Raw genomic sequence first — 72,089 nt, forward strand, 5'->3', positions numbered from 1 at the left:
CAACACTATTAAGCGAGGCTGCTGTTTCGGCTTGAAAGGTGTGGGAAGGGAAACATAATTATGAAATCAAACTCATCTTGTAGGTCTTGAAGTCATGTAATAATATAGTCACATAAACGGTACAGAGTAACGATATAACAATTATACGTAAGTAAGTTCACACTAGTGATTAGAAGTATTATAACTACACAAGTATCTCCGTTATTCGACTGCTCTTGCTGAAGTCTCCGACCAGAATGTCGCTCTCTGTTAATTCGAGCGCCGCCAAGGTGTCGTCCCCACTTCACCTACCCGCATCTGTTTTTAAACTGTAGTATCAAATGAGTCACTTATTACTTTAATGTAACGTTATAAAAATGTGATATCGTTAATATCCAAGCTTCTTATTAACGACGATAACATTCGGCCGTCCTGCTCACACGTTCGTCCTCGATCGTGTATGGTCTGATGCAAGAGCTGCAAAAGAAAACCAGTTGTTTAATGCCTAAGTCCAGAAGAGTTACACATTTTCTTGTAATACCGACTCGCACGTAAGAGGCCCGAACTGTTTATCAAAAACATGGCTTAAACTCTACGCATTTTCTTGCAATACCGACTCGCATGTAAAAAGCCCGAACTGTTGATCCGAACCAAGGCTTAAACTAGGTGATGTTCATATAGAATCACACTAGTTGTGTATTACCTAGGTTATAAATCTGCCCCAACAGTGTTCACCACGGATTTCTGTTGCAGGCATAGTTCATAAGGACTCTTTACATAAATGTCATATGCGCGACAGGTATTGAAGCGAATGCATTAGACCATTGTTAAATAATAAAACACACGGTTTAAACTAGGTGATGTTCATATAGGATCACTCTAGTCATGTATCACCGCAGTTTTTATACCTTGTTTACGATAACATTCGGCCAGTGCTCAACTCAAATTTACTCTAAAAATGCAATATTCACTCAATGTAATACATCCACCCAACATACATACATACACCCAACCATATGCATCACCAAGAGACACCCGCGAACATTACACTGCTCGAGGCATCTGCACTAATCCATCTTAACTACAGATAAATAAAAATCAAACTAAAAAAAGTTTCCTACACCTACAGTAATGACAACATCTAGCTGCCCACTTTACTTATGTCTGGATTCTAAGTCCAATAGTTAAATCTCCAACAACTATTGATTCGATAAAGTTACGCATCAGAATAACGACGTTTATCTTATTAGTCCATTTCGGAATGCTCAACAACCTGTTCAATAACTGTTATACTGATAGATAGATAGATCTATAGTTGGCCACTAAATGAATCTGTGCGACTCAAAATACTATTATAAAATTATTTTATTACTACTTAGTACTTCTTTTAATTATTACAATGTTATTTTATACAAATAGTTGCCTTTCCAATGTACGTCTTTTATCAACTGATGAAGCAGTATCAAAATAATAATATATCGTGAATATTTGAAATGAATGATATCAAAGTTAAAGACTAAATAATGGTAAACTAACCATGAATTTCACACAATATAACACGTATAAGTTGTATGAACCCAATTTTTTTACGTTATTTATCACAAATTCAAATTATTTCTTTCAAAGTAGGGCCACATAACCCACTTTTGAAAGTCAGAAAGAAATTTCATTACATTAAATTGAATTTATATTCAGTTATAATAATACATACTATTACATGAATTTCAAAATTTAATTAACAAAGCAAAGGACCCATGCGTTCACGTCAGCGACATACTTGTCAATTGTGTATGGCTTAACTACTTAACTTTTTTTTTTTTTTTTTTTTTTATTTCACCAAAAGTTTTAAATTAAGATTCCCATAAGGAAGTTATAGTTTGGGCTATTTTACTGTAAAAGTTATGCATTATACTAAGGAAGATTTGCTAGACTTTACGCAAACGTCGTTTTTAAAAAAAAAATCAAATAATGTTATGGAAAGAATAAACACATTAAAATGGTCCGTTAATCTAAACGGAGTTTAAACAGACCTTGTCTTACATTGAGTTCCTCGGAAGCGGATTTTTTTTTTTTCCGTAGGTAGTTATCAAACGGATAGTGTTATTGAATACACACTCGTAAACTACCTACCAAGAAAAATGACTTCAGAAACCGGCCATTATTTAACTATACTTATTTGTGTCTACAACTGATAAAAGATTTTTTTTTTTAAACACGCTTTTATTTTTGCCACGCTTTTATTAACTTGACCTGTATGTATGTAACGGAATATTTGAATTCGATTTTTACCTACTTTGAACGGTCAGATTTATTTAAAAATTTTGAAATACCTATGACATGACATGATTTTAATAATCTTGTCCGATTCTAATTTTGTCTCATCACGATCGTCAGATTTAAAACTATAACTGTTTTACATAACATGTGGCTCCTTATCAATCACAACCTAAAATTTCTATGACCTGAAAAAGGTCTATTAAAGTTGATCATGATTTTATACCAGCCAGCCAAACAAACAGTTAGTCAAACTATCTTATGATACCCCTTATTACCGAACAATTCATATTTATTATATATATTTCAAACGCCTCGGCTTCACCTGACTTTTATATAGTTTGTAATAAAAATTATATTAGTGCGTAATATCTATATAGATTATATTAATATAATATGTATCATTTACAACCAACACTCTCAAGGAGATGCTCGATGTTTCTATAGAGAAACCTAGACATGACGCAATTGTGAACCGTATGAAATTTATATGAAAAGTAAATTATTGTATAAGAAAATCCCATCGAAATGTACCTATGCTTTTATTTGATTACATTATTATTCATTTGGCTATGATATACATATAATAAGAATGAAATCTTCACGTGTTTACATCGAATATATTTGAAAAAGAAAAATTGTCTGTCGGTTTGTATATTTGAAAATGCATTAAAACCAAAACTACGAAGTCGATGTCAAAAGTATACATTTTTTTTAAAAAAACATTACATGACCAGGTAATGGACAATTCCAAATTACTAACGTACTCCGTGATCTTGACAGAGGGCATTGTATAATTCAAATTCTATTTTGAATCCACATGAACAAAGTCGCAGGCAAGACTCGTTTTAAAAATGCAATTCAAATTATATTTTGAATCCACATGAACAAAGTCGCAGGCAAGACTCGTTTTAAAAATGCAATTCAAATTATATTCTGACTCCACATGAACAAAGTCGCAGGCAAGACTCATTTTAAATATGGTATACAAGAGACTATCTAAATTTATGTAGGCTTCAGTGACCGTTTCTCACTTAATACGTATAATAACTTAATTGCTGTAACTTGTAAATAGAACTAAGCTCAAGTTATAAAAGCATCAATTTATTATTATTATTATTATTATTTTACTTAAAATAATTTATTCTCAATCCCATACAAAGTGGATCCCGTTTATTATTTCGTAAATGGCTCACATAATTAATAATATCGATAGTCTAAGCGTCTCAACGTTTAAGGTACAAACTTCATTTACCAGTATTTGATAGTGCCCAATTTTCAAACCAAAAGGACGTGTAATGTGTCAAATTCAAATTGAAATTTAAAGATTTAAAATTACGAGATGTAAAGAAATATTAATACAAAACGAAACGTTGCATACTAAATTTAAAACAGACATTTAATATTATGTATAAGTGAGTCAGTCTGAAGTAGAATGGGAGATAAGAGAGATATTTTTATATATAATATTCCAAAGACCGCTGCGCATAAGTTTCTCAGTTTTCTTATAGATCATTAACTAATGTGCATTTATACTTTATGGGAGTCAAAACACAGTAGTACACAGTACTGCGTGAATTCGCCTAGAATTGATGGAAATCTAAATTTGGCAACGTACGTATGCTTCTTTCATAACAATTACGTATCAAGTATATGAAATCAAAAGGAAACTTTCATTGATTTATAAAATGAAAATGTGAACAATGTAGATGTGAATGCAAGTTTATTTTTAAATATAGTCAATTAATATCCAAAAAAAAAAACAATAAACCTTAAACTCATTTACCATTTCCCTCCTGGGTACACTCAGCCACTCAATACCGTGGTCGTGATACTTTTTTGCAGGCAGTTAAATATGTACCACGTAGATATTATACATTTCTGTACAATTATGAATAATCAAAATTTTGCAACTTAATAAACGTGTCACTTATATCAAGTAGGTATACTGTACTCTGTAACTGCGTTTGTTGCTACCGCATAGTCCCTTCCATACAATAAAAACAAACGCATATACGTAAACCCCGTTTGAAACATTAAAAGTTATCAAAAATAAATTCAAATCTAACCTGTATGCAATTTCTGGCGTACATTAGCCTATATTAACAACCATTAGGTTCCCATATCTATTAAGCCTGACATTTAAGATTAAAGATCCTTAAAATATTTTCATAAGTACGTGTATTTCTATATATTTCAAAGTAGGTGTAACTTTAGAACAATTAGGATTTACTTTTTACACCACAGAATTTAACCAAATGGACAGATTTACCACAAGAACTGCCTTGCAAAATTACTTTTAGACACTTCTTCACAGAAAATGCACTTATTTTGAAGTAAACACCTCAGTTTACAATGTTAACAAGTAATTTGATAAGAGTAAAGTTTGTTCACAAAATTTAAGTATATCATTTTCAGAGGGTATTAACATTTCATTGAATTACTAGTCTCAATCTATCCATTTTCTTAATTCAAATGAGTTTTCCCTTACATCAACGACATTTATCTACCCCCATTTTTACTTATTCTACCAAGATGAATTCACATATGACATAATAATGTTTTAACTCACGGTTTTTATTCCTGTGTCAAGTATGTTCGTACTTACGAATCGCCGTCCATGATTGTGAGCTGGTTCTTGTACACTTCTGATGAAATCAAACTCATCTTGTAGGTCTTGAAGTCATGTAATAATATAGTCACATAAACGGTACAGAGTAACGATATAACAATTATACGTAAGTAAGTTCACACTAGTGATTAGAAGTATTATAACTACACAAGTATCTCCGTTATTCGACTGCTCTTGCTGAAGTCTCCGACCAGAATGTCGCTCTCTGTTAATTCGAGCGCCGCCAAGGTGTCGTCCCCACTTCACCTACCCGCATCTGTTTTTAAACTGTAGTATCAAATGAGTCACTTATTACTTTAATGTAACGTTATAAAAATGTGATATCGTTAATATCCAAGCTTCTTATTAACGACGATAACAATTATGAACTTATTCGAGGCGTTTCAACTTTGTTCTAATGGGTCTTCTAACGCATGTGTTTCTGGCCTCAGATACGACTCCAATCTTATCTAGCTTTTGATTGCTGATGTGCATAGGCGACAGTAGCCACTTACCATTCTGTGACCTGCACGCTCGTTCGCTATTTTATTATTTAAATTTTATTAAAACTATTAAAACTAAATGTGTTTGAGTGTACGCAAGATATTAATAAAGCGTCTGAGATATTTTCTGCTCTGCTCTCTGCTCGTAACTACATTTATGGAATGCTTTGCTATCTGCCTTGTAGAAGCGCGTCTTCAGAAAGTTGTGCGCATTCTCATAATTAATTATACTAAGCATACAAGACTTCATACTCATACTCTAGAACTCATAACGTCTATTAAGGTAATTTTATGCTCCACTAGTTTTCCTTGCTAATTAATTTGACGCTGTATTTATTTCTAACTTATGAAAGAAGCGCTGCCGTGTTCTGATATAAAATGTATTAAGGCAGACATAAGATCACAATGCTTCAGTAACTAACTTCAGGCAGAAATCTAAAGCCATTAAAGAGTTGATAACACATATCTAATATTGAATAGCAGCAGCAGTGATAGCCTAGGGGTTAAGAAACTCGGCCTCTCGATCGAGGGGTCCGAGGTTCAAATCCCAGGCACGCACCTCTGATTTTCAAAAATTATGTGCGTATTAGAAATTAATTATCACTTGCTTAAAAGGTGAAGGAAAACATCGTGAGGAAACCTGCATACCTTAGAGGTTTATAAAATAAAAATCAAAGGTATGTGAAGTCTACCAATACGCACTTGGCCAGCGCGGTGGACTATGGCCTAATCCTTCTCATTCTGCTCATCTGCTGGGAACGGGTCTCATGAGAGGAGACCCGTTCCCAGCAGTGGGACAGTAATGGGTTGATGATGATGATGATGATCTAATATTAAAAGGGGGCGGTAGAATATGACTCACTGAAGTACGGTTCATCATATTTAGATATAAGTTTAGTTTATGAGCGAATTCCACGAATCTGACCCTAACATCAGAAAAGTCCATTTAAATTGGATATTGTTTGTACATATACATATTATATGTATTTATGTTACAGAAAATACAGTCAATAAACATCCCGAGCATGAACTCTGAGAAAATGCAAAGACTTTTAGTTCATTAGCGGAGGAATTCAGCCGTGTTCCCAGCGCGACAAGTTTCCCGCAGTTAGTCAACACGGCGGACACTCATTACCGACGACCAAGTTTTGATGTCCCCGACCGAATTAGTCATAATTACGGGCCGGCGATGTGGTCAGCTTCAGACTGTCCGAGCTAAACAAATTATCGTACCTACAACATTTATGTGATAACTTACTGGCCGAGAATTCAGTGGCAGATGTTCTGATCTTATCACCTGGGCGAATTTGGTATATGCGAGAATATTTCCATTTCTTATAATATAGAAGTAGAAATCTGGCATGCAATACACCTGAAAGTAAGTTTTTTTATAACTTAGGCGTAGCAGACGAGCACGCAGTCCACCTGATGCTAAGTAGCTAATGCCGCCCATGGACATATGTAATTAACCCCACATAGGATTAGATATTCCTACCAAAGGTCAGCCACAGATACACCGCTACCCCTGAGGACTAAGCTAGAACGCCTAGGAAAAGTATGTCTCCTTTACCACACCCTTCAAAACGGAACACCTAACACTGCTGTTATGAGGCAGAAATGGGTGTTGCGTTGGTGCCGCCGGAGTCGAACCACAAAGGGTCCTACCACCTTGAAAACCGCTATAATAAGCCCCGGGTAAAACTAAAGTGCTATCTGAAATCGCACATAAATGTGTTACCCCTGAGGTTTAAGTAGGAACGTCGCTGTCAGATAAATCTACTGTCTTTCCTTCCGTCCATCTTAGAAGTATAAGTAATCATATTTTTAGCCGAATTTAGGAAAGTTACCGAACGTAAGAGCCTATTTAAGAAATATTTTAACCAATATTTTATTTAAATAACTTTCCATAAGTGGCAAAAAGTACTGAAAATTATATGGAACGTGCGCCCGCACTTAATTATTTATTTACTTCGATCGTACTCGTTTACAAGAACGCTGAGACATTAACTTATATAAACGTTTGTAATTAGGTACTAAGTTATAACCCAAAAATTGCAGGCGACCATCAAAGAGTTTATAGTTATTATTTAACTGTTCTGCAGTGCAGTTAACGATTGTGGATCGCATGCTTTTTACGAGGCACTAGGCACTTGCTTACTATTACGAGTATTTTACAATAGTTTTACTGTTTGACATTTATTTAACTTGCGACTTTATAATTTGAAATTCGGTCGCCGAAATACGTTTTTAACACGCTTTTATTAGCTTCAGACGTATGTATGTTGGTATGTTGGTATGTTAGTATGTAACGGAATCTTTGAACATGATTTTAACCCCCTTCAAAACGTCGGATTAACTCGAAATTTGGCATACTTATTAACCCTATACTTGACATTGTGCACTTAAATGCACATTCAAATCAGATATTTTTTTTTCGAAAATGCAAAATAGAATCTTATTAATAATAACTGAAAGCTACTTAGCAAACGTTTCTTTATGTCAGAAAATGAAATCTATATCTGTCTCGTTCACACATTGTCAGTGGTAAACAAAATAGCGAGCCGTCGGTCAGCGCCTGCACAACGCTCTCTAAGTATCTTATGTTATCTGAATGAAATTAAGTTATATGTACGAAATTTATATAATCTTACTTTCTGCAAGCTTTATTCAATGTTTTAGTGATATTTTTTTGGGATATAATGTTTTGAATATATAGTAATTCATGACTTTTGTTATGTGTGCATTAAAATGCACACGGCCAACGACATACAAAATTACTGTTTGTCAATATTGTGTCTTTAAATGCACACTGCCAACTTTGCTACTATATACTAAGGTTCTGCACACAAGGTAGGGGTAGCGTGAACAAAGTTTAAACAGAGTTTTTTTTTTATAATTCATGACTGAAATTAATATTTCCCCGTTTCCACTAAATTCCCAGTCCTTAGCTTGCAATATTGTTTTCGGATGACTGGAGGCCGAAAAATTCTAGTTTTGGTATCTAAATTGCGTAATTAAATCTGATGTAGAATCCAGCAAATCTTAGAAAGATGAATTCCAGATGTCTAGGGCTCATCAAGACGTCCCTGAACTCAAGTCCTGTCCAATCAATAGCGTCTTCTGTCAAAAATGTAAACATCTCCAATAATGACGATTCCAGAAAATCTGCAATATCAATCCCAGATAAGACCAAATTCCCACTTGAGGTCGGGCATAGATGCGCCACTAGCCCTGAAGACTAAGCTGAAATGCCTCGGAAAAGTATATCTTCTTACCATATCCTTCAAACAAGTGTAATAAAGTCCAATCACATGCTTAAATTTAATACAACATTCTAACGGAAACATAGATGAAGGTCTAAACAGACAAGTCGCTTTATAGCGTACAAATATGATAGGCCATCCTTAGTATTGTCTTCACAGATCTTGGACATCTTCGTTTGCAATTCCTGGTTGCTGTTTCATCATGGGAACAGCGGTAAACAAAAATTATTGCCACTCAAAAAGTTTTGAGTCGCTTTATGTGAGAACAGCCTTTCTTTGGGAGGAGGTCTTCTAATCTCTCAACTCAACTAAAATATCTCAAAACTTGTTGACATGTCATAACTTCCGAGACTTTTATCTTTAGTATTTTCAAAATGTATGATATTTTTTATATTTTTTAATTATTTCTTATTTTAGTGAGTACTTGGCGGTGTGCATTTAAAGACACATATTTTTTTCTTGTGAACCTGGCAGTGTGCACTTAAAGACACATACTATATTCTGAAAACTGAAATTCAGAGATTTTTTATTTTATTTTTCCTAATATCCTTGTAACCCAATTAACGCAGGGAAGTAGCAAAAGTATAATTTTTTTAGGATAAAATTCTCTGCCAAGTATAGGGTTAAGGACCGATGACAATTCAATATTTTAAACATTAATAGTTTTGTACCATTGTCCTTATCAACATCCTCTGGATTAACGATTTTCGAGGCGAGATTTTTCAAACACCTTCAGCAAAGTTCATCGCAACTTTAGATTGCAAATAATTATTGCTATTTAGTTTCAATAGGCGTAACTTTTATATCGTGATTTTTAGTTTAGAATATAATAATGTTATTTCCCTATAACTCAAATGTTCTGAAACATATCTATAATGCGCTCTTGTAGAATGATTTTTAGGATTCCGTACTCAAAGGTTAAAACGAAACCCTCTGCGGTCTGTTCGTCTGTCGTTGGGCTTTATCTCTTAAATCGTAATAGATAGACACTTGATTTTTTTACAAACGATGAATAATGGTGGTCGCTATAACGAGAAATACTAAAAATTAATAAATAATTATAGTTCAAAAAACTAAAAAACACGCTTTTATGATAAAATCAACTAGTACTTTTCAAACCTGATAAATGGAGCACCCCACACTTTTTCCACAATTATACTATTTACTGTTCCTTAATTGATTTTTAGATTGAAAATTATTTTCTACTTTTTAGTTGATTTTATCATAAAAGCGTGTTTTTTAGTTTTTTGAACTATAATTATTAATGTAAGGGAAAACCAATTCCTTTAACCAATTTTGGAGCAATAACCTAAAAGTATCAAAACCGTTTTGAATTTATCATTAATGTTTTCCGAATAAATAAATAGTTATCCGCTAGCAGACGAGTACACGACGGGTACACGACGATATCTGTAATCAACCCCAGATAAGATTAAGTTTTCACCTGAGGTCGGTGACAGATGCGCCGCTACCCTAGAGCACTAAGCTGGAATACCTCGTATGAAAGTATGTCTATTTTACCACACCCCTCAAATCTGAGCCAGGGCTTAACACTGCTGTTATAAGTATAAGGCAAAAAGAGGAACATTACATCATCGAAAACAACGTTTTAATTTTTCAATATTCTTATTTTGGTACAATCCTCCTGGATTTTATCACAAATATGGAGCAAAAGCCACTAACATAAGCTTTGCTGTCGGAAAAATAACTAACTGCATTATTGAAAAAATTAAACCATCAGCTAAAAGCCATGCAGCGAGCGCGCGGCTTAAAGGCTTATTCAGAGAAAGCTTATCACTACTTGAAATATTAGTATATGGATTTATTATGGATATTATGTATGGATTTTTACTGAAAATCATTGGACCTACTTATGATTTTTTTAATATCACAGAAGTAGCAAACACGCATGTAGTCTACCTTTTTTAAATAGGAGTAGCAGACGAGCATGCAGTCCACCTGATGGTAAGTGGCTACTGCCGCCCAGGGACATCTGTAATCAACCCCAGATAGGATTAGATATTCCAACCTGAGCTCGGCCACAGGTGCGCCGGTACCCCTGAGGACTAAGCAGGGACGCCTCGGAAAAGTATGTCTCCCGTACCACACCCTTCAAACCAGAACACAGCAGCGTTTAACACTGCTTTTATGAGGCAGAAGTAGGTGTCGCGAAGATGCCACCGGAGTCAAACTTCAAAGGATTCTACCACCTTCTTCTACCTGACCAGTGGTTCCACAAAGTCGACCACAGATGCGTTACTCCTGAAGACTAAGTAAGGACATCCTTCCTCCGAAACGCAAGACCTACTTTACTCTAGAAACAGGTAGGTATATTGGTAGTGCCTACTTCTCATTGTACCAACTACTAAACCATTATGAAATTAAAGTATAATCACTTTTGAACTTGCATTAGCACGAGCAAACCTGCAAGAGTTAACTAGGTTTAGGAAAACTGATATTACTACGAGTATAGCGCCAAGATACGTGAAAGTTCAAAGTTAGTCATGAAACAAGAGCCGCTCATGAATGGGTACTCAGTTCATTTTCTTAATGAGTTTTCTTCTTAATTAAGCAAGTATTAAGTGTAAAGTGTTACGAGTAATTTGTATGAGCTATCGTGTTCCATAATGACGTAGGAAACGGAAATGTTTTTTTTTTATGTAATATAGGAGTAATGATAAGTGCTTACAGCAGCTAATAGGCATTTGTAGTTAACCCTAGATAGGTTAAGATATTTCTACCTGAGGTCGGACACAACCTATTTTTATGGGATTAAAACAGGGAGCGGCGCCGCTTGTGTTATCTGCTATGCAACCGCAAATTTGCAAACCTTTAAAGTATTAAAATATAAAGCTCCTGAATAATTTCCGAATATAAATATATAAACCACAAAAGGAATGCTTCACAATTGTGGTCTGGATACGTGTATAACCGCTCTTCGCTCCCACGGGAACAATGCTCAATCAATGCCGGACGCGAAACTGTGAGTTTCGTTGCTGATTCTGTACTCAAATGCTGCATGTTACAACATTGTTAACGAAACATGACCATAATATCTACTATTCAGAAAATTGGTTGTGGTATGATATGTGGTTATATTATTGAATATTGTCGTATAGTATACTAATAGCGTCGCAGAAGGTACTGCTAGTGGTAGAACCCTCTGTTGTTCGACTTCGGAGGCACCAGCGTTACACCTATTAGCGCCTATTATTTATGTCTAATAATGGTAAGGGAGACATATTTATTTTGTCGCGTAAGTGTCGCAAGGCATCTGTGGCCATGCGTAGAATCTCTTATTATTTTGGAGTTGATGACAGTTACTCATGGGCGCATTACAGTAGCCACTTCTTATCAGATAGCTTATATGCTCTTGTGTTACTTCTACATTATATGTCTTTCATACAAAATGAAAATAGCTGTCAATGCTTATAAATTTTGGAAAATTGGCTTTGGAAAACTCGAAAATGGCTGTTAATTTTGGAAACGTTAGGAATTTATAACACGACTTCCAGAAGTTTCATAAATTTGTTAATACGGATCTAATTAATACACCTAACTGTACCATCGTGTTCCAACTCAGGACGTAGGCAGATGTTTCGAAGCCTTAGAGAATTTAATTTGTAAAGTTCTAAAATTAATTTGGCATACGTCCGGTTTATACACGTCTGATCAGCGTTAACTAATGTTATGGGCGGGTTACGAGTATTTGACAAGAAAAAACTAATAACTGTTATCTAAATATATATAACTCAGAGGTGACTGACTGACATGGTGATCTATCAACGCTCAGCCCAAACCACTGGACGGATCGGGCTGAAATTTGGATGCAGGTAGATGTTATGACGTAGGCATCCGCTTAGAAAGGATTTTGATAATTTCTACCCCCAAGGGGATAAAATAGGGGATGAAAATATTACTTCGCAACGCGAGCGAAGCCGCGGACAAAAGCTCATTACCATAATTATATACGTTCTGGTATTGTGCTAATTCGGAAGAGTATTTCCTTTGTCTTATCTGCATAATGGTGAGATGATACTTTAAAATTTACAACATTTATAGCGCTAGAAGTCGAAATCCGAGTATAAAAATACCTAGATCCAAAACGGAATTCTATATTTATCGTTTAGATGTCTGCCTACCCGGGAATAAAGACGACTCCACAGCGCGGGTTTTCCTTCGGCTTATTTTAATTAAAATTACTTTATTAATATGTGTTGGTGAGTTGCAGTAACCAATATTATTTTAACACATTATTTCACACGAATGCTTAAAGATCAATTTTGTTTCTTACCTTACTTAACTATTAATTAACTTTTCATTAATCAACGATTAAACAACCGCCCCCAAATGTTTTTAATTCAACCTTTACATAAGGCCTCTAACTTCTGAGCTGGTTACCAAGCGCGATTTGACTTGTATTGTATAATTATATTATTAACTGTGTACTGATTGAACTTTGAAACTGTGAAGATTTAGTTTTATTTCAATTATTTAATTATGTTTTCGACATAATTTGCAATGCTATTTCTTTGAGAAATTATATGTTGTCATTATTTATAGTTATTGATGAAAGCATCATTGATAAGAATTGGCCAAGCGCAAGTCGAATTCCCATCGGGAGACATCCGTATCATCAACATTTTCATATTTTTTGTTTTAGTATTTGTTACTATGGCAACAATTGAAGTACATTGATTGTGAAAATTTGAACTATGTACTTATTATGGTTCAATAGATAGAGCGAAAAAACGGTTTCTTGTATGGTTCGCCATACAAGAAACCGTTTTTTATTTAATTAACCTCATTTATTTTGAAGATTTATTTACTTCTAGTATTTGTCATCATGGCGGCAACCATTATATTATTGTGTGAAAAATTCAAATGTCTCACTCTTACGGTTCCAAAGATAGAGCCCTGTGACAGACGGACAGAAAAAAAAGTGTGTGTGTGTCAGCTACGACGCACGATTGGAGTTTACTCCTTACGAATGATAATTATGATATATATCGAATAGAAAAAAGGGTAGGTAAATGAACGCATCTGCTAAAATGATAAGAGAAACAAACATATATCTGTAATTATTCGGATTATTTATATTACTTCAATAATGCGTATTACATAAAGTATGTTACAAAATAATATAAAATAGCGCCATCTAGTGGCAAGTTTTATAAATTGTAAGTTTGCAAGTTTATCAATCTATGTATTTTGGTTCCAAATATTATAATGGTAACTTAATATAATTGTTTATATTAAAGTAAATTTTAATATAATATAATTATTTCTATTTAAAACAATGTTAAACGTTTTATAACTTAAAACTTAATAATTATAATTTCTTTGCCATCTATAAAATATCATTGTTGCAATTTACGGATGAAATTTATATGAGGCTCAATAAACATGTTATAATATGTAATTTGGATTGTTTCTGAATGTTTTATAATTCTAGAATTCATTTAAAACGTATTGCTAATTTTATATAACTTATTTTGAACATAATTCATTAGCAATAATTCTGTAATAAATATTAAATAATACTGTTTTGATTTTGCCCGTTTATCGTTGATAGATGGTGCTGATCAATAATGCATCCATTTTTATAAGTTAAATTAATATATCAGTAACTTACAAAAGCCTCTTTATGTTAAAAACTTATGTTGCTAATATTATATCTTATTCAATTGCTTACTGATTTTATATGTTACTCTTCTTTAAAAACGTTCATAAAAGATTGTTAATCATATTATGGCGCCAATGTTCATATTTTTCACAGTGTTTATAAATGATCAAACCTATAACTTAATTTATGCAAAAATGTAAATAAATTAGTTAATGACGTTTTAATGTTTTATATATTGCTAATTATTTTTATTGTAATAATTACTTTCATATGGGATTTGAACTTACTGTATTTTAAATTAATAAAAGCACTCTTGATTCATATTTTGGTTTCCGTTACGCCTCAACTTTTCGTGTTACACTTGATTTTACTCCTCATAAAATTTCCGTACCGGGCCTTATAACTCAAATCGTTTCTTAAGGAGTAAACTCCAAAAAAAGTATCATATTCTTTTATTTAACACAAATCCATATATTAACTACCTCGCACATCTCTGGTGTGAAGGCACCCTTACAGTCAACTATGACGTTGACATGCCGGATCCGGTCCTGCGTCCGGTTGTTCTATGTTAATTGGAATCGGACCGTTTACACGCGCCTCAAAGGCTTGTAGCGTTAAGCCGTTGATTGGCTTTTGTGCAAATATTGACTGATCTCTTCAGTCGTTCGTAAGGAAGCCTAAAATAGAATAGTGTTTCCTTGTTTTGATTGGGACATCGCCTCGAATGTTACTGGTTCAGTAGAAGAATTTTTGTTGAATGATTACGTATACAGTAAAGCATTTTACTGCAGTGTGAAAAACAAAAAGATTTCCTTAAGTAAGAATAACTTTGTAATCAATCAATTTGTAATCAATAAGGTACTTATATAAAGTTGTAGACGGGTATGTAATAGATTTCATGTATAAATATTCGCTGTAGTTTATTTTATACCCGTCACTAAATCTCTTGTCTTTCTTCAAGTTATGCAACATTTAAATACTCGACGAGTACTGACGAATAAGTGCGAATACGCTTATATAATCAACTGGATGGATGTAAAATCAAAGATCGATGCGTACGAATTCGTGCGCGGCGTTAAATGCTCGTCATTTATGGCAAGTTATTGGGCGAATATTTCGCAAGTATAAATGTTACTTCAAACCAGAACAATGTCATTATATTAGGGTAGAAATAACAAAAATTACTTACTTTATTTTGACTGAAATTAGTTAAACATTTAAGCATTATTACCTCGAAATAAACCTTCACTGCTATATTTATAGCTCAAAGCAAAATTCCTTCACACATCCTTAATGCATTAATGCTTCTCATTAGGAATTGTAATGTGAAACAAATAGGCTACTTACACACAATGCTACAAAAATAAGGAACTGTTAAGTGAATAGCTTTTTATTTCAGTATTACATAAACTATTTTTTTAAATGTACGTGAAGTCCGTATACGAATATAAGACATTTATTAGCAGTTTTAAAGACAATAGTAAAATATTACCATTATCTTTAATTTTGTTATTGGCAGCTGTCAATGCGGTATATTAGATTTGCAACTGGCTTTTAACGTATTATTGGTCTTAGAACAGAAAATACTGAGATACGTACTCGAAATCAAATTTTATAAAAGAAAATTGAATTGGTTCTTTCGAATACTCCCTATATTTTAGGGCCTTTATTTTATCTTCAAAGCGCTTTCATCCTAATAAATTTATACATTTTATAACAAAAATTATAAACCGTTTTATCTGTCAAAATATTCCATAAATATTCCCTACAGATTTTATTGTAGATAACGTTTTATTGAACAACGAATTGTGTACAATTAGTAGCTCCGTGTGTAAATGGCCTTAGCGGTACAACTTTTAATTCTAAATACACTCACGCAACCTTTGTAAATCTTGCTCCGGAACACACGAAAGAATTTGACATAGCCTTAGTCTCACCACGGCATTTCGTTCACTCAACTCCCAACCGTAATACTTCGAAAATAAAAGCCATATGAGGCGTTTGCGTATTATAAAGGCCTCAATTTATTACTAAGGCTTTCGTGCTCGTTTTTGTTTTACTTCCAAGGAATGCTATTATAATTTTGCTGCATTTCGCGAGGTATCCTGTTTTCAGGAAGTTATGACGAGGCTCTATCTATTAAGGATCTTGGTTGAATAATGTTGCATCCGACATTGCCGGATACTGGTTAGGAATATGCCACAATTAATGTAGTGCATTTAAAATGTTGTTTCATAATACAACAATTATGGTTGATTGTGTTAATGAAATGTGCAGCAACTTCATGCCAGTCCACAGCGCTGGCAGGGTGATGATTTTTATATGACACATACCTTGGAGAACTTTAAAAAAACTTTCAAGCATAATATAAGTACCTCAAGATATTTTCCTTTCTTAAAATATATGATAATACATTCCTAAAACTAGCATAACATTGAAAGAAGAACAGATTATTTAAGTCGCCGAATCCCTAATAGACTTAAATCTATATTTAGGTATACCTATGTTAGGTACTACATATGTAATTTTAGGATAGTTTCCGAAGCATATCTCAAACACAGACCCAATCCCCAAACAGATATTCCAATTCATCACATAGATTTGTCTAGCCAATTAATGGATGGGTAAACTTGTGTTACCAATCCATCAATTGACCAGGGAAACTATCCCTTTGTGTTACGGGTTGTTCACAGAATCTATACAGCCATTAGCGATCAATGACATAGGCAGTGTTAAGTTAGCAAAACCTCAAACCAAATCTAATTGAAATAATAACAATATGAGAAATGGTTGATATTTTGTGATCTATTTCATTTCTATTTCTATAATCTCAATGTATAGCAGTAACTTAAGATTTTTTGTCATAATATAGCAAACAAGTATTTTGCTCGTCTACTTATAAATCGTTATCTGTTACCAATCGTTATCTGTTACCATGTAAGACACGAGCCTTAATTGAGGTCAAACACATTTGCGTTGCTCTCCCTGAGGACTTGGAGTTCCGTTCTACTGCTAATGTTCACGTCGTTGCGTTTCATACAACATATATAGTTGGTACGTCTGTTGACAGCCGTACCGAAAGGCTGTCAACAGACGTACCAATAATAATGTTAATAATATAGAAAATGCATTAGTCACGTAGCATGTGACTACTGCTACACATGGACATCGGTATTCAACCCCAGATAAAATTAGAGTTTAGCCTGCAGTCAACCACAGATGTGTCTAAGTTAAAAATCCCGGGATAAGTATGTCTCCCTTACCACACTCTCCAAACTAGAACACAGCAGCGCTTAACACTTCTATCAAATACAATCATTAGACATCTATCCAAGTTTAGATTATCTCAATATATGTAGACCAGTACTATAGTCAATAATATACCCATTACCCACTTACTTATCCGTGGACTAATAGAGATTGACGTAATCAGTAACAGCTTCATTGCGTCGTCACATTGCCGAGATGCTGAATATTAATGGTTTTCTTATGTTATCATTAGTCACTTGCGACGTTGGTAAGTGAATTTTAAACGTATTTTGGCGGATTACTTGTATGATAAACACCGATTTAATACTTAAATTAAAACTGTATACATTGCTAAAGATTTGGCAACGTTTTATGGTAAAAAGAAACTTTCGGCTTATTAATATTAGTAGGATAAGTTTGATCGAAAAAAGATCGGTGGACATATAAATGGTATGGTTTTTTAATGTCATGACTGGCCACGAGGAATTATTACTACCAATATATTTCGTGATGAAAATAACGTAGATATTTTTTATAACACCATGAAAATAATATTATTTGATTTAAATTAATACGTTAATTAAAAAGTTCGATCGTTACAAAACGCTTATACCCATTAGTATAATGTACCTACGTTTCCTTTGACTTCATTAGAAACTTTACTTATAACTGTACTTTGATTACCTACTCTAGCTTAGGATAATATAAATCCCAGTACAATAAACAAAGCGGGCCCAGTATGATAGGATAAGTCAATAAACAGCCTGACAAACGCGTGTCATACTGCGACGGGCTATGAATATTAACATTTTATCATCCATGTTTAGGAGGTCATGACATAACTGTCATGTTTAAAACAGTGACAGAGGAAATGAAATATGTACAAAACAATGTAAAGAAATGTATTTAATTAGTTACACGTATATTGCTGAAAGACTATTATATAATAAAGATTCAATAGCTCCATTCTTATTTTCTTGTATGTAATGCTAGCAAAATATACCTTATAAATTAATCTTATGAAATAAAACCTACCTTTATTATACACTGAACATTTACATACTGAATATTTTAAGACATACCTAAAATGGTGTAAAACTAAATTGACATTTAAGATTTCATAACTTAGATCGTGTTTTAGGCAAATAAATAATAAAAACAAAAAAAAAGACATAAACATATGAGAACAGAAAGAGTAAGTGTTAATAAAATGGATGCATAGTCCATAGCCCTTTTAGTATGTGAAGGGCATAGGGCTAGTCAAGTGTTAGTTGGTAGGCTTTACACCCCTTCGAGAGTATTACTGAGAGCTCTCGACCAAGTTTTCCTTCCTTTGAAAAATTCACCGACAATTTTATTTAATGCAAACTATACTACACGAAACTATACATAAATGTCTTTCCTTGTATCGATTTATTAACATCAGTGTCTCTGCAACGCATATCGATTACCTTTTTGAAAAAGCTTAAACCGTTATAGAACGTGAACAGAACAGAAACAGAAGTAATAATAAACCTAACCCTAGTAGTAACCAGAATAATAAGGCCAATCGTTAAGAACCAATGAATACAAAATGTTTATATGCTCTACTCAAATAACGTATTATTTACAATCATACATATAAGCACTGGTTTCTCTGAGGGTATAAACTAAAAGGCATTGTGACATCTCACAACCCCCGCTGAAATAAGGGTTTGTTGGAATACTCGATTAGTAGAATCGGGAGTTTGAAAGCTGGATCACCCATACGAATCCACATGAAGCTCATCTAGTGTTGGTTACTGAACGGAGATCGGGGTATCGATTCAAATGATCGAATCCTCAAAACTCATACTAAGAGTTAATGGTTTACAGTACTGCCACCTTGCGTGAAACAATCTAAGTAATCGAATTCGACAACCCAGTGTAATCGAGGCCTTAGAATCGTATACAACTGTTATTTATAGAAACCTAACAACACAGCAACACAGCAATAATTTAGCAAGCAAAGTGAATGCGGGAGTTAATAACCGGCGTGACGTGACGGGGACGGGACGGGATATGAATATTAACGCGGTACACTTGTGATGTATTCGTTAATCTGTCACTGTTGTTAGCATGCGAAATATTGGCGGAATGTATACGTCATAGTTGAGTAAATAGGTCAATCAATACGTCAATTGACACGCAAATGGTTATTGCTAATTTTAACACGATTTTCTTGTGTAATCAATGGAGGTAAACAATGATGTCTGATTTAGATAAGGATTCTCTTCGGTCAAAAAATACCCAAGCCCATACTATACACAATTTTTGCCATTTTTGTTAAAAAGAGAAGAATAATAATTGAGAGTATTTTTATGTAATATTATGCTTCTCTTACGAGTATTTTGCAATAAAACACAGGTAAGAGGCAATCAGGAAAGATTAGATAAGATCCCACCTGAGGTCGGCTACAAAAGCGCCGCTACCTCTAAGGAATAAGCTGGAATGCCTCGAAAAAGTATATTGCCTAACCACACCCTTCAAACCAGAACACAGCAGCGCTCAATAATGCTATTATTAGGCAGCAATAGGCGTGGCGGTGGTACCGTCGGGGTCGAAACACAGAGAGATATACCACCTTAATTACTAATAGAAGTAACTTCGATCTCAAATTGTAAAAACTTTATATATGTTAACATGAACAGCGCTCTTAAATACATGATCTAATTAGTTGTTCGGCAGATGTACGAGCAATATCGGAAGTTCTTAATGAATATTAATGATTACGTTTCCCAGCTTTGCTCAGAAACCGCGGGCTTGTTTAAGGAACCCGTTATCTTCTCGCGAGGAAAGAGGAGCTCTTGTAACTGTTATGAAAGTAAATGATAATAAGTATATGTTGCCAATATATGTTGTAGATAGATTTTTCTTAATAATGTTTTCAAATTAAAGGTGTCTCACCTTTAATTGAGTAAAAGCTTTTGCAAGAATGATATTACTATGTTAAATACACTCGTTTCTCGCTAACCAGTTTGGTGTGTGACAAGTTAGTAACTAAACTTGTTAAAGCTATGCGAATATCCAAAGTTTAATGCCTTTTTGCTGACTGCGGAAAGAAATTCTGTCGGAGTTTTTGTTAAACTTTCTGATAAAAGAACATTTCATACAAAAATATTTGTGGATCCGAAAGTGTTTTAAGTCGGAATAGATATTTGCTTTTGTTTCATATTGTAATAAAATTGGTAGAATTGTCTATAATTAAATTACTCCAATATTAACGTTAGTAACGTCTAATTCAAATTGGTATTTGGACGTTTGTGTTCATTTTTAATATACAAGCGCTACTTAAACGTTCGTACTCAATTTGTTTTCTCCTTTTTGGGAAATAGAAACTGCAATACCCTACTCTCTTCTATTCTGATACAAAACATTTGTCATTTCATAGAACAATATTTCGTATCTAAAGTAGAAATAGGTGCGAGAATTTCAAGGGACAATTTAATAAAGAATGCCTTTAATAAAGAATACAATTTTCTTCAGGTGTTATAATTACTATAACATAATCTGCTAAACTGGCATAATCCTCTATAATCAACCTCAATTGCACAGCTAACTACATTACACATATCTAATTGATAGACGCCGAAGCTCCACTAATAACGTCATTTCCACAGCAATTGACTTCAGGATATGAGTCAGTCTCAGTCGAGATGCTTCCATAATTGCTTCTTGCTATGTACACGTTATTTTGAAGGATTATGATATGTGACAAGCTATACAGGCTCTTGATTGGAGTTGCTGATATGACAAGTTGATTGAGATTTGAATTCAATTAAGTCCAATTAAGTAACTATATGTTATTATTCCCGTGTTATGTCATTATTGTATTTCCTGTAGCGAATATATCCTCGATTTTTAATCAATAGAAAATTTTATTCAAAGAAAGTTGTAACGGCAGAAATTTTCTTCTTTTCTTCAGCAGTTTCTATAATCATTAACTTAAATCTTCGTTGTGATGAATACATAAATATTGAGACTATTTTGTATTCTACTTTAAGTGTCTTCATGGCTAATACAAAGAGTACTAGTAAAGAATGCGTCTGAAAGAAGAGCGTAAGAAATCTGAGGGATTATATCTTTCCGTTGTGATGAAAACTATTTTTGATAGGAACGATGTTTGGATTACCAAAAAGTGGAAATAAATAAACAAAAATTTAGATCTATTGTAGATATGCAGTGTTGGCAACTATTAACACTTCCTGAAAAATATCAAAAAATCACCACCCAGATCTCGGTTTAAAAAATATCCCATGTTAATCACGACCAGAGCAGCCTGGTATGGACTGCGATCAATAACTTATGACCCACCATCGCATTAATGACCAGCTGTTAAATAACACGTGACCGAAGCATTCACGTACGAATGAATTTTTGAGTTTCGCACTGAGGTTGAATTCACTGGAAATAAAATGGATTTGGTGAAAGATAATCTACTTTTTTACTGTTGTTGACATTTGATATTTAAGTTTAATGATCTTCCATTCGCAGCTCTGTTCGCTTGTAGTTTGATGCCGTTGGCACTTCCACTATATTTATTTATGCCTTACAGTAAGCAGTCAAGAACTAAGCATGTCCTGGTTTAAAGGATGATAGGGGTAAAATACTTATAAGTGACATTCAAACAAAATCTCTGGCTGATCTCAGACAAGAATTCAATTGTATATGCTGAGATAGACTGCTTCGAAAAAGTTAAACTTCACACCACAAGCAGAATCACGAGTATCAGAATTACACTGCTTCTATAATGCAGATACTGCTGTTACGACAGCACCAAGTTGTATATTAATTTCAGAGGATTATATTATTTCTTCAAGTATCATTGATCAAAATTGCTTTCTTCTTATCATACAAGCCTATTTCTACACATTTAAAACAAGTTCTTAACGTCCAAAGTCACTCGTGCAATTAAGTCAGTGGATGCTTCTATGTAATAACAAGCGTGGTTTCCTCCACAGTCTACGAACGTAATATCATCAATATTCATTGCGTGATATTACTCGCGTTTCCCTTCCATCTGCCGCGGGAACACGACTAATTAGATCGTGCACTGCCGTTTGCATATCTGACAAATTTGATATAGTTTGAGATATTTGGGGTGATTTACTTCTAAGAATGTATTTGAATTGGTTTACATACTGCTTTTAGTGGAAATAATCGACTGACAGATGATACTGATGATGATGATAAAGATAGAATTATCTTAAACACTAATGATTATCGTGACAAAGATAATTTCCAAATTAAGTTACTCACGATACACTATAGACATTGTTAAAGCTGAAAGCTTAGGCAATTGGATAAATTTAGTAGACTATGAAATATTAGAGAAAAGTTGGTAGTTAAATTATAAGAAATACTAATAGCAGACATGTTAGTACTTTAGTTATTTACTAAAATCTAACATGATAATTGCTGTTATACGACTGCTAATTTCTTGAAAGGATGTCAAGAGTAATAAAGGTTATAGACAAATTATACGTGCTCTTTTATTGTGATGATTGCTTAAAAGTATTATATACGAGTAACCTCGTAATCTGTTATGTCACTCTGAAAATACCCAGTACATGTAACAAGATTTTTTAAATCTCTATGAAACGACTATTATGATATGGAAGTCACTGAACCAGACACTTTGATTTTATTCATTTGTACGTTCGTTGTTAGTTTTGTTTGTAGCCTGGTATCTCGTTCTATAACTAAGTCTAGCGTAGTTTGCAGCAAACTTCAATGTAGCTACATCGGTCAACAAAACAACGTCTGCCGGAAGCCACGTGAGCACAGCGACACGTGCTTTGCCCGGATATTAAATTCAGGCGCCACGGCACCTCGCAGTTACTTCCTTTGAAAACCAGTTGGTTTTCAAATAGTGTCCAGTTTTCAACTGCTATAAATAATCTACTGGTGTGGCTGAGGTTTAGTAACGTACTATGCATATGCATTAGGGTGGGTGTCCCGTCCTTGTATGATTTTTTTTTTATATTTATTATTATTTTATTGAGCTAGACTATGAGCAGAGGTATCAAAAGTTGCGTAATTTTACACATATTACGGATAAAGTAAAAAAAATACAATTCGACATGGAATTGTATTTTTCTTGCGGGCTCTACCAAGCCTTGAAGTTTTATAAATTTTCAATTTTAACAGAGACCTAGAATAATAAAAAAATCACGTTTAAGGAGTATTTTTGTAATAAAATTAATAAGGATAAAGACTAGAATAGACTAGATGATTAGACTAGAATAGTGTCTACGTGTCAGGCTAGTAGAGTATCTATGTGCTACAACTTACAAGTTGTGTGTAATACATACTATTGAGTATACTCGTATAAAGAGGTACATAGAGGTTGACCTACCAAGAAAACTCCCTCATCGAAATTATTTGTGTTTTATTCTGTAAGCTACAATAATTGGTCAATAACCGTCAAACTGTTTTCTTAACAAATCTATGTTCGCATTATTTATACAATGCAAACGGTCTTTGCAAGTCCATTTACCATGATAAACAAAATAAATCAAATAATATCCACATCATCAATATTCATCAGCTCGTAATGTGACAGCTGTGACGTCACCTCACACCATTTAGCAGCACCACTCTTCATCCCCTTATTAATGACGTCATCACCGGTGTTCATTGACTCGTCAAGTGACGTAATAGGGCGGTTAGTGACAATATGGGAGATTAACGGGAGGGACAATACTAATGGGCGCTATTCGAGTGGTTGAAATGCATCATTCACTATGGGAGGTTTGGGAGTTGGATTTAGATAGAGCTATGTGAAAAGGGATAGAAATAATAAATAACCCTTAATGACCCAGAGGTTTAAAATTCGCTTTTCAAGAGGTAAATTTCAAATATGAACTGATTTTTCGAAGTGATTTGTGAACTTTAGCGAAATATCTTGTCAGCGATGGTCGTCTGCATGAACCGCCTATCATGTCTTACCTCTCTGTCGCTCATGTGCTACCTCTTTTAATACTAATTATGAATCATACATACTATAAATTAATTATTAAGTAATACATAATATTTTTCACTTGCATAACGGCGTAGAAAACATGTTGAAAAAAAACTATATGCCAGGGTTTTGTAAAAAATCTTGTGACCCTTCTTTTGTAATGGATAGGAATGGGTAATGATAAAAATATTTGATGTAAAACTACATTACGACGGGTATCGAATAATGAAAACCAAGATAATCTAAACGTCTTTATATTTCCTACGAAGTATAGAACCACGCATAAAAATAGACTAGCGAACACCCATCCAACTTCCAACCACACCTGACTTTACTTAACTTTTATAACCTATCACGATATATCCAAACTTACCCAGTAACACAGTCTTGTTATGTCGTTAAAAATATTGTCATTCTCCGCGCCCAAGACTTTATACCCTTTACAGCACCAATTCCACGACGCATGTACGCAAGTGGTGCCTTCATAAATCCTAATACTTTTGCAGCGCTTTATTACCGCACAATAAGGTTTCGTATTGCTGAGAGAGGAGGTGATTACAGAGAAGAGGAGGCGCGCAATAAGAAACAAGGGTAGCGTGGAATAATTTATCTTGGTACTGTTCCGTACTAAATTACATGGGAGGTAATTTTCTGGGGGCGATGGCTTTCCAATTTTATGGTTTAAGACTACTGTTTTGGACTCTGCACTCTGCACACAAAGATATGTAAAAACCCAGACCCAGAAAAAATCAGCAAAGAAGTATGAAGTTCACCCCATGGTGAGTGACTACTGTCGCACATGGCCATTTGTAATCAACCCCAGATAAGATTAGATTCCTACCTGCTATCGACCATAGGTTTATTTCTATTCTGAGAACTAAGTTGGACCGCCTCCAAAGAGTATATGCCCCTTACGATATCCTTCAAAAGAGAATATTGCAGCGCGTAACACTGTTGTTATTAGGCAGAAATAGATAGGGTGATGGTGCCAAAGGGTCCTACCACTTTCTAACCTGAGTACGGGGTGCGAAAGAATGCGACATAAAAACATTTCCTTAAACATAATCATAAATAAACACGAAAACATTACCCTCCGCCTTAGAATAAAAAGGCGAAGGATATCGCGGTTCCAAAAGCGATAAATCTGGAAATACTCGTGCGCGGTTCCGCCTCAAGTGGCAGGTTCGTGTGCCTAATAACGTACGTTTTCGTGTACGCCATTTGTAAAATACTGTTATAATATGCATAAACGATTCTAATCATTCTTATCTAATTTTAACTAATATTTATTTTAAAATAATTGGGGCAAAGCTCAGACCAAAAATGGAAGATAGCAACTCGCGGATACTTAAAAGATTTTATGAATAATGCAAAAAACAGAGCTATTTTAGGTACTTACCAAAGTATCATATTTTATTGCTTCTTCTCTTAACTTTATATATATATTATATATGAATTATTTTTTGAATACTACGAAAATCGCCGTTCTAATTTTACAACATGACCGCATTTTACACAAATTTTTGATGCCTTGATAACTAAAGGTTCTGTCCTAATATTAATTATCACGTGTATTAACAAAAACTATATGCTCTCTTGCTACATATAATGTATAAATACGTATTTTTTCCATCAAAGAAACATATTTTAGTTTTATGTGTTGACCTTACATTCTTGTCCTAGTTTTGGGATTGTGAAAGAGGGATGGCGCTGCGTGGAGCCACATTCCCGCAATATTAAACGCTGGTCAAAGACAGGAATCTAAGATGAGTACACTGCACTATCAAAGGCATACTTTTGCATATGACGTGCGGAGAACATTCCGCAAATGTGGTACAAAATGATATCAAAAATTTGAATGCTATGCTAATATATAAAATATACACGAACTGAACATATTAAATTGAAGGAAGTGAATTATACTATAAATTTTTATTTTTAATTTTTACCCTATTGTATACATGAATAGCTAAAAACTTTTAGTTGCAGAAGAGAACTTATTATTTTTATACTAAAAATATAGAATTGTGACTCGCGTTTCTGTAAAACGATAATTACGCTATTGCTTTGTAATAGTTTTTATTATTTTTAAATTCACAATTTATTAGCAATAATAGTTTTTGTGTTTTCACAATAGAAATCTCAAGTTCAAATCAACGTTCTCCAATATTCAAATGTATATGCGTATTATATGTATCTTGCGCACGTATAACATACCGCAAACTATACTTTATCATCATCATTATCATCAACCCATTACTGTCCCACTGCTGGGTACGGGTCTACTTTCAGATTAAGAAGGATTAGGCCATAGTCCACCGCGCTGGCCAAGTGCGTATTAGTAGACTTCACATACCTTTGAGATTTTTTTTATAAATCTCTCACTATATTTATTGTTACACAATTTAATATTTTCTCAGTTTATCATAGAACTCTGAAAACAATTCGTGATTTCATCCTATAAAACTCCACTTGCAAAATCGAAGTAAAAGGTAACCGTGTCACGAATGTGTGTGAAGCATAAAATGTGTAAAGTGCGAATATCGCCCCGCTCGTATCTACGTTGCAAGCCCGCTTCCGTCGGCCCTATGACCTGCTATGCTTAGGTTTGGTCTCAGTTACTAGCGTAGGAGTATACGTATTGATAAAATGTTGCAGTGGTTAGCATAGCGGTCTGTCATAAAATAATTTATATATGTAAAGGAATGTAGATAATCATGTTTGGGCTGCATCTACAGTACCTAAAATTAATTGTAGTATTATAAGTGGATGCTTTTGTTATTATTTATTTACAAAACATATTAGTGTTAAAAAAGTAAAAAAAGTGTTTGAAAGTTTCGTGTGTGTACTACATCATACTTACTTCTATCTTTTGACATCAGTATTATGGATTCTGTGCTTGAAAAGTAATTTAACTTTCTATAATTGTCATAAAATAAAACTTTCATTCAATATTTCACTACTGTACGTATAATCGCGACAATGAATGAAACCAAATCCAACAAACAAAAAAGAAAACTAATAATAGCTGTGAAACTAATAGCTTATAGTATCTTCGGATATGTGAATTCGCGTTTTAAATCTAAGTTACTAACGATTGCCCAAGCTACTTCCAACTTTGTAGGTAAAAAAAAAACAAACAGCCAAATAGATAACCACTTCCTTTTTCGAAGTTGGCATGAAAATTAATCAAACACGAAAACGTTTACCCCGCTGTCTTCTATACTATGAGCCAGAGGTTCTCAAATTTTACGGCGGGCCGGTACCGCGCGCTACAAGTTCCGGTAGCGTTCGCAGCCGCTCTATAAATATCGCTGACTGAATGCCTACTCATTCTCTGAATGAATAGATTCAGGTTCACGGAACAACCGTGTAAACCTTTCGTGCTATTTTCATGTTTGGCTCACTAGTTTTGGAGAAATATGATTTACCGTGTTGAATATTATTATGTTTAACTACTTGTTAGAAACCGTGTACATGGAAAAATACTTTAATACTTAAAATAAGCAACTTATAATTTATTATTTACTACATATACAATACATATTAGTTTTGGTACCTAATATTAAACATTTATTTTGTATTAATCATTAAGTTATTTAATTCATTATAGTTATATTTCTACATTAATAATATATATGTAATTGAACATTTAGTATTAATGCGCAATTAATTACGGTAATGAAACGTTTATAACATTACGTTTCTAACAACCTCCATTTGTGTTTCAATGATGTATTTTGTGCGTGATTAAATAATATCTTGATTCTTGGTACTTATAAATCAATGTACATTCCAGGTATAATAAATTAAATTTAAAAGTATACTAAAAGCAAGGTTTTTATTGACGTTATTATCTTGTCTGACAGAAAATGTTTTCATTTCTGCAATATTAGGACGTCGATTGGAGTTAACTGGTTAAAATTCAGTTGCATGATTTTACTCTCGCATACCTAACTAATTCACAAAGCAACTCAAATCAAAGCTTGTAAAAAAGCTAGTAAAAATTTGTAATAAATTTGTGTTAATAATAATAATAATAATAAACATTTATTTCAGACAATATAAACAAAGATACAAAAGTATAATTGAATATCTAAATATATAAATATCTTTACGAAACTGACGCTACTGTAACCATACTAATGAGTACTTAGGTATGCAGATTTATGAATGAATTATTCCTTACTGCACATTTAACACATCGTAAAAAATCCGAAACGTTTCCTCATTATGAGAATCTCCGGAAAATTTCATAACCATACTCTAAATGAATTGGTCTCTTACCTCTACATTCGCTATCAGTGACGGCAGTTCGCAACCCGACGCTTCCTGTGGAAAATTTTTACGCACCTCGCTAATTCCAGTGAAAATATTTTTGTGGGTCGCCGAGGGTGTCGGGGGAGGGTGCTTATCCTGTTATGATTTATTAATCCCTCGGGAGAAACAATAACGATCACGTTTAATGCCGCCCTCCCGCGATTGTCAAGGAAAATGTTTAATACCCACTGATTTTGCATAAATCCTAAATTTCATTAATATCAATAAACGCCGGTGTTTCTGTGATTAAATTTAAGGTGGCACTGACAGTTCATTCAATGGAGTATGTAATATCGTAACAACGATATCATAACGATATTATGATCGATATCAAATTCAAATTTAACCTTTATTTTTCATGCTTACAGTACATAATTATGGTGTTACAAAGAGGGTAATCGAACATGCATGCACCCTGCTAGGGCATTGCAATGTAATGTATCTTCCTTAGGTCGTCTTTCAATAAAAATGTGATACAAAATAGTCGTTTTCACGTTTAATATAACATTTATTTTAACACAATTTTGATAAAATAATATAATGATACCTATTATAAGTGTGGAGTATACCGATTGGAACACTAATTCAATAATTGTTTGTAAATTGTTTCGCTGAATTGTTGTTTCATATTTAGTGATTTGCATTCCGAATTAAATTAATGAATATTCAATCTCATTGTTTAGACAACAAGGAACATTTTATAGTACAATTTCGTTGTTGATAATTTAAATACAGGATAGGATATTACGATCATAATTTGTAACTTCGATTATTATTTAATTTTATCAATTTATAGAACTAATCAATGTTACGTAGTAGTTACTGCGTAAATTTTTATCTATATAGTAAGTAAAAATTGGATGGTTTGATTATTAAAAACGGGAATAACTAGTATCCTAGGATGAGAACCAACGTACTAAAAAATTGTGACGACAATAAATTTAAATAAGAGTTACAAAACCTATCAAAAAATGGCGTCAAAGTCTGAATTACAAAACTTTTCGTCTGAAATCTCACTTAGAAAATCCAGCTCTTCAAGGAACCTTCAGTAAATTTATGTTAGTGTCTTCGCCGCGCAATATGGGTTCTATCAAAGTCCTTTTCACTTTCCGTGCGGGGAACAATAAAAAATTGACGCAATTTCTCAGTCCGCCTTTTTGCGTGGATACAGACTCCGGCCGATTGAGTTTTATGTCAGAGAAGGATTTCATATTTTATCACAATGTGATCCAGGTGAGTGGGTTTTTGATAAGCTTTGCCTCGAGTAATTGAAATTGAACGCGGTTAAGATGCGGTTCATTGATTTTCGATAGCTACAAATGCCATTTATTAATTATGATCCAACTGTGAATGATGACATAAATGTCATTATACTGATGCGTTAACCGATTCCGTGCGGATGTGGCACAACTGTGGATGATGTGGCAAAACTGTGGCGCCATCCGCACGGAATCGGTTAAACGGATAACCCTAATCAGTCTTCCTTTCTTCCTCAATGGGCACAGGACCAGCATAGTAGAATATGCTCCAAAATTTCTCAAGTTGTGGGAAAGGCGGTCCAATAAAGGGGCACAGAATGCAGTTGTTGAACCTGAATACTACATTTATACTCGTATACGTCATCTGTATTCATCCTACTATACTTTTCAAATGAAAAAAGAGCAACGCAAACAAATTTATATGAGAGACAATATTTAAAAAAAAAACAGTTTTTCTCAGATAGTAATTGCCGCTAAATATTTTCGAAAATGCTTTGTTACTTAAATTTTGTACATTAATTTTATTATGCTTAATAATAAAACTAATGTACAAAATTTAACTTAGAGACTTAAACTTACAAAAAGCGCGAGCAATTTAATTCAAAAGAAACAAGAATTGGGTACGAAAGCTGCGAATCTGTGTTTTAAATAAAAGATTTTGTGTGACAAATATTTTTTTAGGCTCGTAGCGTAACGAGCGATGCGGTAACGCTGCGGTGCACGCCTCTATGCGGGCATAACGGTAACCGCATAGCGGTGTTTAAGCGGGCGTTTTTATATGTAGTGCGGGCTTAATATATTGCACCTGTTGTGTTTATATATTGCACCTGGTGGTTGAAACTACCTCTCGATTCAGGAATCCGAGGTGCAAATTCTAGGCACCTCTGATTTTTCGAATTTATGGGTATTAGAAATTAATTATCACTTGATATCGGTAAAGAAAATATACCATGAGGAATCCTGCATACCTGACAGATTAAAAATATAAGTTTTCAAAAACTATATGAAGTCTATAACGCATTCCGCCAGCGGTGGACTAATTCTTAGCATTCTGACATGTAGACCCGCAGTCGGATAGTAATAATGACCTTTTTGTTTCGTGGTCAATTTAATGAAGAGCACCCGTTATTGACCACAATCAATCTATTTTTTTTTTATCTACCAAAGTTTGAATTTGACATTGTCTAGTATCGTCCGATATTAATATAATAGGTCTAACTAATGTTTGACAATTTCTGTAAGCATCATGAAAATTTTATTTTTAGTAGGCATACATTAAATAGATTGATCATATATGGGCGTATGAAGAAATTGTCAAATCTTAAATTATGTTTGGTAGGTAAAGACTATTGAGTTGAGTTATTTATTACCAGCCATATCCCTACGGGAAACCTAAGAATACAGCGTAACTCGAAGCCTAGTTTCGAATATAACATTTTTGTAATAATTTGACGTGTTTATCACAAACTGAATATCATAACTTCAACTGGTAAGTAAATTATGTCACAAACCTATCATAACATTGATACAACTAATTGTATCAATGTTATGATAGGCGGGTGTGATCTAGTCACACTTGGCCAGTATAGTGATCATTGACAATAACAGTACTAATTATTAAAAACAAACAATATTTTTTTTTTGCATTATAAAGTGCCAAATGAGTAATAAGATTCTTTATATTAATTAAACCTAGCCTACTATAAGACTAATGAGTAATTTTACGCTAACTTAAACGACTACATAATCATTAATCATATCATGAAGATAGCGTCCTCTGGCACTGTACTTCTGTCTTATCACATAAAGCAGTAAACACAATGTTCTTGTGTTCTATAATGTTCAGTTCCTTAGTATGAGGTTTTACTAAAAACTCATACTGTTCTACTCATACGTACAGTATACAAAAACAAACAATATAAAAACAAAAGATTGCTGATGATATATAAATTAACCCTAAACAAAATAAATCTACTAGCTATATATATAAAGAAATAAGCTCTGTAATCTCCGTTTACAATAAACAAAAATAAATCCACGGATAAACGTCACCCGCGAGACAGTCTTTGATGAACAAGCCCCGCAATTGACCAGTTACTTAAACAATGAGATATCTTGCCAAATTGTGTAAATGAAACAAAGAGCATAATGTCAAAGGGATCTTTCGTGTTGCTCACCCGCTTTCGTCAAACCCCCAAAAATAAAGTCACAATTCGCAGAAAATTAAACCTCTGGTCCCATCATCAAGGTCCGTTGTCGAGTTTTACAGAAAATAAAGCCGTGTTGATCCCAAAGATGAATAAGAAAATTAACTTCTCGTTCAAAACAGTTTCTCGGGTATTACATCAGTCTTATGAATCTTATATACAACTTGTTTAACCAATCAAAGCGCAGCTCAAGTCAATAAGCTTAAAGTACAGCCTGGTGCTTGAAATTCGGCCTCTCAATCGAAGGGTCGGAGGTTCAAACGCCCGGCACGTATCTCGATAGATATTAATTATCATTCGCTTCAACGGTTAAGGAGAATTTCATGAGGAAACTTACACACTTAAGAGTTCTTTTATAAAATACTCAAAGGCGTATGAAGTTTAGTCCAGCGCGAAAGACTATAATTTCATCTCACTCTGTGAGGAGAGTGTGCCCAGCAGTGGGACAACAATGAATTGAAGAAGACAAGCTAATCAGCGTGTAGTAGACCTCTGGCCCCTTCATTCAACAGTGAGTGCTTATTAACCAATCTCTACAAAAATACTTTATCTACTTGTATATTTCGTCTTTGATCCAAGCTCAAACTGAGTGCCTCATTAAGATTCCGCATCCCCAAAATTAACTCTAATCGTATGCGCATAAAAGCTAAAAACATTCTTCATAACTTTCTTCTGCATCCTTTCCTGAAGTACAATTCAATTTTGATCTTTACCTCGATGAGAATAAAGAGAAAAATTCTGTGATAAGTTAAAAATAGCCCGTAATTTCTAATTTACGCTTGCGTGTTATTTAAACTCTTTTCTACCGTCAGTCAGACCTCGTGTTTCCTTTCGAATGTGGTAGAAACCCTTCGTGGTTTGACTCCTAAAGCATCACCACCACACCTATTTCTACCTAATAAAAACAGTGTTGAGCTCTGCTACGTTTCAGTTTAAGGGTGTGGTGAAGGAGACATACATATCTTAGGCATTCTAATTTAGTTTTCAGGACGTAGCAACGCATCTGAAGCCGATCTCCGGTAGGACTCTAATCTAGGGTTGATTACAGCTGTCCATGCGCCGCAAGGCCACTTACCATCTGATTGACTGCACGCTTGTTTGCTACATCTATATTATAAAAAAAGATATATGTATTATACGCAAATACTTCAAAAAAATCAGGATGCTTGCCTGTCGTTCAAATCTAGGTCTACCAGCGTGAGAGGCATAATTTAAAACATCATTGCTTAAACTCTATTAAAAAGTCATAAGTCGAAATTTACAAAAAGTTACATGGCGAAGTAGCAGCATCTTTCAAAGGACTTTTTAAATGGGGTTAGTATCAAACGGAGCCCCGCTTGATAAATTTGGGGCACAAATTGCCTCTCAGAGATGACAAACTGTTCGCGGGAGATTTTGTTTGGCTCAAAATATCTTACACATTCCGCTAGACTCTATAAAGACTAACGGATTGCTTTTATATTATTTCTGAAGCCTTAATACCCAAAGCCAAAATTACATTATGTATGAAAAACCTCTTTAGTATAGGAAAAATAGCATAATTTAATAACCAAATTTAAGTAGAATAATATCATGTGACCACCTTACTACCTAAAGAGCCCTGAGACCTAAGTCAGAATGTAGTGTAAATTGAAAGTCTAGTGTAACTAATAACACCCTGAAAGGGTGTGCCCTTCAAACAGCATCAGAACTGGATACGTAATTGACACTGCTCTTATGAGGTGAAAATAAGTATGACAGTGGTTCTACAGATGATTCATCTTCATGGATTTTTAAGGCAAAAAAATGTCCCGGCATACTTATACGTAAAATTCGTATTTAATGAACGTAAACAATAATCAAGCAAAATAAATTATGCAGAAAACAAAATCCTTAAATCTGATTACATTTGCCAAAAGTAATTATTGCACTTAACAAAGCTTAAAGCATTTGCAGCAAGTTTATAGCTAACAACACGGTATCAGGTAAGATCTCGTGAAAATATAATGAAAAGTTTAAACTACTTCAAAACACGTTCCTTGATAACCCTCTTAACTGAAATAAACTACAAAACTTCCTTGATAAATCCATTACCTAGATTGCAAGTACTTCTTATTCAATGGAAACGTGCTATATTTTCTGCTAAGAAAAACTCTGAGAAGTAAAAGGAATAGATAAAAGATATGAAAGAGACGACAGCAATGAAAATAAAATCGTTGAACTACCTGAGCGTCTTCCCACACTATACGGGAGTACGGCTGAAGGGCATGGTCAGTGCGTTTTGACTTTGTTTCCAGAAAAATATTTTTATTATATTACTTTTTATATAAAATACACGCCTAAATCTGTAAATTGTAATATTTAACATGTAAAGAAATACATTTTAAACATTCATGTTTACAATGTTATTCTCGAAAACAAATGGATACAATTTTATTATTTAGATCGGAGTGTTAACATGGTTACATTTTTATGTTTCTGAAGTTATATCATAAGAAACTTCCATCTTTTTTATAAATGAATCAATTGAAGCTTATTGGTGTGCATAAAGACTTGAATATCGAAACAAAATATTTTCTTTTGTTTAATTTCCATTTGTTTTAGCCCATGTGAATAACTGGCACTATAGTCAGGGCTGACCCTTGTGTAACTGACTGGAGCAATAAAGGCGGTAGTAGCACTCCTCGAGGTTCAACTGTACACGTATTTCTATTACTTGTAGCGATGACTTATTCTGTAACTAAGGGCGTTGTACCGTATATATTTATAACCACACTGATCTGAACTAGTAGATTGGGAGATAAACTTTGGTAAAACCCATTGGGAATTAATTGGCTTACTACGGTTTGTGAATATAAGGATAAAATAATTATAACGTGTATCGCAATTTGTATATATCTATATTTAACAAGACGTGCGGCTGCGCGTTAGCCGCCTAAACGTTCAATTATATTGTGCAATACTATTGACCGTTTGGGGTTAATATTGAAAATTGTGCAATTATTGAAGGAAAGTTTGAGCGAGTTTAGTTTTTATTGCACCATATTTTCCATTGCATCGTGTAGGATGAATATTGCGCAATATTTATACTGTTCTCAATAAATTTTTGAATCGTTTGAATTCAAAGCGCCTTTCAATCTTACTGTAAAATAAATAAATATAGTTCAAAAAATTAAAAAAGACGCTTTTATGATAAAATCAACTAAAAAGTAGAAAATAATTTTCAATCTAGGAATAAATTAAGGAACAGTAAATTGAATATTTTTTTGAATAAAAAGTATTAACTTAAGTAAGGTCTCTGTATTACTGTTATTTTTGTGTCTCTGGGTGTTTTTATTATTTTTATGTTGAAAATGTATTTTTAATACATATATGTGGATTACATTTCAAAACAAAGATACCTTTTATTTCTTTCGTCTTTCAATACAATTGAAGATTTAACGTAACACTTTGTCAATCTTAAATTCAAATACTTATGTTACTTTACGACTCAGTCTGAAGGGGTAATAGAACGTAAAATAACAATCAAAAGAGTCGTAATTTCTAGTTTTTATTAATAGTTAATAAAATTGTATAACTTAAAGTTTCAAAAAAATATCTAGCTCTACTTAAAGTAAAAGTACTGTAGTGTTAATATCAGGGGGTGACTGAAAACTGTTTGCAATTTTCATAGCATAAAAACTTTAATCTGTCGTAAAATGCAGTAACTTTCAAACTTGTTGATAACCTCTAACTTTTTCATGCCAGGCTTTCATTTCATACTTCAGTAATAAAATATTTCCCTTTTCCGTTACGCTTATTTTAAAAAAAAAATTCTGAAATACGCACATCGAATTAATTTAAAAATTGAAACTTCATGTGAAAAAAAAACAAAATTACTTTTTAATTTTTAAATAAACATAGGAATAAAATGTACTCAGAGTAAAGTTTATGAGGTAGTCTTCCTTATTATTTAAACAACGTTAATATAACGCAAGAATTTCTGCTTTAGCTTCATTTACAATTAAATTACATTGATATAATTAGATAGAAATACAAGCTTTGATTCAACTTATATAGCTCTAGTTGATAAATACAACTTCTGCCCTATTCGAAGTCTAATAAAAAGTACTATAAATTTTCTCAAAGTTTCTTGCGTTTTTTTATAAAAGATGTTTCTAAAAGCCCTCTCGCAAGATAACTTCTACTTTTTCCAATCAACAACTGAAATTACAACGCAGCTAATTAAGAAGTGGCTTGGAAATGACTCACGCCACTCCGAGAGTATCTAGTTTATTTTGAAAACTTAAAGTTAAAGACAGGTAGGGCTGGTAATCATTTTAGTTCAGTGAACATTTATTTATTAATTTTCACTATGATATTCTATGAAATACACGAATTTGAAATCGCGATATTTCGTTTGCTTAAAGCTGTCCTATGTATATGAATTTCAGCATTGTACAATGTACACACAGGGTAGTTGATCTCATTTCCATTCTAGTATGTGTGAAGTGTGATAAATACGAATTTCATGTTTTGCTGCAAATAAAATGATCTTATAGAATAGCACCCTGGCGTTGCACAAGCATGAAAAACATTTACAATGTTTTCACGTCACACAAATCATTTTCGGCGGTACTCCCATTGACATCGCTCTTCAGTATAATGTGGGAAGGTTGAAAAGATCATTAATATCGAAAAATATTCTGGATTATGATCAAGTACTATTTCGACGACATTTGACTAGGAAACAAGAATACATATAACGGGGAAACAATAATACATAATATAATAAAATTATTTTTTTTAAGATTTTGACCTTAACATTATAATTTTATCGGTAAACACTTTTTCTCAGAAGCTCTTTCTACCTCATCAGCTTACTTCGAGAAGTTTAAACTAAAAATGAAGCTAGGACTTTTAGATGCAGCGCTTGAGATTTAGCTTGGCAGCTCTCAAAAGACTGGATTTTTGGCGAGCAGCCGCGGTCAGGCAATCCTTATCTCAAACTTGTTCTAATTTATGTCAGATGGCTTGTTTGCTAAGCTTTAGTTTGCGGGTCGTTTTCTTAGCGACAGTGGTTTGAACTGCGATATCAGTTGTTGCAGATTCAAAAAGATCCAACACCATTATTAAGATTTTATGAAGTAAAAAACGTTCACATATTTTATAGATAGAATATTTTTTGTGGAAAATCTTAGATGCCTGAGGATAATTTCTTATTTTCTTAATGTGTAAAGTGTATCAACACGCTTTAGCTTCACCAGCAGCTGGATTGCAACGGGCTACTGAGCCCCCCCACCACGACAAGGCGCACTCCAACTTGGGGGGGGGGGGTCGTAAACAGTACTACCTGTACCGATAAGTGATACCTATTGATGATGAACTGTCGTGATTGTACGAGTATCATAAAAAAATCTAAGTAATAAGTATAGTATGTTATTAGAATATACTAATCTATATAACGTGATTTTAACCTCCTTTTATTTACTCATAGAATGACGCACTGAAAATCACAAATATATTTTAAGTTATTTACGTTCCAACTTCTTTTGCAAAATATGGCTCAAAATAAATATCATTAATATTTTATAAGACGTTCATAAAAACTAACCTTCCACGGCGACGTACAAATGCAACGGAATTTAACGCGAAGTCACCCTTTTGAATATAAATAGCATTTACCTTCATTACGCTTCGTGTAAACAGGGTGCCCACCTGCATTATGAGAAGGGGACATTTCCGTAATTTACAGGAAAATATTGAGGTTCTGGCTTGCACTAAAAAAGTGAGAATAAGCATGTCTACTTACATGTAAAAATAAGAGAGTCACTTTTATTTTTATCTATTTTAGTTAATTTAAATAATATAAGTAATGAAATTTATATTACATATAGAAACAGAATATATCATTGTCTAAAAATGCGGTTAAAATCGTTTACCGCTTCTGATATTCTGGGAAAGTAAACAAAAGCGACCTTCACGATTGTTATTGTCATCATAATGTGTATGAATAAATATTGACAGATTATCTCGATAACATCGAAACTCGTAGCCACCATAGTTGTGTCGGTGGTGACAAAGAGCCCGCTAAATGCCCTTTATGAATCCATGAATAATAAACCGAATGGAAACTTAATCAAAACAACCTTTTCATTATCAAACCATCTTCTCGACTGACAAGTATGTAATTGTAAACGACTAAAGATGAATTTATGGTTTAAAAATAAAAAAAGGCCCGATTATTTGTGCCGTCGATGCTATGGAAAAACACAATGATGATAACACAAACACACAGAAATCGAGATATTGTCATAGTCAGGAGTTAAACCGGGAAGCTATGGGTTCTGGGTTTAACTCCTGTATCCGGTCTAAAATGTATCTTGTATCTTGTCTAAAATAGTGTATATTTTATTTTCAAAATGTCATCAAAATTTTCGTGAAATAATATTAAATTAAATATACATTATAAATACAGCAAAGGAGATAGGTCCCATTTATATGATAGGCATAGACCATGGCAGGCAAAATAATATTTCACAAACAATGTTTAATAATGTATTTATGTTTGTCGGTTGTCGGTATATTAACGTATTTATAACATCGGTTCAGACATGTACTGTGGCCGATCAATCAGTTAGTAAGCAAGTCAGTCGGTTTCTGTTATCATACTTATAAAAATTAGGTAGCAGTAGCTAGCCTTTGAGGAGGAATTTTTGAATGAGAAATTTTGGGATATCCGACGATAATTGGTAACTTCCTATATCAAGGGAAGAGAGATAGTAATGATGTTATTTTGCCATTCATGATCCTAAAACGTTTATTTAGTATTCTAGTGTGGTAAGAGTGTCGAATGTGGCAAAAAGTAGTAAACATAAACACGCCTGTTAAACGTTTACCCCTCATACTAGAAACATTACTTGTCCCCGTATTTTACGGGCCGTAAAGGTATTCTTTCTTCGCTGATTTACAGCCGGCCCGGGTGCGGGATTATTGTCATATTTTTACTGCTTATAAATTTTTATTGTCAAAGCGCCGCTGTAGTAAAAGACGCTAATAAAAATATCGAAAATTCAAGTATACGCCCTTGTTTATTGAGAGGATTATTGTACTTTACGCTGTATTTTGTTAATTTGTTGTTTTTATTGTTTTGTGTTATATTTGTAGCGAATGGTTTTATTTTCATGTGACTACGATAGGTGGGGTGTGTTTTAGAGATTATGTATGTTTGGATGCATCTGTGTCTATTCTTAAGGCACGAACTGTGTTTCTACACGTTTCATAAATTTTAGCATAATAATTGTCGTAAGATTCTTAGCTTAATTGCGGCAATTATAATTTATGTTTTAAAATTAACATAAAATTAAAATGCCGTGTTTAATTTGTTTTTGTTTGGGTATACTATTATAACTTACCTATATACCCCAACTGCGGGTTTTCTAATTTTCGTAAATACAATATTATGACTTGTACAAATCTTTTAGTTAACCCTTTGTGACATGAAAAGTCAAATGCAATCTACGGTACAAAAGATCTTTAAGAAGTCATCTATTTACTGTCTAAGATAGTTACATGTTATAGCTGCCACGTACCACTGGCTTTGGCAGAGATATACACTCGTCGTATTGAGAAGAAAGGAAGCAATTCACTTTGTCCGAGGTAAAGAAATTCGTATCAATCAAGTAAGGGTACCCTCAGTACGATTTGGGTTTTTACGGAGAAATCCTGTATATTTTCTGTCCAAATTAATTCAATTCTTTTTCAGATTAACCCGTAACGGCTTATAAGTAGACAAACTGACTTTTATACTGACTTTAGTGATAAAAATTATAATAAAAATATCGGAAAAATAAAAATGTAAGCAAAATATTAGAAATATTTCTTATTACAATTATTTGTATTTGTCTATACAGATATATATTTAATCAAAGAAAAACCATACAATGAAAAGCTCGAGGGAAAACTTTACCTCGTGTAGTGTAGTGTTCGTAAAAGTTTACTTCTTTTCCTGCAATTTACTGCCATCTAGAGTTAGTCTTTACTGCTTATAATAGTAGTAAGTATTGTATTTTATTTTACTGCCTCAAATTTTACGAGTCATAGACTTAGATGACTTATAAAAGTTCTATAGTATAACTTTTGTTTTAAAGTATCTCTTTTATAAAGTCTCATACTACAGGCAGGCGCTGGTCATAGAATTTAAAAATGTTGGTAATTCTTTGTCGTGATTTTTATTTTTACTATGGCTGTTTTAAAAAGATTTTAAATAAAGCTTGGCTCAAAAGTTCTACAACATTGTTTTATAAAATGGGACAAATTGGAAGTTTCAATTTTAATGTACATATTATTTATTTCAACTAACATAATTGTGACTGTATACAGCGCCATTTATGATCTTTATGAAGTGACAAAATTAGAAAAGAAATAAATAAAGAACAGACATCAGACTCGTATTTACAACATTAAATTGACTCCAAAGGATTTTAAAAACCAGAATATTTTTTTTTTAATTTAGTATTACCCTGAAATGTGATACAGTACCTAAAATTGCAAGACACGGCCAATACATACAAACATTTTCCAATTACCGCGCAACATTTCAAAGATGGTCGGATCGTTTGAGCTGTCGAGTTTTAATTAACACACGCCTACAAGTGACAGGGAAATCATGTTTCCCTCAGAGTTTAATAAAGGTTACAGTAATTAAACGAGGTGAAGCGCGCATAACCGCGTGGCTTATGTCGATCGTAACTTATATACAAAGTTAGCAATGTTGTACTCGACAGTTCAATGGTAGCTAGTGGCAATATAATGGCTTCCATGTTTTGGTACAGTCATATGATGACAGATATAAGCCTTATGGATAGTATGGAATGGTGTAAAGGTGAGATATTCCATGAACATTAAATAAAATTATTTAATGTTCATGGAATATCTCAAATTTAACAGGTAAATTATTTAAAGGTAGAATTTTTGAAGTTTGAACGGGGTGGTGCGACTGTCAAAAATATTTGTATTGTGTAGCAAGTAATGGTTTGGTGAAAGGGTGTGGTTGCGGGCTGACTTACTTATGTGGAGACCTTATTCCTTAGAATAAGTAACGCATATGTGACTGGTTTGAGGTAGAATTACTATTTTACGTCGATTTATAAATATCAATGGCTGGCAGTTCGACACATATTGACTGACTTGTGCCTCTCTCCACATCCACATTGGATGAGCGTTGTAAAGTATACTCTACATTTCTCAGTAAGGTACTAGCAGTACACGAAAAGGGTTGTGACCAACTTAATACATATTCACGTAATTGCCTATTAATTCTTAGATAACGTAGATAACATGAATATTCAAATCTAATTATATAGTGATTCAAAACTTAACGTTCAATTTATGACGTTAGGCTCAGCCCTATTAAGGCGAGTGTCGAAGTCTACATTAAAATTCATAGAAACCTCACAGCGTGATCCCTTAACGTCCAATCTGATTGTTAGATACTGACAAGCGATAAGGGTGGCTATTTACATCTTTGTGAATATTTTGGAAAATACGGAGCTATTGAAATTGATTAAAAAATAAAAACGAGTAAATATTAAATAACGGTTCACACTCGAAGCCCAATATTAAGATACTCTGTGTCGTGGGTACCATGGATACACACATAAATCAGGACATAAACACCCAGACCAGGGAAAGACATCTAGATTTACTATTTAGATTTCTCCCCCGCTGGGAATAAACCCAGGACCTCTCATACCCGGCATGGTGACTATGACGTGGTGGTAATTGTGTAATGGAAATACTTATTTACATTAGAAATTCAAAATTAAAACTCTCTATATTTTTTCGCTGCACCGCTGGATGTGGACGAAGCAGCTCATAACTAACACCCGTTACTAATTACCTATCCAACGTTTAGCCTATTACATACTACTCAATATCCTAAATAATGACAAATTTCGATCTTTGGTCGGCAACATTTGGATAGATTGATTGTAACAGGCATTAGTGGCCTGACATTGGATGCATTTTGAAATCAATCGATTTATTGACATACTTAAATAATAATTAAAATAGCCGGTTTTATTTTAAATACAATACTGTCACCGTCGACAACGTTTTCAATACCTTACTTTGGACTAAAATGAATCTCGAGCCAGATTTTACTACGTAGCCTGTCTTTACGACCAAAACGTGGCGTTGTTGGAGTATTTATGCTTTTGATTTAATGAATGTAACGGCTATGTATGTCCTCTGTCAGATGTGAAAGCAGAATCATGTTTGTACACCTGATAAATTTATTGTACCAATTCAAGAATTAAACAATATGACCCATCTTTGGTTTCTAAATAGATTATGTGGTAGAGTTGGCGATTCAAGCGTAAATATAGCGACGTATAATATTAATTTCCTATTTTTTATTGATGGCCACGGATATCTCTATCTCTGAGGACTGAGCTGGAATGCCTCGGAAAAGTCCCTTACCACACCCTTCAAATCAGACCACAACAGCGCTTAACATTACTGTTATTAGGCAGAAAAAATGAGTGGTAGTGGTGCTGTCGGGGTTGAACATTGAAGGTTCTAAGTTTAAGTTTATAACATACTATGCCCAGTTTTTAGCTTACAGCCAACTTGAAGAGGTAGTATACATTTTTATAATAATAATCCTTCTGTGTTATAAAAGAGAAATTAATTTTAAAATTCATCCATACGTTCGTTTACGATTCCAATGCGCTATTGAAAGGTATCGCAGTTTTAATATTTTTAATATTTTACCCGTTGAAAATATTTCATATACTGGGATTCATTGTATTATATAGGAAACAAAGGTTTACCTTGCGCTAAAATAAAGCATTTTCAACCATCAACCGTATGTTTTACTACAAGAGAGAAGTGAGGTATGTTTAGCGATGTATGATTTATATCTCCAAGATTCTATGTCAACGTTAACGTAAACGTCTTAAACATTTCATAAAAATATATACAAGTAATACAATAATATGGTTGGGTTGCCTATTAGTAAATTAAAACGTATATTTTGTTATTATCATGTTTCATTAAATTAGATGCATTTAAACACAGTTTTATAAATAAAATGTTATTTATATAATCATTTACAAATACATTTTTCTACATCCATGACGTTTTAATAACACTAAGCTTCTTGACAAATAATTTTAATACGTATTTATTGAGCTATTGCATAGCTTTTATCGCGAGCTTTGAGCGCGGCGAACGAATCGAGAAATTCCGTAACGAAAATTCCTAACACCTTAATTCGTCAACTTGAAAACAGATGGCAGTAATACACATTTTTTTTTAATTTTATGTTTTAACAACAATGTTGATTAAGACAGATGTTTAATATGTTTATGCCACTAGCGGTCACCCATCTAACATCCGACCTCGACAAACGTTGCTTAAGTTACGTCTTAGTAATTTAAATGTTGATTACAATTGCTATTTTAATATGTTTTTGTCACTAGCAGTCACCCATCCTACTGTCGGCCGTGCCCTCCATTGCTTAATTTACGTTTTAGTAATTTGAATGTTGATTACAACTGTTATTTTAATGGTTTTGTCACTTAGCGGTCACCCATCCAACATCTGACCTCGACCAACGTTGCTTAACTTACGTTTTAGTAATTTGAATGTTGATTACAACTGCTATTTTAATGTTTTTGTCACTAGCGGTCACCCATCCAACATCCGACCTCGACCAACGTTGCTTAACTTACGTTTTAGTAATTTGAATTTTGATTACAACTGCTATTTTAATGTTTTTGTCACTAGCGGTCACCCATCCAACATCCGACCTCGACCAACGTTGATTAACTTACGTCTTAGTAATTTGAATGTTGATTACAACTGCTATTTTAATGTTTTTGTCACTAGCGGTCACCCACCCGACTTTCGATCGAGCCCACCATTGCTTAACGTACGTTTTAATAATTTTAATGTACATTACGACTGATAGTTTAATATGTTTTTGCCACTTGCGGTCACCCATCCAATTTTCGTCCGCACCCACCGTTGCTTAACTTACGTTTAAGGAATTTAAATGTTGTTGTTTTTAAGCTATTGCATAGCTTCTATCGCGGGCCTTGAGCGTGGAGACCGAATCCAGAAATTCCGTAACGAAAAAAACCTAACACCCCCCACTCCGACAGGCACAGCGGTGATACTTTTTACTAGCGATCTGTGCGCCCCGGGGCGCACACGCCAGTTGACGGGTTAATGACTTTTTGCAATATCACGCTTGCAATTTGCATAAGTTGATTAAAAATGCTATGCAATAGCTTTACCGCTGCAGTCTCCGAGTGCCACACGTATTTTGTAGTGATGAAGACAGATAAAAATCTGTCTTCATCACTACAAAATTTAGTTTCATTTTCGCCTATCGCTTATCTTTACAAGTAGTAAAAGTCACGAGCGCGGGAAAAACTGACAATATAAATGCGTTCTTCCGGCAAGTGCACGTGTAGGTTCGTGATGCATGCGATCACGCGAAACATAAGATTGTTGCACTACGTTATTATGGGCTCTTAACTAACGACTAAGGCTGATGACAAGTCTTACGACGATTTTTACGTAAGTCTGTTGGTATAAATATCATTGAGACGACGTTGTGTTAATTTGGAAAGTGCAACTATTAAGCTACACAAAATCAGGTTTTATAATTATACTAATGTAGTCGAATAATATTCATTTTATATTGTATATTTGTTCATAATAAATTTTAAAGGAATAGGAAAAATATTTTATTTAATAATGTATGTCAATTGTTAATTCAGTTTTCAGTTAATATAATTTCAGGTTTTGTTGAGTAATGTAAAATAATAACACTTAAATAAAATACTTCTTTCGATATTAATTTCCGAGAAACACAAGTCCTTCATTGTACTTGTTCAATAGTATATTAATAATTCAAAACTTTAAAATAATGTTAGCAATTGGTTTGTACTGATTTCTGCAAATACAGAAATTTTATGAGAGAAAAAAATAGCATTTAAAAGCAAAGCACTCACCATATCCGTAGCACTTCGTAGAGGGCCTACGCCGATCCTCATATCCTACGAGCGTAGCAAGCTACGTGACCTGCAAAGATTTTACAATTTGATTACACTAAGATATTCACTTGCTGCGCTTCTGAAATCTAGACTGTCTGATTTATGAGCATGCATTAATAAAGTAACCTTCTATGCACGAATGAGTTTCATTTCTAGAGATATTTTATACAGAGTTCGTCTTATATTTTAAGACACTGAATCTAAAAATATACGAGTATTATGCTTTGATTTTCTATGAAATCGTATGAAAGTCTGCTAAATATAACACATGTTTGCTTATGAATTATTTGATGAAATATGAATATGACAAATACTTAGTATAATTTATTTCTTTCTTTTGGAACAGGAAGGAAAATCTCTCTATAATAAAGTTTTCCTCATGACATTACCTTTATCAATAATACAACAGGTAATGAATATTTAATACACATGATTTCATAAAATCAAAGGGCTTTGAGTAACATGTTATATGATGGGAAATTATTTACCACTTAACTTGTGTACGTAATGCAAATGGTCATGCAGTTCACCTTACATGAGTGCTTACTGACCCACATGGACATCTGTAATCTATCCTTGATAAGCAGATAAAATAACATTCATGTAAGGTAAGGGCTAAGTTGGAACGCCTTGGAAAAATATGTCTTTCTTACCACACCTTTCAAACTAAAACACAGCAATGCCTAATAACAGCACTTAACACTGCTATGCACAAAAGGTGTGGCAGTGGTGCCGCCGGAGTTAAACCAAAATGCTTACTACCACTTTCAACCCTACATAATATTTATAGACTGAATAGTATCAGGTTAACGAATGTACCTGAAACTTCATTATAAATTAATTACAGTTCTTAGTTAGGTCCCGCCTACATTAAGTCAGATTAGGGAGCGTCGACGTTTGCATTAAAATTCATAGAAACACCTGGCACCCCGAGTAGTTACACCGCATTGTTTCAAAATAACTTAAAATAACACTGACATTTATTACATAATGCAATAAACGTAATTTATAAACGTTCGGTATGTTAGGTTAATTGTTAATTTAAAATTAAGATGAGATGTAATTGTAGAACTCTTTAGGATTCATCTCCGGCTGCAGTAGCATAGCTTCTATTTGTGCTTTAACAACAGTGTTAAACACTGCGGTTTTCTGGTTTAAAGGATAGGTATATTAAGAGAGAGTTAGTTATACGAATTTTCAACTTAGTCCTTAGAAGTATTGTTACTTCTATCCTCTATGCACGACTCTGCATAAGTCTGCATAACTCTTAGAAGTCTAATGTTTGTTATCTAGTGTAATTTATAAATATCCATGGCCGACAGCTGCCACTAATCACCAGTTATATAGTTTAAACGTAATATACATGTGGATAAAAATATATTTATATCTAGACGGATATTTAAATAATAAATTTAAGCTACTAGTCTGCGTCCAAATCCGTGGTTTGTGTACTCGATTTTGTGTATTTACGTGGCACTAATTACAGAGAATCCCTACATGATATGAGTGTACATAGCGTTATTTATTTATAATTACCAACAATAAAAGCATTTTTATCACACATACAGCTCATAGCAATAAAGTCGAATCCACTGAAAAAAGCAATAGCACAGCTCAAGCACATACTGTATTCCCGAAATTAGCCCCAAACGTCGCGCAAAAATGTCGCCGCATGAAAAATGGGGCAACGGGTTTAGCGACTATAAATATCCCGCGGCTTCGACCCTTCCTACACCTAACGAGACAGACAGCTTCCCAACAAATGGGAAGGATTTATTGAAACAAGAGGACGGTGGAATAATGGCGATATGTATAACAAGGGTCGTTCAGTTTATTTGATAAAAAACATTGTCATGTTTAACAGTTCTGTCATTGTCACTGTTAGGACGTTGGGTTGGGATGTGCATTGTATTCATTAAACTTGAACTCTTTTGTGATCCCGTTGATGAAAATGTTAATTATTGAAATACTGCATCATGTATCTTTGTTATACATGTCTGAATCGATTCAAAATAATCCTCAAGAATATTGTTATACTTAAAAATGACTAGCTTAACGATTAGAAATTCAAGTTCGACTGTCAGACATGCAACTCTGATTTTTCAATGTTATATGTGTGTTATTATAATGATGCCTGAGATTTTCATCAAAAGTTTTCAACTCAAAATTTTATTAATATATTTTATTTACAAGATTGAAGTGGTAAACAACCCTGCAGTAAGAGCATACCATCTAATGGTACTGCCGCCCAAACATATCTGAAAACTATTCGCTAGGCATAAATGCGGGGGAGAATCTGAAGGACTGAAAATCTGCACACGCAGCCTAGCGCAGGTCACATAGAGGACGCAAAACGGCAGTCAACAACACCGGTGGGCAGTGTACCCGCTGAGGAGATTGCCCGGGTAAGGAGGGATTCCTTGAGGCCCGTAAACCCTGCGCCATGCGGCGAAGTCACGTCGCGGCATAGGACGACCTTATGCGTAGTAGTAAATGCGGTGGTACCTCCACTGGTGGAACCAGTACATTCAGTAGAACGAATGTAAAGAGTTTTAATATTAAAGCTAGTAAGATTTAATATTAAAACTCTTTATTCAATAATTAAGATGAAACGTCTGCAGAGTACCTGTAGAGTTTGGCTGATTCAATTTAGCCCTAAAGGTATAATAACTAAATTTGACCTGGGTTACAGGTGAACTCTATGCCCTTCACTAAGTGCAATTTTAGTTTGTACAAAAATACCTATAAAGAAATAGGTAGATATAATAAAGTATATATTTTTGTTTTTGGCGAGATACACTACACTTCAACAATTATTTTTACACCTGTAGTAGTTTTGTTCAGTCCTAAGCTGTATTTATCCCGTACGTGAGTTTCGTAGAAGGCTTTACGGGGAAGTCATTGTTATAAGCTTGTTAACAGACTTTCTCAGTTACTAGGAAGTTTATATTTATCCCACAAAAGAAGGACTTATTTTACGTCTATGTTATGTTATATGTACATAATAGTTATATTTATTACTTAAGGTAATATATAATACCAAATACATTTTTTCGAGGGTTCTTACTATGTATAACCCGTCTGCGAATATTTCTAGAGAATATATATTCATGTATCGTTATTTGGCACTCTCTACAGCCCAAATGTCTTAACGGATTTTAACATATGACGTGTCGTGGTTTTCATCTAAATTGGGGGAGTGACATAAGAAAATTTTACAAACAATTTTTTTTCAATAGACAGGTTTCTGTTTCCGTAATGTTTATTAGTTTTGTTTAAACATCACTTTGCCAGCAATATTGAAGGGTAAATCTCAATTTAACAACATTTGGGTACATCTGTAACAACAGCCATCACATTTTATATGTCACAATATACTCGAAAACGTAAATGAAAATGCCAACTAATGGCAGCATTTATCTCCATACTTGTGTGAATCCCGGTACACTGAAGTAATTTCTAGGTTTCATAGCGCGTAACATCTGGCGGGAAAGCGTCTCCTGCGATCGCTCACTCTGCTAAACTTAGTCATTTGTTCTCAGTTGCTTTTAGTATTTATTTAAATAAATATATAATTGAAGTGGTTGTATGTTGTTTAAACATTTTCATTTTTAAAGTTGTTTAATCTGGGTAGTTAATATGCAAAAATAATTTCATAAACATTTGACGTTTCTAATGATAGAGCGTATAAAACGCAAACTGAAGCGAAAATAGGTACATGGGTTATACACGTTTCCATACTTTAAAGAAGGTACGTTAACTTAAGCCGTAGGAATCGTTTGTTATTGTTGTACAGCAGTCATTAAACCTTGCCAAAGGTTTGACATGTCTGATACAAATTGGTCACTAACCTGTGCCTTCTCCCCCCATTCAACATTGGATGAGCGTGATTAGCACCGTGTAATACCCTCTACTCTTCTTTAGTTGTAGGGAAAAATCTAGGTCTAGCAGTAGGACATAATTAGTGTTACAGCCCAGATTCACAACCAGAATCACGCATACAAAACGGGAATGGAATTCACCCACTAACAAAAAATGCTATAAGTTGGAACCGTATTTTTGTAGGTTTCCTTATCTCATGTCATTACCTAGACATTACCTTCAACCTATTTTCAGTAATTCCATACAGATGTAGAATTCCTCGCTAATGACTGTTTTTGCCATATCATTTGCAAGTTATAAACACGCCTTTTTGCGGTAACTGAATTGCGAGTATAATTGTAATGTGTGTCATTACCATATGAAATGTAAATAAAATTACTTTCGAGATTTATTATAATAACGACGCTATTAGTATAGACGCATTTTTCTACTTAAACAGCTTTGTAAAAATTTATTTTGACCCCAGTGTAGAGGGTAAAGTTTTTCGAGTGTTCTCATGTGTCTCTGTGTGTTCTTTGGCACGCAGGCCAAAAGGCTTTAGGATTTTAATGGATTTTAACATAATGTGAGATGTCGTTAGATTCGTTTAAACTATAAATTGTGGGAGTATATGTTATTACACTTTTTAGCAGTTGGGGTTTTGTTTTTTAAATAATTCTCTACTAACACAATACTCCTACTAACCCATTTAACAATACTTACGACTTATTAGATAATGTAAATGTACTGAACTAAACAAGATATTTAATGTCAGTTTTAATTCACATACCTATTTTAGGGAATTTTCGGTCGTGCTGAGAGGACATAATCATTTTTGGGTTAACAACAAATGAGTTACAAAGCTTATAATATTTTAAATAATAATACTATTTATTAAAAATATTATATAATTTTTAATAAAACTGGTATATATATCGTTATAAATAAGGCGACTTTTTGTTCAAATTCATGTGTTTTACACGCAGTCAGTAAAAACTTAATTAAATCAAATCGTGGTGCGTGTTTCTATTAGCAAATTTAAATAAAAACGAGGTAATTTATAGATTATAACAAAATAACAGTTAATAAAGAGACTAGCTACAAGATAAGAAATCGACAAATCATGCGGGGATTAGCATCCAAATTGAAAAACATCCATTAACGTGAACAGTGCGCCACTCACGCGACTGCGCCATAGAGTATCAGAAACAGTACGTCAACGTCATATTAATATCCCTTTGTGGTTTGACACCAGAGGCATCATAATTTATTTCTACCTTTCAACAGCAGTGTTCAATTACGTTTTATGGTTTTAAGAGTGTGATAAGATCTAAAGTGTCGTACAAATATACTCTTCAAGAGTAGCGCGCCCGTAACCGACTTCAGGAAGAAATAAGTTATAAATTTGGGGTTGATTACTGCACTGAGCACTTATCATCGGTTTACCTGACCCTGTTCACCTGTTTACCTGTTTACCTGTTTGCCTTAGTGTTCATGTTTCTAAACCATGTGAATATGCTCAAATTAAGAATAAAATTAAATGCCTAACAATGATTAATAATATTTAAAAATGATTACGTAGACTACGAATAATCTTAATACTTGTCTTAAGCTTAATAACTCTCACAATATCCTAGACTAAAGCAAACTTAATTACAAATTATTTTCTGTATTAGAAATAAATTGATTTTGATTGGTAATATACAGTGTCTATTATTATATTACATTTGAAAAAACATATTACTTTGTGTACCTTGTAAAAACAAACAGACATTTTGCACCTAACAGACCTTCTACAACGGTCTCACAGTCTATGGCTAAGCCCGCGCCATGCCGCTCTCTGCCGCATTGCGCCGACCATCGATTCCGAACTTTCAGTGATTATAATCGAATTACAAGTTTTGGTGCCACTTTATCAACAACCAACAGTAACTATTGCTACTCATTCCACGATAAATTACTTCGTTGTTCTGTTGGGGTTACCCCATAATAATCGAAATTGGATAAAAGATTACAGTTCCGGAGTTTTTGTAATATTTTAGTAATTTAATGGTACTATTATAAAAACAAAATACAATATTTTAAAAATAAGTGGCACTTCAGCAAATTTAGTCAAATTCAACGACATTATACATATTTAGGTATATCCGTCGAGCCTATAGGGCATGGCAAAGTGTGAGACACATGTATTCGTTCAAAATACGTTACCCTCACCAGCCGTGTAAATAGATATGCTCTAGTAAAGAATAAAGTATGTAATGTGTATAATATATCATCTATTTAGTCCGTTTATGCGTCAAACATAAGCAACAAGTAATTAATTTAAAAAATCAAAAACCCGACTGCACCAAAAAGGCTGAAGTAAAATTTTCAAAAGCAGTGAAATAGGCATTTCATTATTTTTATCCAGAAAGCCAAATACAAAGTTTCATAGTAGGTGTCTGCTTCAAAAACAAAAGATGTTCAAACAATATTATACTATTTTATCCTCGTAGTGTTCATTTACGCTAATAAAGAACCTATGTGTAAAATTCCAGCACGCTTAAGTTCAGCGGTTTCCCTTTGCGTTGATCTCTGGCACAACAACTCACTCATTTAGTCAGACAGTCATCTCGATGTGTATATACGAGTGTATATGTACTAGCGGACCCGGCAAACGTTGTGTTGCCATATAAATAAAAAAATATTAAGGATGAACAACCCTTATCACTTAGGTGTAAAAAAAAATAGATAGTGGCCGATTCTCAGACCTACTGAATATGTATATAAAAATTGGTGAAAATCGGTGAAGCCGTCTCGGAGGAGTACGGTAACTAACACGAGAATTTTATATATAAGATATATTATATAATGTATGTGTAATCTCCTCTTAATTTCCTTTATTTTGACACCCTACTCTATAGGTTTGGTTAACTTTTTTAAAACGTGTTACTATTTCGCGAAAAAAATCACTATTTACGGTCTATAAAATATATAACTTCAGTAAATCAAAGTTTCGGTCATTATTTTACCTCGTTATAGGTAGCATTTCATTATTTTTATCCAACAAGCCTGATACAAAATTTCATAGAGTTTGCTTCAAAATTGACGATTGTTCAAATTAATTTTTAACCCTTATTTTACCCTCTACGGGGTTAATTTTTTGGAGGGGGATAAATAAGTGCGTCCTTGTTCCTATCCAGAAAGCCAAAAACAAAATTTTATAGCAGTTGCTTCAAAATTAAAGGATTTCAAAAAAACTGTTTTCCCCTATTTTACCCTCTTAAGGGTAGAATTTCCAAAAGGCCTTTCTTAGTACTTATTCAAGCTATATAGAGAACCTGTGTGCAAAATTTCAGAACTGTAAGGTCCTTGGTTTAGGCTGTATTTTGATTTCTGAAAAATGAAAAAGTCATTTAGTTAGTCAGTCAGTCAATCACCTTACTGTTTTATATATATACAAATATGTTTTTATAATCTCCGTTTAATTTCCTTTCATTTGATACCCTACTCGATATGTTCGGTTAACATTTTTTTTTTAAATGTGTTACTATTTCGCGCCAAAAATCCGCCATTTTGATTTTTTTTACTAACACCTATCTAAGGACACTCGGGTCATTGAGACAAATATAATGACACCTTAACTGTTGAAATTCATCCAGCCGTTTGTTAGATCGGATCAAATAAAGAAAGACAAACATACAAGATACGCGCAAAAAACATAACCCTTCCTTGGCAGTCGGGTAAAAAGTATGAAGAAAAATGTAGCTTGTTGATGAACCTCTGAATTAATCAAACTTATTAATTATTACTCAAACTGGCTTTGTTATTAATCAAATTGGATTTTTTATTTAATTACAAACATTTAATTGTTTTAATTAAAGTTAGACGTTATCTGTCTTACCTGTATCACTGTACAATTAAAAAGTTTTAAAGTTTTGAAATGTAATTAATATATTTCAGTACATGAAGTGTTTACCCTTAGAGGCCGCTGTGTCTTCCTCCATGTTGTCCATAACCTTTGAAAAAGTTTATGGGTTGCAGTATCCATTTAAACTTATATAAAAAAATATCATCAACCAATTACTGTCCCACTGCTGAGCACGGGTCTCCTGTCAGAATGGAAAGGATTAAGCCCTAGTCCACCGCGCTGGCCAAGTGCGTATTGGTAGACTTCACATACCTTTGAGATTATTTTTTTATAAATATCAGGAATTCAGGTTTCCTCACCATGTTTTTTTCCACCGTTTAGAAAGTGATAATAAATTTCTAATATGCACATTACTTTGAAAATTAGAGGTTTGCCTGGGATTTAAACATCGAACCCCTCGATCGAGAGACCGAGTTTCTTAACCACTAGGCTATCACTGTGTACCTAAAATACCATGTACTAAATGCTTCTGTAAAATTTTAATAAAGTGAAAGATCTACTACGCAACTTAAGGGCACTATACCATGTCCCTTCAAACCGAGACCGCAAATGTGTGCTATCTCCTAAATTAGGGTCAATACTTGTTGAACTGGAACCTTAAAGGAAATTGGGACAAACAGAATCAATCCTGAAGTCGATAGCTATTACGAGGCATTATCGGTTAAACCTTGGGAGCGTACAGCCTAATCCTACTTGTTAGTTGGGGGTGCGTGCTGAATTGACAATGGAATTGTTCTTGGGCTATTAAGCTTAGTTCACATCACGGAAATTGTACGTGACAAAGTAATAGTATACATCTAAAAATATTATTACGTACACTACCGAAGTGAAAATATTTAAAGTAAACATAAGGTATGAAAAAATTCGCATTTTGACTATGCAATTGAATACAGAAGGCAGGCCGATGCCGATCAGGAGCCTTTTTTTGTTTCGAGGGGAAAACCTTCGAAAGGTACCCGGTGCCGTGCCGACACAGAGTTATGTGGGATTCTTACCGCACTACAACCCCCCCGATGGCCGTCCTCGGCGCTGCGTAAAGGACTCCGGGATCTCCAGAGGAACGTACTGGGGTCCTCTTAGCGCGTTGCCCTGTCAGGCTCCGCCCAGGTGAGCATGTCGCTCGCCACACCGTCTGGTGTGCACGACGGTATGCGACCACACATACCGCCGTCTGTCCCGGGGTCGCTGGCGGGGCGGTTTGAGCTCCCACTCTTGCCGTCTTACGACAGGTAGGGGATATGCCGTAGTAATATTCTGGTCCTGGAACTACAGGGACAGCCGATCAGGAACCTTGGCAAAGATTTTCCATACCGACACGTGTATAGTCTAAACTGTTGCCAATTTTACCAGTTCTTCTGGAAAAAATAAGAAACAAAATACGTGCGATCACTTTACACGTATCACATATCACGTATGACAAAGCAAAGACATTTTCGGGTCTGAATAATAAATGACTGATGAAAGAATATGTTACGTTCTCCTAAAGAGTTAGAAGTAGGTCAAACTCTAAAGGTCACCGTCTCACTAATTCCTGCATATTACAGACGTGTAGAGCTCTGCTAGTTCAAAGAATGAAGCATATAAAATGTACATAATGCATATAACTTATTCCTAAATAGTAATTTTGTATTTATGAATCGTGTTATGCAGGTTATGTTTTATATAGAAGGCTGTGTTCATTTGCATTGTATTAAACATTGTAAATTATAATTAAATAATTTGCCAAATGATACAGGTCTAAGTTGGCTCAATTAAGATTATTATTATTATTTTATGATTGGTTCGAGTAGGACCACAGTCCTTATTAGGGTGAGATATACAGACGCATACTTTATTCATGGCCAAGGTCCACGTAAAAATACTTTAATATTGTGTCTGATGCGACACCAAAAACTAAATTCTAGTTCGAAATTCCAAAAATAATTTCCCTTACAAATGATTTTCCTTACAAAGCGCAAGTTCAGTGACACACAAAAACATTACGTACGTATGAATGTATGCATGACGGATAAAGCATCTCGGGTTCATTTATCTGGAGATGTTAGACAACGAGATCAGGCGTGGGAGATGGAATGAAAAACGTGAAATTAATCAACTGGGAGTTTGCCAGCTAGAAGTTTTACTTTAATTTACTTGAGCTGTGCATAATTTTTATATAGCTATAATTTAGATTTATTTTAAAAATTGCCAAGTTTAAAATTTAAATAAAACTGCAATAAGATTAGGATATTAGGGTAAATTTAATGTTGATTATTTCATTTTTTATTTTAATAGAAGTAAACAGAGGTGATTAACCTCAGACGAATTGCTTAGTGAATTAATTTTATACAATATGTAGAAAATTAATTCACTAAGCAATTTAAGTTTTTCGCAGTTCAACGGTAATGACGTCACTGTCACAAGTTTACGACTCTCCTATATTATCAAGGGTACTTGTTACTTCTGTGTTCCAGTTTGATATATACATTAAGACATAGGTACTAATATGAAGTTTTACAATTCGGACCTCAGAAACGACCTAGGTATTTAAAATTCACCATGGGCAGTGGCGACCACTTACCATAAATTGCACTGCACACTCATTTAGAAATCATAAACAAAAATAGTGTATCACATTTCTCGTCTCACATTAAATTAATCATTGTATTGTTTCACACAAACAGTACAATTCTCTGAAATTTCTTTGGTACTAATTACAGCACAAATTGTTTTCAGACCATTGTTCGTACGTTTCCTAACCTCCATCCTTTGCAATAAAAATAGCCAGACAGCTCCGCTCATTAAGTCGAGTCATTTCCCTAATACCGTGTAATGAAGATCACAAAAGCATTAGGCTTAATCTTTACAACAAATTGTTACGGGATTAGGTAAGACAAAACGAAATTCCCATGGAATTTAAACGTTATCCTAGTGTACAGCCAGGAGGTTGAATAGCGACGATATCGCTGTATTGTTTAGCATTGAGACAAGAAAGTCTCTAGTAATTGTTGTTATGTTGGAAAAAATCGGTCTAGAATTATCTGGTACTCTACAGCCCAAGACTCCAAAACTAAATCAAAGCACTTAAGCCTTTTATTAATATAATCAATCTATTCACTTTTTCCTACCAAAGATACTTTGCAAAACAGGGTGCAAATGTAATGCAATGCACTACAGGGTGTTCTACTAACTTCAAACGATAACAAATAACACCTACTTCATTTCCCCTACTTGATTTTCCATATTGAAAATGTTCTCATATTCACACAGTAATTTGGATTATTACTTGAATCCAGCGTACTACGTTTGCTATTGAGATTAAATTGAATGAGTAACCCAGATGGAATTTTAAATCAATAAGCCTTCTTTGTATTGAGTTTAAAACTAAATGCAAATCGACTTTCGAAATTCTATTCAAAGTTCGTGTTTGAATATTAATTTAAAACATGAAATTGGTATACATTTATTAAGTTTATTTATAAGTACTCAAATTGAAATTAAATTGTTAGAGTTGTATGACTACACCACTCCAAAACAGAACACAGCAGTAATTAATTCTCTGTCAGTGGGCAGAAATAGATGTGGCGGTGGTATCTTTGGAGTTAAACTTCTTTTTTATGATATAGGAGTAGCAGACGAGCATGCAGTCCACCTGATGGTAAGTGGCTACTGCTGCCCATGGACATCTGTAATCAACACCAGATAGTATTAGATATTCCTACCTGAGGTCGGCCACAGATGCGCCGCTACCCCTGAGGACTAAGCTGGAACGCCTCGGATAAGTGCGTCTCCCTTACCACACCCTTCAAACCAGAATAGAACAGCGCTTAAAACTGGTGTTATGTGTCAGTAATAGGTGTGGCGGTGGTGTCGCCGGAGTCGAACCACAAAGGTTTCTACCACCTTCAAAGTATACTATCACCTCCATTATTGTGATTACGTCAATTGCCTGTATTGGACAAATCTCTTCTTAAAACGTTTCCTAAATAAAATATTCACCTCAAAATTTTTGTTACTTTAAATTTTCTTCAATTTTTCCTCAAGCCCTCAGGGTTAATAAAACGTATCAGGTTTCCGGAGCCCATTTATCTCTCGCAAATGTTACGCTCGTCTCGTAAAAGTTTGCGAGGGCTCATCGTGAATGTGAAATCGAGACCCTTTGAAATACCTGAATTAGTGCTGAATATCGTTCTTTTATTTCCGTTCGCGGAGTACTGACTATTTTTAATTAAAATCTAATCTTGGTTAAATGAAATAGTTCTTTAGTTATTTTTATAAAGATACCTTTTTAATCTATTTCTCAACAAATAAGGCCTTTATTCGATAATACATTTTTGTGTTACATAATATGTTTACTTCGGATGAGTTTTTTTATATTCGTATGTCCTCTGATATGGGAAATGTATGGGCAAAAACGTAAACAAATACAAATAGTCATATCAATAAATTTCGTATTTTTGTATACTTAACAATAAAGCTACTAATTTATTACAAACGTAGCTTCGAAACCCTCATCATTTTCTTTGATGTCATGAAGTAACATTAATTAATTATGTACTGGGAATTCTAATATTATAGTAATTTGGATGGATCAGCTTTACGAAGATAATTAACGATATTAGCTATCAATTTCGGCGGTTCTTTTTGATCAATACACAGTATTTTATTTATATCTTAACAAAATATTATTTATCCTATGGAGTGTTCAAGTATCACCTCTTCGCAATAAACATGTTATTTTTTAGTCGATCACGGAGGGTAATGTTTGTCGAGTGTATGTTCACATGCGACCAGGAGCTGGTTCGAGGGTCACATGAGTTATCGTTGATTTCGACTAAATTTTGGGAGGTACATCTTTTTAATCAGTTTTTAGAATACAATTATTAAAAGTATATTCTAGTACCTATATTACCACGCTTTTATTAGCTTGGATTGTATGTATGTATATACGCATGTAACGGAATTATTGAACTCGACTTTTACCCACTTTGAACGGTCCGATTAATTTAAAATTTTAAACAATTATCAAAAACCGATGACAATACACGATTTAAATAATTTTATCATCCTCCTCATCGGGATCGTCAGGAATCAGGATTAACGATTTTCCTTGTGCGATTTTAGCATGGTTTTTAGTTTTTAAACTATAATTATTTAATTTCAGTTCGAAATCTACTACTTTTTGTGTGTTTAATATAAAGTTGGTTATTTATCATTCGATGGGCCTGATCTTTTACTACTTATATTATGTGAAAAATGGCTTATGATCTAGCCACCGTGCACTCTTTTTTTAACTGTTTTACCTAATTTTAATTCTTATACCGTGTACGGAACGGTGTATGAGAGTATAAGAGCTCTCTTGCACCGTGTTTTCAAATAAACTAACCGACAATCCGACCAAAACCAAGTATAATACATATTGTAACATATTTACAATAAACAAGAGTAATTATAACAACTCACCTAAAAACACAGTAGTCTGAGACAAAACAGTGCATTTGTTTCTCAATTAATGAAAGGGTGGTATAATTGAAAGATTACCGTCGTGGAGACATCTACCGGATCTGCATTGCAAATGCGTCCTGCGATTAATTGTGGAAAGTGATTAATGGCCTTTTCGCTGTTGCTGGGCAGTAGCTGGACGAAGCTGCTGTTTATTTATAGTATTATTATTATATAGTTTATTTATATGCCCTTTGGGCATATAAACTAAACTAAGCTAAAATAACCAAAAGTGCTAATCTGACAAAAAATTAACTACCGATCATGATATTGTCTGAAAGATAAAAAAAATCAACATGTAATTTGTATATTTTTTACAAACATATTACATTTTGCAAACAATTACTGTCCTATTAGTAGGATTCCTTTTGATATGACAGAATTATACAGAAAATTATAAAGAGGTACCGACCTTGTAGACGTAATCGAACCTTTTGTGGCTCAACCTACGACCTTGAGACTACCACCTTGAAATCCCTAGGTTGTGCTACGAGAATCGAAATTGTGAGGATCCCTAAAAATCGCCCCCGAACTAAACTAATATAACTTTGAAAATGTATTACCGATAGCCGAAAACTCAGTCATTTCAATAGTTACAAAACATAAAATTGAAAATCTATTTATTCAGATCCATTTACCTGCCGAGAACTAAATATAACGAAAGTAAAACAGACTAAACTTAATACTCGGTATAACTACCACTCGGCCCATCTAAAGTTTATTTTAGTACAACAAAAGTAACTCTTACATTAATTAGTTATCTCACAATTCGTGTCTCGCAGATAAAATTAAGGTCTCGACAATGGCTCTCGAAATCTTGGAATAACAATCTTTGTTAAAATTTAAAGCTACCTAGACACGCTATCAAGGTTTATTAGAAAACTTGTTAATAACAGCCTAATTTCAAAGTTTCAGTCTGACTCGCCTTTATCTCAACGAACTACTCCAAAACAGAATAAGGGCATGTCCACAAAGGAGTCTTAATTTATTATTTGATTAATAAAATCATTTCCAAACTGTAGCTACTTTTATTTGATTACTCATAATATAATTTAAAGAGTTGTTATTATAGTGAATGAGATAAATAAACTCGACTGAATATTTCGAAATAACATTGACACAAATAAATTGAAATATTGTGTTAAGCAAAATTAATTGAATAAACTCAGTAAGCTTTAAATAATTGTATAATCTAATATTAATAATAACGCTTTCATTTCGGCTCCCAAATTATAAATATCAACAATATACATACATAATGTTTTATCTCTGATACCTATAATTAACAAAAATCTGACTTTGTTGGTAGATGTACAGTTACACAAGATTTTGTTTTATTCATAAAAAGTACAAATTATATAATTTTGGCATATTCAGAGCAAAAACAGTTATTTGCTTATACCGAGAATCTAACCTGATCGCTTCACTACAGTATCAGTAGCTTCATATTACCGCGAATTAAGTCACTTACCTTTAACTTTTTCATTTAAAAACTCCAATGTACACACATCCTTAGTATTGAAATATATACTTACAAAGGCAAAACTATCGCTTCTTCGAGACTGAGCTTAATGCAAAAGTTTCGGCGAGCTTCCCGTAACCGAAGCCTACCAAAGAAGAAGCTCCACGCCATTCCGGAATGTTCCGGTGAAACAATGATACCTTTCCACTTAGTCCTTTCGAATGCGGTTGGTTGCTCTCAAGATATTTCCGGATCTAGATTTCGCGGAAGGTAACTTTCGAAACTTTCCCTCGCTTCTCGGACTACGAGTTGGACTGAAATGTACGACTTTTGTGCGAAAATTTACAAGTTTGATATTGCATGTTAGAAATAAGTTGTTTTAAGTAATTAAAATAACTTGTTTGTATCAATACAGACAGACGATTGAATAATAAATAAAAAAATATAATTTAATTTTTTGTATTAATGAACATAATTATTTAATTGTTAATAACAATTTTAATTATTAGCCAGTTCTTATTTAGTTATACAGTAAATAATATTGACATTATTGACTTTGTGTTTAATGTTAAAATCCCTTAATAAAATTCAAAGCGTTACCTGCGGTTGGCCACAGATACGTTGCGACCCCTAAAGGCTATATTGGAACGCCTCGGTAAAGTATGTCCTTACCACACAGCAATATAGGAATACAGCAGTGCTTTACATTGCTGTTAATAGGTAAAAATAGGTGCGGCAAACCGCTGAAGTCAAATCACATAGTGTTCTACCTTCAAGCTCAATTATCCACATTATTCCAAGTACTAAGTGGGTAAGTCTGGAAGTGCGGAAGACATAAATCAAGCGGGCATTAGACGACGTCCGGTGTGGGCGCTGCCGCCGCTAAATCACCGCTGAAAGGGCTTATCACCCGCAGATACACTGGGTGAAGTATTGATATGTCTGTCTCTATTATTATCTAATAAGCAATGTTTGCCATACCGGTCCGATAGCCGTCATATTTCAGTTTTATTTCAGGGTAAGTTGATATTTTGATTTTATTAGAGAAGTCGATTTTTATTTCATATCTTGACATGTTTTGGCGTTTTTGTTTTAAGTGAAAATTTAACACTGGGCTAAGTAGTCACTATAATAAACTATATAACACGATACGATAGAGCAGTACGTTAAACTCTCTGTATGGGGCGTGCAATATTTTTTTATTATGTTATTTGTGGTCTTGTCTACAATATAACATGATTATTAATGTGAAGTGCCATAATTCACTTATCTGATGTGATTTTTTCTTATTGCACTAGCACATGTACCTATTGTACATATTGTACATGTGTCAGTTCTTGCGAATACACCCCTTTTTTCGTATGAAGCCAGAAGAATATCGGAATATTATGATTGCTTTCGAACAATTTTTTATAGCTACGTTATTTGTATAGGACAAACATTAACGAGTATTATGACGATATCCATTACTATGTATTTGATTTTATCTATAAGATCACAAAGAAAAAACAGTTATACTTATTAAACAAAAAATCCTTCATTATTATCACAAACCACTGCATAATTATTAGCTAGTACTTGCTTGATCCAAAATGCGGAAGATATAAATCAAGTGGGCATTAGTTGCGCTGGACAAATGGGCGATGCCCGACGCTAAACCGCTGAAACGGGGGCTTATCACCCGGAGACCAGTCCCTGATGCCGGTGGACAAATTGCTCTTAGATTTATACAATTACAAGATTCTATATCTTTCGGGAAAAATTTCAAAAATCCTTTCTTATTGCTTATGTACAGCCAGCTCCAAAAGTAGATGAACATATTAAGGTTCCAAAAATACCTATAAACCCAAGCGTGCATAATTAGCCGAACAAAACATGCACCATAATTAGATAAACATTATAAAGTTTCAAAAGTAGATGAACACTACATTGTTAAAAGTAGCTGAACAAAGACATATCATATTAGTTACGTTAGTTATTTTCACATATAGGTGTTCACCTACTTTTTAGTAGTTTTAGCGTGAGTGTCAATCTAATTTTGACGTAAAGCGTCAAAATTAGATGTGCATCTATTTATGATGATATTTAAGATTAACTTTGTCGACGAGTAGTCAGTCCCCTTGATCACTGCTGCCGAATATTTGGAAATAACTCAACTTAAAACAGGAGTTAATACTTGAAGACTATGCCGAATGCGTTGACACTCCTGTGGACTGATACAGTCGCATCATATGTAAACGCAGGAACTTCTTGAACCACCCATGTCGATCTATAAGTATATTCATTCTAGTAATATATATCTAAAGCGGACATGATTATTTTCTAAATAACACAAATTCCTCTGAGAACTAAATCAAATATAATTCAGTCGCGGGAAGCCCATACGCAATTTATTTCAAATCGAAATAACAGAAACTGAAACACGGCCAACTCCAAATAAATTCGACCACAAACACGAAATTCCCGCGAAAATATTTAGCGAAATGAGAAAAGCGTGCAGGGTCATCCGTCTTCCCTGATTTATATTCCGTGCGATCTCTGATTTTATTATGAAACATTGCGTTATCTTCAAGTGTCACGATTTTCTTTTTATGTTTTTATTTTTCGCCGTTCCCGCCCGCGAGGTGGTCCTGTGGGAATACCGCGGTAAAATTGTTCAGTTACAAAATACGTGTAATTTGTCCTGTAACCTTTATAAAGTATATTTTAAGCAACTTTAAAAAGAACGCCTTTTTAAATTATAATTCTTATCTTTTCAATAGATGTTCCTTTTCTCCGTAAAATGTTAAAGATACGTAATTATCATTATTCACGTAGTCATTATCATTTAAATTATTATATAATGAAGAAAGTATATAGATAATTATGAAAACATTATATAAATGAAATAATTATATTATAACATATTATCATCAACCGAGATTAAAATTACAAAGTTAGCAACGTCCTATCTTTATAGCTGTTTCGTTAACTGAAAATACTTAAACTACTATAATTTGATGCAAATGTTGATGTATTTTTTATGAAATAAACAAGAATGCAATAAACAAGATTTTTTATTAAATAAACAAGTAATAAACCCATACAGAGAGTAGCAGACGAGCGTGCAGTCCACTTGACGATAAGTGACTGCTGCCGCCCATGGATATCTTTAATTAACCCCAGATAAGATTCGATTTCTACCGGAGGTCGCCTGCATATGCGCCGCTACCCCAAAGGAATAAGTTAGAATGCCTCGAAAAAGTATGTCTCCCTTATCACACCCTTCAAAACCATAACACAACAGAGCTTAACACTGCTGTTATTAGGTAGAAATAGGTGTGGCGGTGTTACCGCCGGAACCAGCAGGTTCTATCACCTTTCTATTACGTTAAAGTTGAACCAAATAGAGCTACGCGCATATAATGCACTTAAGATTAACATTTCAGAAAAATCCAGTCAGATTTTACAAATTCCAGTCGCACTCTAGGCATTCGTATTCGGAATCGAAAATCGTCAAAAGCCGACGTCGACCTCTTTCAAACCATTCACTGACCTCGTATAGAATCGTTTATGAATCGGAAATACCGAGTCATATGGTAGTAAACCTTGTATTTCATTCCTGTGACCAAATTCGTAAAGTGTGAAATGTACGCAAAAATTAGAACGGCAGTAATTGTGACGTTGTAGTTGTACCTGTTATAAAGAAAATTTTAGAATTCTTCATTACCCACTGTTACGCAGATGTTCTTCTAAGGGATGGAAATGTCACGGGGAAATCTATGTAAAACAATTGGTGGACAAGGGTTAAAAAGCTAATAACAATTAAACGTTATGCTTCTGTATTCTGGCTTGAAGAGTGTAGGAACACTATAAAGCATTACGAATTTAGTCTTCTGGAACAAAAATACCTCTTGGATCAACCACTTACAGTAGAAATTATTTATAAAAGTTCATAGTTATGTGTAGCTTTTTATTAGTAAAATTTTTAAACATTGAGTAATTCCGAACCTATCACAATGTCAAGGAGATTAATTAAATATTATTTGTTGTTGGAATGTTCATATTTAAATGATGATTGGTATAACTTTAAATGATGTTGACAGTTTTTAGTAGGCAGAAATTGACAAATGTCAATTTTTGGTAGGCAAAACATTTGTTAGATTGATTATTAAAAGGCTTAAATTTATTTAATACAAACAACAGATAAACACTACATAAATGAATATCAATTTAATTACATTTGCCTTTAATTAAACAATCAAAAAGTAAGTAATAATTGAGTAGCCAGAGCCATTCCAGAGTATCAGTTAAACAAACTTTCCGATCCCGTAAAGCCGAATTCGGGAACAGGGAGGCTCTCCACCGGGAGTGAAAAGGGAATATTTTATGTATGTGAAACCAACATCTGATATTTTCATACGGAGTTCCGGAACTTAAGGGACTTATACACTAGTTCCGATTCACATTTTGGGAAATTTTATTCAGTGCTGAATAATGGGTACTTCGATATTCAGTGCGTTTGTTGTTTACCGTGCACTCTATTTAAGTGGCCTGTTTCGTCTGTAGAGGTGTAATAAAAGTAATGATTAATAGAAGTGAAATTAAGCAACGAAGTGCTGCCATTATTCGATCCCGTTTCTTTTTAAAAGTATATCAGTACTACTTTTAGGAAGCGTTGTTAAGCTTTTTGATATGCATGTTAGTTGTAATACAAGTAAATTATAGAACGCTACAATCTTCTGTAAAAATACTAAAGGATAAAGACAAACTTTGTCAAATGTTTGTCATATAACCGACATAATGTTTATTTACTTAATGTCACTAATGAGGTTACCATTACGTTCCTGATCAATTATTCAGCTAGTTATAATGGGATGGATTCATAATTGATTATATTACTCTGTAATTATATGAGGAATCTGTAGTGATAATCTATAATCTCAATTGAATTCCAGTCTCCACACATCGCTGTATCGATTGCACTAAAACTACTTAAAGTGATTCTGCTTTCTTACAGAATATTGTATTAATACAATTATTTATACAATATTATGTTAGGATCTCTTAAAAAATAAATCCATCTTATAGGAAAAACGGAAGTTCGGGGAATCTGTAATCAACCCCACAATTTTTTTGAGTCCTGGGGGGCTAGCCATGTTACAAACTTTGCATTCTATTCGTTTTCTATTCTATTCGTTAGCTAATGTCATTCTACATATATGATAAGTCTTTGGTTAGCTATCATATTTACATCAATTAGGCGTCAAATACAATATCGTCTGGTTTCTACACCAGCCAAAATAGCTACATGGTAATGATTAATTATTTAATAGTAATATTACAATATATCTTCAAAATATAAATAAAAAATATACCATATTTTACAGCACATGTATTTTATTATTTAAAATTATTTGCAAAAACTAAACTTAATAATGTGTTTATGGACGGTAACTATGGTGATTAGTGATTGTTTACAAAGAGTATACAAATTGTTCATAGCGATATTACTAATGACAGTAACAGCGATTGCATGTATTTTGTACAAAATTACCTACTTCAACTTAGGATACGTACTCGTATGACCAAAAGAAAATATCTGGACGTCCAACTTGTTAAGATTTACTGGCTCATGGCACGAAAGTCTCTCAGCAGCAAATTTGTCCACTACAAATCCATACTAAAACCGATATGGTCATATGGATCCGAACTTTGGGGAACCGCATCCAACTCGAAACTAGGACATCATACAGCGCTTCCAATCGAAAATGCTTCGCATGATAGCTGATGCCACAGAGACAACAGTGAGAAAGAAAGTGACAAATAAACTAAAATCATATACTCGTACATATAAAGACACTCCAATGAACTTGCTAGTAAACTTATGAAATCCACCCGCACTTTAAAGCTCATCAAAAGGAGAGCTACTCAGGATCTTCTTCCATCGTAGGAGCGGATTCCAAGGAGGCAATTATTATAAATGAAAATGCCACTGGGTGTATACCACGCCAACAAATGAAACCTCATAACCACCAGCTTTATGCCTAGACAGGGAGATTGCTGGGAAACAGGAGATAATAATGAAAAAAAAGGATACATATATTAATATTATATTTTCTTTTAAGGTGTAAATAAATGGTTTAGTTACAAGTAAAGCTAATATGAGAAGCATTAATAATGATGCAATAAAACAGTTAAACTGAGACAATATTTTTATTTAAACACTGCAATAACTCTAAGTTCTATCGTATCTATCTATTATATTATATGCTCCTATTAATTACAAATAGAAAAACGACTGTGTAATTCATTTCTATAATATTTATGGGTACCCTAGTTATAGAGAGCCACATTCAAATTTCAACACATTTAAAGTATACATTTTCAAATGATCAAAAGTAATTAAAGTCTATAATGCAGTGATAGCGCATAGTGAAGTGACAAACAGCTGATACAGAATCCGCCATATTATTAGCGTTTACGCTTTCTACAGGGTCGGCGCGATCGCTCACTATGACATTTATCTTAGAATACGTTTCGCTAACAAATTTAACAAAAAAAGTCAAAAGGTTGTCAAAAGGTTATCAAAGGTTATCATTTGTATGAAAAAAAGCAATGACATGAGCATTGTAGAATCGCTAGCGTTCTATTCTATCGTGTAACTTGGCTACGACTTTTCTACTTCGCTATTTTAATCACGTGATCATTGATAATTTCATACATTTTAGCGTTTCTATAGCGTTTCTACAGCGCAAGCGACTGTAGAATGTCAACTTGGCTAGCCCCCCTGATCGGCTACAGGTGAGTATCTACCCGTGCGGACTAAGTTGCAACGCCTTGGATAAATAAGTCTCCCTTACCACACCCTTCAAACCAGAACATAGCAGTGCCTAACAATGCCGTTATTACCCCCAATCCGTTGTAGCGGTGGTCTCCACCACAAAGGGCTCTTCATTCTGCACCGATGACCTTCGTTTTGTAACATTACCCATTGTACCCTTCAATCACATTAAGAAAGCAATATGTATTTGCTGCTGGTGATAAGACCCTCAGCATTCACCTTGAGTCTCCATAAAAATCAAATTACTTTCCACTTACACGATAACAGGAAATCACAAAGGAATGATTCCAACTCGGGATCAAAGAAAGGAGCGCTCTCAATTCCTATTCGATTCGTGTAAAAGAAATCGGCATTCAATACTATATTATTACGAGTATACCCCCTGACTTTGTTCGCAAGAAATACAAAGTTTCCGGATGTGTTAACTTCCCGAAATTGTTACGACAGTGCCTGTTATGTAAATTACTTTGACACGTAAGGTAAGGTGCCAGAAGGAATAAGGTTTCAAGATATCACGAGTAATAAGAGTTGTGTGAAGTGCGTATAACCCGGCATTATGAAGTAATGTAATGTAATGTCATGTAAATCATGTTTGTATGTGGCATAGCATCGATTAACCTTTTTGTATCAAACTAAAGCTTTTAGCGCAAATAATATCTCGGAAGGGGAATTAACACAAACTGGGGTAACTTCATGCGCGTAATAGATTAGCTACAAAAGATTAAAAAATAAAAAGATATTTTAAATTATTATGACTAATTTATTAAACAAAAGTTGTCTTACACATTAAAACAAAACGAAGATTTCAATATAATTAAACTAAATTTACCATTGAAATTAAGCAAACATAAAATATCAGTATTTAAGAGCAAAACTAAGATTTTAAATTATAATATAATGAATTTACCATTAAAATTAAGACAATATGCATTAACAGTATCGTACCTGAGTTTAATTATCCTGTTGTTATTTAAATTATTGTGTATTATATTTTCGTACTGCGTATTTGCCCGAAGAAAAGATGTGTCGTAATTCGAACAACGCAAAAAGAAGAAAACAGAAGAAAATAACCGCACTTGTTTTTCCAGCCAGTTAAATAATATTAAATTTAATACTTACATAAATTAATATTTTAATGCTTATGTTAATTAAGTATATTATATTCAAATCATAAAATTTTAATATAATTAAAAAATATACATTTCTTAAAATATGCATCATAAAGAAAATATAATCCTTATTATAGCGTAACGCTGGCTCGTAAGTACTGTTGATGTTTATAAACAATAATGTGTCTGAACAATACACTTCCAGTACTCTTGAGTTATTATTTGGAGGATAAATATTAAACAAGATAAATATAGCTTTACATCATACTTTAACATTATTGAAAAATAATTTCCTAAATTACAAGAAACAGCTATTTCAGTTATTTCATACATAATTTTAAAATAAGACTAGTACTAAATTGTAATTCTGTCACGGCCATACTGACATATACTTCGTTCTCGAAGTACCCAAAATGAAATACATATAAACACAAAAATAGGTCTCAAACAAATTAAAACATTGTGACATTCTCTTACTTATGTATAATACAAAATACATTTAAGTCTCAAATCATAGATCTCATTTACTAACATTTAATTATCTTTCCTTTGATATCAATATTTCATTATAATTTTTCTCTTTCTACTTTTTTTATGTATTACCGGTTACCTCGACATGCTTATCCCCTCTACCCGTTGCTTGTAGGCTAGATAAGCACCAAGTAAACGGTCGACCAACGGAATACATATAGTTTCTTACATTTTTTCACGTATTACCGGTTACCTAGACATGCTTATCCCATCTACCCGTTGCTTGTAGGCTAGATAAGCACCAAGTAAACGGTCGTCCAACGGAATACGTTTATTTTCTTACTTTTTTTTCACGTATTACCGGTTACCTAGACATGCTTATCCCATCTACCCGTTGCTTGTAGGCTAGATAAGCACCAAGTAAACGGTCGTCCAACGGAATACGTTTATTTTCTTACTTTTTTTTCACGTATTACCGGTTACCTAGACATGCTTATCCCATCTACCCGTTGCTTGTAGGCTAGATAAGCACCAAGTAAACGGTCGTCCAACGGAATACGTTTATTTTCTTACATTTTTTTCACATATTACCGGTTACCTAGACATGCTTATCCCATCTACCCGTTGCTTGTAGGCTAGATAAGCACCAAGTAAGCGGTCGACCAACGGAATATGTGTTTTTTTCATGATTAATTGCATAGACATACTAGCTCCCTCCACCCGCTGCCAGTGGGATAAACTAGTACCAAACAATTAACCGACCAGCGGATTCACACAATAAACATAGCATAATTAAGAACAATAATAAATGAAAAATAGTGATTAATTAAGTAAGTAAAAAATATATATAAATCACTGACAATAAATTTCTAATTAACACATTGTAACTAGTCAATAAAACTTACGATTTAGGTTAGGACATTTTCCACAGCAATGTTTTCAAGAATTTGTTCTCTTTGAGAGCAAAGCGATCATTAGGAAGAAAAACTTAGGCTTTAATTTATTATTCCGGCGAATATTCACAAATACTAAAACACCTATTGAAAAAATATTTTCAGCTGCTTGTGTCAATCTCTGGTTTGCTAATTGACTATGTGCCTGCCTGTGCGTTGATTAATGGCACCATATTATAATTATTATCAAGAACATCTACCTATCAACTAACGTATAGGAGAGAATATACTTGATTTCTGTACTGTAGTGTTTATAGATTGTTGAAGTCTCTAAAGTTTGTTTGGTCATTCTGACATATCATTATAGACTGTACTAATCATATCTGTAACTGTAGAAACATACCGTAACACTTGCCCTTTACTTCTAGTGCCTAGAAGATATTAAATGATAGTAAATTTCGAGTGTTTTAAACAATTTTCTAATTAACTAAAGCTACAATTTGTACTTCTATCGGTGATAACTTACTTAGGGGTACCAAAAGTAGTCATGGTATCTCTTATAGGAACCAACTCTTGAGTACTCAGATTTCTTAAAGGCTTGAGTATACAAAACTTATAAGTTATACTCTTCCTCCGATTGGGTAAATAGTCCTGTACAGTGGAGATGCAATGTATGAAAGGCTATTGATAACTTTTTTATGGGATGTAAAAAAAAACTTTGTTTACGACCATGATACCCTTTTTTATATACATACAGCACATACTAAACAATGACTTAAATATTTTTTATACAAATGAAGACATCCCCGGGAATCAAAAATGTTCACTGATTTTCTAATATCGTATCAAATCCAACATGACAATTCTCATCATGAAATAGTGTTAAAACAATTAAACGAGTATCTTTCGGTATATATCATTTTAGTTCACTACTTATACTTGATTTATACTGTACCAAAATTTGCAATAAATATTCGGAAATAACTAGCAATACTAGCAATAGTGACGCACTTTTCTAACATTGGAGGGAACAGGTGAGTTAACTAATGCTGAACTTAGGCTTTACTTGGCTTTACTCTCTCTTGTGGATTTTTTCTACCTAAATATTCAGTACTTTAAACAAAAAAGTGTTTTTTTTTTAGATTAATAGAAAATCCACAAATAGTTAGCTCTAGATATTGTAGGCCTTTTGAGTCTATCAGAAGTATTTTTTAACTAAAAGAACTGGGCTGGCAAAAGAAGAGACACTTTCTCGAATGATATTGGTATTTAAAAGATTTTACTTTGTCTAAACACCTATTGTACCCTAAAAATTAACCGTAGGTCTATTTACAGGTTTTTCATTGTGCTTTGTGAAAACATATAGTTTCATCATGCCCTGTTTTTATACAAAATGAGCAAAATTTAATTAGTCTATTTTTTTGTTCAACTACATCATTTTTATTCATGACACATGGTGTTTAAAATTATCTTGTTTAAAACACTTAAATCTATACTGATTGCTATTATTTAAAGTGCTGTTGCTCTATAGACTTTTACTTTTGTTTTACATATGTAGAAAATAATTAAATTAACTCTGAAGTTGTTTTCACATTGCTGTTAAAAAATGCCATTTTTACATTTACATCAACTGTACTACCACAAATAAGTTCTACTAGCTGTACTCCAGTATAAGAAATATTTGTGCCGCAAAGCAATTTTAGTTTCTCCCTTGCGTATTCGCAGTATGATTCTGTAGTTTCTGAAGTATATACAGTTGCTTTTGTCAACTTTTCCGTTACTTAGCCAGCCGTAAGGTATTTTTGGAATATATACCATGAACGACCCGCAGATGGACTCCAGGACTCATACCACAATAATGCTGAGCCCTTAAGGGCCTTACCCGCCTTAGCGACGCTGGCCACGGTACTCCACTGAAATTGATTGGCAAGCGTCTCTACATGATGGCACCACCCAGCCGCTCGGTTGTCGCTCGTCGCTGAGTCAAACACAGGCAGCGCCACGTCTTCGTCTGTATGGCGTTGACCTGAGACGCCATCCCGAATAGCCCCAAGGAGGCCCTCTGAAACGGCTGGATCCATTTTGTATTGTCTGAATAAATCTGAAACTTGTAGGAAAAGGTGTCAGAATACACACTTTCGATCCCACTTCTGATAATAGATTAGCTACAAAAGATTAAAAAATAAAAAGATATTTTAAATTATTATGACTAATTTATTAAACAAAAGTTGTCTTACACATTAAAACAAAACGAAGATTTCAATATAATTAAACTAAATTTACCATTGAAATTAAGCAAACATAAAATATCAGTATTTAAGAGCAAAACTAAGATTTTAAATTATAATATAATGAATTTACCATTAAAATTAAGACAATATGCATTAACAGTATCGTACCTGAGTTTAATTATCCTGTTGTTATTTAAATTATTGTGTATTATATTTTCGTACTGCGTATTTGCCCGAAGAAAAGATGTGTCGTAATTCGAACAACGCAAAAAGAAGAAAACAGAAGAAAATAACCGCACTTGTTTTTCCAGCCAGTTAAATAATATTAAATTTAATACTTACATAAATTAATATTTTAATGCTTATGTTAATTAAGTATATTATATTCAAATCATAAAATTTTAATATAATTAAAAAATATACATTTCTTAAAATATGCATCATAAAGAAAATATAATCCTTATTATAGCGTAACGCTGGCTCGTAAGTACTGTTGATGTTTATAAACAATAATGTGTCTGAACAATACACTTCCAGTACTCTTGAG

Source organism: Epargyreus clarus, unplaced genomic scaffold (assembly GCF_041222505.1).
Source record: "Epargyreus clarus isolate Ecla_fem2 unplaced genomic scaffold, WU_Ecla_fem_2.2 ptg000023l, whole genome shotgun sequence".
Taxonomy (NCBI): domain Eukaryota; kingdom Metazoa; phylum Arthropoda; class Insecta; order Lepidoptera; family Hesperiidae; genus Epargyreus; species Epargyreus clarus.